The sequence below is a fragment of the Mustela lutreola genome, chromosome 5 (genome assembly GCF_030435805.1).
Source record: "Mustela lutreola isolate mMusLut2 chromosome 5, mMusLut2.pri, whole genome shotgun sequence".
Taxonomy (NCBI): domain Eukaryota; kingdom Metazoa; phylum Chordata; class Mammalia; order Carnivora; family Mustelidae; genus Mustela; species Mustela lutreola.
Genome location: NC_081294.1, coordinates 168,224,060 through 168,296,148, shown reverse-complemented (window position 1 = coordinate 168,296,148; position 72,089 = coordinate 168,224,060). Strand labels below are relative to the sequence as shown.

At 46.4% G+C, this 72,089-nt stretch overlaps 1 long non-coding RNA gene across 1 annotated transcript; it reads right to left on the bottom strand.

The window, feature by feature from the left end:
• Positions 1 to 38,028: 38,028 nt before the first annotated feature.
• On the bottom strand, positions 38,029 to 52,179 carry LOC131831477 (uncharacterized). The gene is made up of 3 exons (XR_009353658.1): positions 52,060 to 52,179; positions 42,759 to 42,952; positions 38,029 to 38,169 (listed from the first exon to the last, which is right to left on the bottom strand). It is a non-coding gene; the product is annotated as an uncharacterized LOC131831477 (long non-coding RNA).
• Positions 52,180 to 72,089: the final 19,910 nt, after the last annotated feature.

Here is a 72,089-nt window from a genome sequence, read left to right as displayed (position 1 = left end):
GTTTGGGCTGTGTCTAGAGAAGCTACGTGTCGGAATGGCTCTCTTGTCGTGTTGGGAGGACCTCGGTCTCCTCTGATCGTGTTTGCAATGTCTTTGGACTCTTGGGGCTGGCCCTTCTGCACACATGATGTGGAGGGAAGAACGGGGCTGCAGCCTCATTGGCGTCCAAAGCCAGCCACAACAGATGCTCAAGTACGGACATGAGCCCTGGAGCCTGTCCTCTCCATGCGTGGCCAGTGCCATGCACATCAGTGAGGTCTCAAGCCCCTGGCAGGTGTGCAACATGCAGCACCACTCTGGAAAATAGCTTGGCAGAGGAGATGTCCATTGGAAGCTGGAGGAAGTCTGCCCGTTAGCGGGTTGTTACTCGTGGCCTTGGAGGCCAAGGCCCCAGGGCCTCTGATCTGTCAGGGCCTCTTCCCCCAGCTGTGCCACCCCTGGGATCCCTCAAAGTGAACGTCTCGCCCTCCGACAGAGATCACCCAAGCGGATTCGAGGTGCCAAAAACAGGATCCACGTGTCTGCGGGACATGGTCTCAAGGTTTCAACACTGCTCCTCATCTTCTTGAGGGTCAGCTTCAGGAAGTGCCGGGAGACCACTTGCAACGTCAGGACAGCAATGTCTGGAAAAGCCACAGAGAGCTGCGCCGATGATCCGCTGCCTTTGATAGGCTCCAGTCAGGACTCCGCCCTTGACTATGGTGGGGGGTTTGTGCATTCCTCAAACCTCTGTGCTCAGAAAACAGCGCCCAGGAAGTTCTAGGGCACCCTCTGTGGAGGCCCCCTGCCCACCTGTCTCCTCGTGCTGCAAGCCACCCCGGGGACAAGCCCAGCCAGGACAGCCACCAACTCCCTGGCCGGGGAGATACCCTCGAGCTTCCAGGAGATGCGATTCCTCTCTTTCTGCAGATGCCGTTTCTTGACCGAAAGCCACTGCTTCCTCCGGGAAGGAAGCACAAGCACACCCTCTGACCCGCACACAACCCTACCATTAGGAAATGCTCTGGGACTGCCGTCAGTCCTGCAAAAATGACTCCCTTCGCCGCCTCTTTCTACTGGGTTCTACTAGTCTCCGGGTGGTTCACCTCATGGAATTGCAGAGCCGAGTGAGCAAAAAGGCAAAGGGTGCGTCATTTGGTTCTCTGTGTCCCATTTCCTTTTGGGCCGCTGGTTGGCTGTCGGGTTGCTTGGTAGTTGCCCGGCCGATTCGGTAACTGGCCGTCTCTGGGAATCCACTGAAGCGGTCGATTGATGGCACATTCCATCGCATCTTCCTTTTAACCACAGATGGGACCACCACATGTAAGCGGAGTTAGTATTTTCTATACACACAAACACTCACCCACACACACACACACATGCACATGCACACACACACCAACACACACCAGTTTCAGAGGAGAGGCAACTTGGCCCTTCCGGTTTCCATTCTGCTTTGAATTGATCTGAATTTCTCCATCTGCTTCCCAGGTTCCTGCAGCTGGCTTCTCCTCCTAGGTCATTACTAAGTAGGGCTCTCCATGGAGAGCTCAAGTCTCTCTGGCCACGCCCTGCCAAGAGCAGTGAAGAATAGGAACACCAGGTGGAGCCTGTGGAAACGCAAAGTGATGGAGTCGTCATAGCACAGTCTATTTCTCTCTGGCAAACCTAGGGAGGCCTGAATCCGTCTCAGACGCCGGAGAGCGTTGTTTCCCTTAGACCAGGACATGGTAGCATCTCCACTGGTCTCAATCGCTGCACGTTCACATGTCCCATGCCTTTCCTCCGAACGTGGGGCTCCCTTGTCCCCACAAGCAGCTAAGGCTGTGGACCAATCCATTCCACATACATGGCGATGGCTGGCTCGAAATCTTTCTCTTACATGCCTCCTATCTCAGCTGTCTGATCTCAGTGTCCTGGCTGGATCCAAAGGGAAGTGCTGATTCCAGAGCTACCTGGGACCTGCCTGGGTGTCTTTGGAAACGGAATCCCCAATCGGGGAGGGCACAGAGACACCATGCCAGGTGGGTGAACAATCCCAATTGGCCGGGGAAGGTGAAGATACCAGGGCATTGAGCATATAATGTTTTGATTCAAGTAATACAAAAATCAGCAAACATAAAAACAAAGGGGAGAAAAGGAAAGCTGTCCAATGAAACATGACCGACGTACCGATAAAGACACAGTACACGTAAGCAGTGGAGAGAAAGATCGAAAGCCATGGGATGCAATAGAAGGGAACTTAATTAGGAGGCTCGTCTTGGGTTGCCAAAGGGGACTCGCGTCCCACACACACATGTCACAATCTGAAACAAGGGTGGAAAGGCCTTCACCGGGTCCAGTCCTAGACACAGTCCCAGATGGGGTGCATTATCAAAGGACCGAGACTGAGGCAAAGAGAAAGCTATGAAAAGCTTTATACTATGCAGAGCATTAGAAGTCAGACCGACCGGCCAGGGGAACGAGACAGAGACGAAGTGAACGTTATGCAATGCTTTATTCAGTGCTCAGCGTCGGAAGTCAGACTGACCGGAGAGGGCCGCCTCCGAAGAGCGCAACCCCGCCCCGATCTAACAGGCTGGTTTTATAGAGCATAACCGCAGACCTCAAGGCTCGTGGCTTCTGTGGTTAGGGCGTTGACTGCCAGAACCGATGCCAGGAACCGATCGCTGGAACCACTAGGGCATTGATTCCCGGAATGAAGTCCGTGGATGAAAATGACAGTATGGTTACCTAGGCAATATGGAGTCGCTCTGGCTAAGCAGGCCCTAATAGTTAAACAGGTTTGAACATTAAATCGGCCCTAACAGACCCCAGAGTCTCAACCGCACCGGTCGATGTCAGGGCTGTCATCCTGGAGACAAGCTGGCGGGAGTGGGAGAGGCACATTCCATGCAGAGGAGGGTGGGGCGGGCACATCCACCTGCCGAGGTGCAGCTCTCGGCTCAGGTGGTCCTGAAGTCCTGCTGAACACCTCTTCTCCCAAAGGTCGGAACCACTGAAGGCAGGGCTTCACTTCGACAGGAGCTGTCCAAGTGATTGGGGGTGGGCCATCCTAGGCTTTGATCAGTCGCACGCTCCCAGGTCCTGCCCAGTCGAGCGGCCAGTGCTCTGGGACCCGAGGTACTGCAGTGGCATGGCTCCCACCAGAACATCAAGGAGTAAGTTCCCCTCAGAGGCCCTGCTTCCCGCTTGTTTTCCCCAAAGTCCCCTGTTATTTCCGGGCTTCAGGACACTAAGAGGGTCCACCCTGCCAGCCGGAACACATGCTGGAAGGTTCTGATCCACAGAGGATTGGGGGAAGGGGATCGAGAGAGGCTTGCCCATGGCCGCCGTCAGAAGCAAAACTGAAGTCGGTGGCCAGGAGTCCCAACAAGAGTCCCGCTTGGGAAAATAGGCAAGCTAGATCTCAGGGGGCAGAGTATGGGTCGAGGTACGGCACCTCTTTCAGGTGTAAGTGACAAAAATGGAACTTTCACCTCCAACGCGGCAGCACTCGGCGGGATGTACTGTTGGATTTTTCCTGGCTGTTTCTTAGGAGCAGTGGGGTCCAATTTGCTCCTCCTAAGGTGCTTTCCTCCCTCACTCCCCCCACGGGTCTCCTCATTCGTTGGCATGCCATCACATGGCTCAGGACTGGTTGGTATCTCCCTAGTCCCTGGACTATCACCCGTTCCCACGGGCAGAGGGCAGGTTGCCAGGGCCCCTATCAAGCACGCTCCCCGGTGAATTTGTGTGTGGCGAAGGGACAATAATCTCCGGCCTGGGAAAGGGTGGACAGGGCTGAAAGGGAAGAGCTGAGGCGGCACAGCCACTTCGCATGGCTAGGCAAGCCTTCCTACTCCAGTGGCCATTTTCCCTGCAACAGGCCCACTCCCAAGAGGATCCCGACGGAGGCGGCTTCTTTTGAGGCCATGGCAGAAAGAGGCTCTGCAGGCCTTGTTCCAGCAGAACCGGTACCCTGGCATCACCACCAGAGAACGACTGGCCCAAGAGCTAGACATTCCCTAGTCCAGGATCCAGGTAGTCTTGAGCTTCTCTTTCATTCTCCCTGGGGCACAAGTTGTGGACACAATCTGGCTGAAGCCAGTGCATGTCAATCTCCAGAATGTGTCAGCTGAAATGGGGATAGTAGGGGAGAACATGAAGGTGAGGTGGCAGTGCCCGTGTGTGTAGAAATGGTGCATGGACAGGAGTTGGGAAACGGAAAAGTTGCCACCTCTCTTGATGTCATGCAAAGTGTCAGTGCTTCAAAGTCTTGGGGGCGCTCTCCATGTGGCCCCCAGCATTTCCTGACTGTTAGTGGGCTTGCCTTCCTATGAGTGTCCACGTGATCTTCAGTGTCCTGGGACGCAGCACCCCACCCCCAGGGCAGGAATGGATCCTGCTCAAATGCCACACCTTTTCTGGATAACCTAATCATCTAGGATTATCGGCCCTCGGTTTCTTGGCCTGGTGGGGGAGAGGTCCCAGGGGAGGCCCAGTTGAGTTAGTCTCCCTGCCTCCAGAGAGACTGGTTTCTAGTTAAGTACCGGTGAAACAGCTTTATGGTCAATGGAAGTAGACTCTCCGCAAGGCACTCCTTTGGGGCCTGAGCCCGTCAGCCTGCTTTAAGTAGGCATGTATGGGCCTGGAGCCCGACAAGTCTTGTCACTGTAAAGAGGGGAGGCTCAGCATGCTCGTTCCTGAGAACCCCCATCTCCTCCAGCCAGAGGAGGAGACAGAGAGGCAAGTCAAACGCGGGTGTGGTTGATTGGGGCTCCTGGCGGTCCATGACTTCCTTTGGGAGCCCAAGACCCGTGCCTGTAGACGGAGTGTGTCTATGTGAGGCCAGTTCAGCACTTGGGCTGAAGTCCTCCAAGGCAGAGGTGGTGGTTTGCCCTGGGATCACAGGAATCGGACACTGGGGGTCAAATGCTGAGGGAAGCTGGGAGGACTTGGAGTAGGCTGGGCAAGGAGGGAAGTGGTCAGCTATGTCTTGGTCCCAAGACTCAAGGAAGGGATGGTCAGGAAACTGCAATGGGCAAACAAAGAGATTGCTAGGCATGGACGAGGCAGAGCACTACAGAGGGGAGTTAAGCAAAGCAGAGCATAGCAGAACTGAGCTGCTGCCATTCCATCCAGTCAAGTGGGAATCTCGTCCAGACCAGGTGTCCACAGTTGCCTGGGACTTGACCCTACTTCACAAGGACCAGGTGAAAGGAGTGAAGGCTGTGGACCAATATTTTCCACATACATGGCAATGGCTGGCTCGAAATCTTTCTATTACATGCCTCCTATCTCAACTGTCTGTCCTCAGTGTCCTGGCTGGATCCAAAGGGAAGTGGTGCTTCCAGAGCTACCTGGGACCTGCTTGCGTGTCTTTGGAAAAGGAATCCCCAATCAGGGAGGGCACAGAGACACCAAGCCAGTTGGGTGACCAATCCCAATTGGCCGGGGAAGGTGAAGATACCAGGGCAATGAGCATATAATATTTTGATTCAAGTAATACAAAAATTAGCAAACATAAAAACAAAGGGGAGAAAAGGAAAGCTGTCCAATGAAACATGACCGACCTACCGATAAAAACACGGTACACGTAAGCAGTGGAAAGAAAGATCGAAAGCCATGTGTTACAAAAGAAGTGAACTTAATTAGGAGGCTCGTCTTGGGTTGCCAAATGGGACTTGCGTCGCACACACACATGTCACCATCAGAAACAAGGGTGGAAAGGCCTTCACCGGGTCCAGTCCTAGACACAGTCCCAGATGGGGTGCATTATCAAAGGACCGAGACTGAGGCAAAGAGAAAGCTATGAAAAGCTTTATACTATGCAGAGCATTAGAAGTCAGACCGACCGGCCAGGGGAACGAGACAGAGACGAAGTGAACGTTATGCAATGCTTTATTCAATGCTCAGCATCGGAAGTCAGACAGACCGGAGAGGGCCGCCTCCGAAGAGCGCGACCCCGCCCCGTTCTAACAGGCTGGTTTACTGCCAGAACCGATGCCAGGAACCGATCCCAGGTACCACTGGGGCACTGATTCCCGGAATGAAGTCCGTGGGTGAAAATAACAGTATGTCTACCTAGGCAATATGGAGTCGCTCTGGCTAAGCCAGCCCCTAATATTTAAACAGGTTTGAACATTAAATCGGCCCTAACAGTCCCCAGAGTCTCAACTGCACCATTCGATGTCAGGTCTGTCATCCTGGAGACAAGCTGGCGGGAGTGGGAGAGGCACATTCCATGCAGAGGAGGGTGGGGCGGGCCCATCCACCTGCCGAGGTGCAGCTCTCGGCTCAGGTGGTCCCAAAGTCCTGCTGAACACCTCTTCTCCCAAAGGTCGGAACCACTGAAGGCAGGGCTTCACTTCGACAGGAGCTGTCCAAGTGATTGGGGGTGGGCCATCCTAGGCTTTGATCAGTCGCACGCTCCAAGGTTCTGCCCAGTGGAGCGGCCAGTGCTCTGGGACCCGAGGTACTGCAGCGGCATGGCTCCCACCAGCACATCATGGAGTTAGTTCCCCTAAGAGGCCCTGCTTCCCGCTTGTTTTCCCCAAAGTCCCCTGTGCTCTCCATGTGGCCCCCAGCATTTTCTGAGTGTGAGTGGGCTTGCCTTTCTGTGAGTGGCTACGTGGTCGTCAGTATCCTGGGCCTCAGCACCCCCAGGGCGGGAATGGATCCTGCTCACAAGCCACACCTTTTCTGGATAACCTAATCATCTAGGATTATCGGCCCTCGGATTCTTGGCCTAGTGGGAAAGAGGTCCCAGGGGGGCCCAGTTGAGCAGGCTTGGTCTCCCTGAGCTTCAGAGAGACTGGATTCTAGTTAAGTTCCTGTGAAACAGCTTTATGGTCGATGGAAGTAGACGCTCCGCAAGGCCTCCTTTGGGGCCAGAGCCCGCACAGTCCTTCAGTGTGTCTCCATAGGTCCTCCCTGAAGTGTGTGTTAGTCTAGGCTGTGGGGACAGAAGATTGAAAATACAAACTCAGCTTAGGTGTGGCCCCGAGTGTTTTGCTGGCCAGATCTTCAGACCGTGAGGGGAGCTCCTCTGCTATTGAATGATGGGCGAGTGGGAGGCAGTCCCTCAGGCTTCTGTCTATGGATATTTTGTCCAGGATAGCCGTGGATTTTAGGGTGGCCTCACGGGCTATGGACAAGTCTCCCTATGTGGGTATTTGGCCAGGCTCCCAAGTGTTTGGGGTTATTTTGTGGAAAGGGTGGAGTCCTGCTCTCTGCCTCAGGTGTCTGTCCAAGTGAGGTATTCCAGAGCAGAGCCCCAGGTATGGGTGACTGGAAAACTCGAACTCTGGTGAGGATTGGGAGCAGAGGGGCTTGGCAAGCCCCATATGTGGGATCTTTGTCTAGGCCCTGAGAAGCCTTACTTCAACATTAGGCTCATGCTGAAAGTCACAATGCGAGTTTTTGCCCAAGTCGGCACTCACATTTGGGCGTGGCCTCAGGGAATATGAAGGTTTCTCCTACCCTGAAGTTGGGACTCCATGCCAAAAGCAAGCTTTACAGCTATGGGGAAGGAGGAGTTCTGATTTGTGCTTCAGGTACCCACCTGTGTGGGGATTTGATGTAATGTCTAGGTTCAGAAGTCTGAAAACCCAGGTTGGGAAGAGATGACAGCCTAAAGCCTAGGGTCCTGACTGGTTCAATTTGCTTCCCTGGGGACATCTGTCTACAGTCTAAGTGGAGGTAGTTGCTCAGCTTGTGTTAAATTGCTGAGGGTCACAAAGTGTGTTTGTTTCCAAAGCCGCCCTCAACATGGCCTGAACGTTGGACAACATGTGAACCAAAGGTTTCTGGGCATGGGGAAGGAGGAATTCTGATTTCTACATCATGTTCAACGGTAGGCAGTGATTGGATATAAGGTCTAGGTTATGAAGCCCGAAAACCGAGGTTGGGAAGAGTTGACTTTAGTTCCTGGCAGTTCCAATGTGCTCATTGTGTGGCCAGATGTCTGAGTGTCAGTCAGGACGTCTGGGCTCAGGCTGTGTCAGACAGGGCATTAGTGCCCAAGGTAGACTGTATCATTGGGGAACAGTCGAGTGGCTTGCAGGTTGATCCTCATTTGGGATTTCTGTGTAGTCCCATAAGGTAACGTTTTTCTTTTGGAGGACAGGCACAATGCTACATTGTGGCTCCAGAATTCCCAAACTGGAGGGCTTGTGGGCCAGGAGTGTGAGGACAGAAGTCTGAGAACACAAGGTAGGCTTAGGTTTCAGTGCGAGGAAACGGCAGGCCCACACTGCAGAGCTGAATAGAGATCTTATGCTTCTGAAGTCAAGGCGAGGATTAGCCATTGGCTCAGGTTGGAGTTTCTGCCCATGATCCGCCTTCATGAAGATTGGGGGCATCATGTTGCCTGGGAAGTTTTCCCATGATGGGAGTTGTGAGATATTCCAATCACAAGGATTCCTTCTGGGGGACAGTCGAGACCTGTCAGATGTCTCCAGGACGCCCCATACAGAACGACGACAGAGCAGGGTTCTAAGGATGGATGCCTGGAGAGCCCGACTCGCATTCCTATTGTCTCTTTGTGACAAGGCAGGTTCGATCTGCAGACTCTTGGGGAGCAACCGAGGAGGGTGTGTTGAAATGGACTCTCCGGAGGATGGGTCATAATGTGGGTTTGTGTCCAAGGAGACATTGGAATGGGGAGGTGGTTCCGGGAACCTGAAGTTTTCTCTTAACTGGAGGTTTTCATACAGCTCCAAAGAGCAAGTTTGTCCTGTGGAGACAAGATTTACTCTGATTGGTACCTCTGGAAAAACCTATATGCTGGTATTGGAAACCAGGTCCCTGAGGAGAGATGCCTGGAAACAAAAGCAATGGATCCAATTAGGGCCTAGGTCCCTGTCAGTTCCAATCTTCTTCTCTGGGGGATATCTGTCTATGTGTCTGAATGGAGAAGGTTGCTCAGCTACTGATAGGTCACCCCTGTTTGTCCTGGGCGGCACACAATATTGGGATAGTTTTGGGGACAGTTTAGGTTTCTCCTAATCTGTAGAGTTGTGGCCAATGGAATGGGCAGAATTTCCCTGGAGAGGGCAGGCACAGTCCTGAGGTGTGGCTCCAGGGGCTCCAGCATGGAGGCTGTGTGGGCCAGGACTGTGGGGACAGAAGTCTGAAAACACAACCTCGGATTAGGTTTGTATATGTATCTATGACAGGTCTAATCTACCAGCTGTGAGGAAAATTTTTCAGGCTATGAACAAAGGGTGAGTGTGAGGTGCTTTCTCAGGCTTTTGTCTTTGATTTTGTGTCAATGGTGGCTGAGTAATGTCGGGCTGGCCTCATGGGCCATTGACAAGTCTTTCTCTCTGGATATTTGGCCCAATCCCAAGTGTTTGGGGTCAGTCTGTGGATGGGAGGAGTCCTTTCTGTATTTTTTTTTTACCTCAGGTGTCCCACCAAAGAGGGATTCCAGAGCAGAGCCCTGAGTAGGGGTGACCTGACATTTTGAGCTCTGGTTAAGATGGGGGGACTAGGGGCATGGCAAGTCCCATATCCAAGCTCTTGGTCCAGTCACTAAGAAGCTTTACTTGAGGATAGGGCTGACGGTAAGAATCAAAATGTGTGTTTGTGCCCATGGCGGCCCTCAAGCATGGGCGGGTCCTCATGGGCCAAGCTGTTTTCTCCTACACTGAACATTGGAAAACATGCCAACCACCAGGTTTCTGGCCATGGGGAAGGAGGAGTTCTGATTTCTGCATCACGTTCAGCGCTGGGCAGTGATTAGAGATAAGGTCTAGGTTCTGAAGCTTGAAAACCGAGGTTGGGAAGAGATGATGACCTAAGGCCATGGCATGTCCTATGTGCTCAGTGTGCTGCCAGTTGTCTTGTGTAGGTCGCAAATTCGGGGCTCAGGCTGTGTCAGACAAGGCATTTTTACCAGGCTAGACTGTATAATTGGGGTACAGTCGAGTGGTGTGCTGATTGATCCTCATTTGGGGTTTCTGGGTAGCCCTATAGGGCAACGTTTTTCTTCTGGAGGGAAGGCAGAGTGCTGCATTGTCGCTCTGGAGTTCCCAAACTGGAGGGTTTGTGGGCCAGGAGTGTGAGGATGGAAGTCTGAGAACACAAGCTAGGCTTATGTTTGAGGTGAGGGCACAGCAGGCACACTCTGAAAAGCTGAGTCGGGATCTCATGGATCTGAAGTCTGGGCAAAATCAGACGTTGTCTCAGGTAGGGTTTCTGTCCATGATGGCCTCTTAATGAAAGTGGGGGGGCATCACGAGGCAACGGATGTTTTCCTACAGTGGGATTGTCTGATGCTACAAACTGCAAGGATTCCTTCTGTGGGACAGTCGAGACCTGTTGGATGGATCCAGGATGTACCATAAGGAACTTCTCAAGAGCAGGGTTCTATTGATGGATGCCTGGGAAGCCCAACTCGCATTCCAATTGTCTCATAGCAACAAGGCAGGTTCGGTCTTCTGGCTGTCAGGGAGCAACAGAAGGGCTTGAGTTGAAATGGACTCTCCTGAGTAACGGTCTTATTGTGAGTTTGTGTTCATGGAGACCTTGGAATGGGGCAGTGGCACCAGCGCCCTGAAGGATTCTCCTAACCGGAGGTAATGACACATCTCCAAAGAGCAAGTTTCCCATGTGATGAGATTTGTTCTGATGTTACCTCAGGAAACCCCATAAGCAGGTATTGAAAACCAGGCCTATGAGGAGAGATGCCTGGAAACCAAAGTAATGGATCCAATTATGGCTTAGGGGCCTGTCTGCTTCAATCTTCTTCTCTGGGGACATCTGTCTACGGTTCTGAGTGGAGGTCGTTGCTCATCTTGCATCAGATCACTCCTGTTTCTCCCGGGAGGCCTATATTATTGGGATGGTCTCAGGGTCTTTGGAGATTTCTCATAATCTGTAGGGCTGTGGCCAATGGAATGGGCAGAATTCCCTTGGAGGGGGCATGCATAGTCCTGAGGTGTGGCCCCAGCTGTCTGGATGTCGGTCGGGAGTTCTGGGCTCAGGCTGTGTCAGACAGCACATTAGTGCCCAGGGTACACTGTACAATTGGGGTACAGTCGAGTGGCATGCAAGTTTATCCTCATTTGGACTTTCTGGGTAGCACCATAGGGCAACATTATTCTTCTGGAGGACAAGCATAGTGCTGCATTGTGGCTCCAGAATTCCCAAACTGGAAGGCTTGTGGCCCAGGAGTGTGATGACGGAAGTCTTGAGAACACAAGCTAGGCATAGGTTTAGGACTGGGGGCACCATAGGCACACTCTGCTGAGCTGAATCGATATCTCATGCATATGAAGTCACACAAGGATCAGACCTTGGCTCTGGTTGGAGTTTCTGTCCATTTCCCCCATTCACGAAGTTGCGGACACATCATGAGGCCATGGTGGTTTTCCCAAGATGGGAGTAGTGAGATGCTCCAATCCCCAAGGATTCCTTCTGAGGGACAGTCGAGACCTGTTGGATGGCTCCAGAATGTCCATTACGGAATGACACCAGGGCTGGGTTCTAAGGATGGATTCCTGGGCAGCCCGCCTTGCATTCCAATTATCTACTTGCAATAAGGCACGTTCGATGGCTCTGGGGGAGCAACCGAGGGGGCTGAGTTGAAATTGGCTCTCCTGAGGATGGGTCATAATGTGGGTTTGTGTCCATTGAGACCTTGGAATGGGGCAGTGCCTCCATGTACCTGAAGGTTTCTCGTAACTGGAGGTTTTGACACAGCTCCAAAGAGCAAGTTTCCCATGTGGAGACGAGATTTGTACTAATTGATACCTCTGGGAACCCACATATGCTTTTATTGGAAACCAGCCTTCTGATGAGACATGCCTGGATACAACAGCAATGGATCCTACTCTGGCCTAGGTGCCTGTCCAGTTAAATCTTCTTCTCTGTGGATATGTCTATGGGTCTGAGTGGGGGTAGTTGTGTAGTTTGTGACAGATCACACCTCTTGGTCCTGGGTGGCCGATGCTATTGGGATGGCCTTGGGAACATTGGAGGTTTCTCCTAATCTGTCGGGTTGTGTGCAAAGGAATGAGAAGAATTCCCTTGGAGAGGGCAGGCATAGTCCTGAGGTGTGGCTCCAGGGGCCCCAGCCTGGAAGGTGTGTGGGCCAGGACTGTGGGGACAGAAGTCTGAAAACACAAACTCGTCTTAGGTGGGGACGTATGTATGACAGGCCCTATGCGGACCTTGAGGAAAATTTTTGGGGCTATGATCAAATGGCGAGTGTGAGGCGATTTTTCAGGCTTTTGTCTCCAGATTTTGAGTTAACCGTGGCCATGGAATGTCGGGCTGGCCTCATCAGCCATGGACGAGTTTTTCTCTGGGGATTTGGCCCGATTCCAAGTGTCATTGTGGTCATTCTTTGGATGGTAAGTGTCCTTTCTCTATTTTTTTAACCTCATGTGTTTCACCAAAGAGGGATTCCAGAGAAGGGCTTGGAGTAGGGGTAACTAGACTTCTCGAGCTCTGTTTAAGATTGCAGGACTTGGGGCATGGCAAGCCCCATATGCGTGCTCTTGGTCCAGCCCCTCAGAGGCTTTACCTGAGGACAGGGCTCACGTTGAGGGTACCAATGTGTGTTTGTGCCCATCCAGGCCCTCAAGCATAGCTGGGGCCTCATGGGCCACGTTGGTTTCTCCTACACCAATGTTGGACAACATGCCAACCACAAGGTTTCTGGTCATGGGAAGGAGGAGTTCTGATTTCAGAATCATGTACACCGCTTGGCAGTGAGTGGAAATAAGGTCTAGGTTTTGAATCCTGAAAACAGAGGTTGGGAAGAGATGATGACCTAAGGCCATGGCGTGTCTGATGTGCTCAGTGTGCAGCCAGGTGTCTGGGAGTCGATCGGGAAGTCTGGCCTCAGTCTGTGTCAGACAGCCCAGAGTGCCCAGGGTAGATTTTACAATTGGGTTACAGTCGAGTGGCATGCAGGTTGATCCTCATTTGGGGTTTCTGGGTAGCCCCATAGGGCATCTTTTTTTCTTCTGGAGGGCAGACAGAGTGAAGTATCGTGGCTCCAGAATTTCCAAACTGGAGGGCATGTGGCCAAGGAGAGTGAAGGCAGAAGTGTGAGAACACAAGCTAGCCTTAGGTTTAGGGGCAAAAGCCCAGTAGGCACACTCTGCAGAGCTGAGTCTAGATCTCGTTTATCTGAAGTCAGGGCGAGGATCAGACTTTAGCCAGGTTGGAGTTTCTGTCAATGATCCCCCTTTACAAAGGCAGTGGCATCATAAGGCCATGGTGGTGTTTCCGAGATGGGATTTGTGAGATGCTCCAATCTGCAAGGATTTCTTCTGCAGGACAGTCTAGACATATCAAATGGCTCACGACGTCCCCATACAGAATGATGCCAGAGCAGGGTTCCATGGATGGAATCTTGGGCAGACCGCCTCACATTCCAATTGTCTCCTTGCAACAAGGCAGGTTCGATCTGCTGGCTCTGGGGGAGCCACCGAGGGGGCTGAGTTGAAATGGACACTCCTGAGGATGGGTCTTAATGTGGGTTTGTGTCCATTGAGACCTTGGAATGGGGCGGTGGCTCCAGGGACCTGAAGATTTCTCCTAACTAGAGGTTTTGACACAGCTCCAAAGAGCAAGTTTCCCTTGTGGAGATGAGATTTGTACTGATTGGTACCTCTGGAAACCCCCATATGCTGGTATTGGAAACCAGGCCTCTGAGGAGAGATACCTGGAAACAAAAGCAATGGATCCGCTTAGGGCGTAGGTGCCTGTCTGGTTCAATCTTCTTCTCTGGGGATATCTATCTACGGGTCTGAGTGGAGGTCGTTGCTCAGCTTTTGACAGATCTCCCGTTTGTCTTGGGCAGCTAACACTATTTGGATGGCCTCAGGGACTTTTTAGGCTTCTCCTAATCTGTAGAGTTGTGGCCAATGGAATGGGCAGCATTCCCTTGGAGAAGGCAGGCACAGTCCTGATGTGTGGCTGCAGGGCACCAGCCTGGAGGGTTTGTGGGCCAGGACTGTGGGGACATTAGTCTGAAAGCACAAACTCGTCTTAGGTGGGGACGTATGTATGACAGGCCCGATCTACAGACCGTGAGGAGTATTTTTCAGGCTATGAACAAAGGGAGAGTGTGAGGCATTTTCTCAGGCTTTTGTCTCTGGATTTTGTGTCAACGGTGGCAGTGGAATGCTGAGGTGGCCTCATGGGCCATGGACAAATCTTTCTTTCTGTGCATTTGGCCCGATCCCGTGTTTGTGGTCATTCTGTGGATGGGAGGAGGAGACTTTCTGTTTGTTTGTTGTTGTGTTTTTTTTTTTTTGTTTGTTTGTTTTTTTTTTTTTTTTTTTTTTTTTTTCCTCAGGTGTCCCACCAAAGAGGGATTCCAGAGCAGTCATGATTAGGGGTGAGTAGACATCTCGAACTCTGGTTAAGATTAGGGGACTAGGGGAATGGTATTGCCCATATGCAAGCTCTTGGTCCAGTCACTCAGAGGCTTTACTTGGGGAAAAGGCTCACGCTGAGTGTCCCAATGTTTGTTTGTGCCCATGGCAGCCCTCAAGCATGGGCGGGCCTCATTTGCCACACTGATTTCTCCCACACTGAATGTTGGACAACATGCCAACCACAAGGTTTCTGGAATGGGGAAGGAGGAGTTCTGATTTCTGCATCAAGTTCAACACTTCTCAGTGAGTGGAGACAAGATCTAGGTTCTGAAGCCTGAAAACCGAGGTTGGGAAGAGATGACGACCTAAGGCCATGGCAGGTCCTATGTGCTCAGTGTGCAGGCAACTGTCTGGGTGTCGGTTGGAAGGTTTGGCCTCAGGCTGTCAGACTGTGGTTCAGTGCCAAGGCTAGAGTGTATAATTGGGGTACAGTCAAGAGGCATGCAGGTTGATCTTCATTTGGCATTTAGGGCAACATTTTTCTTGTGGAGGGCAGGCAGAGTGCTGCATTGTGTCTCTGGAATGCCAAACTGGAGGGCTTGTGGAGCAGGACTATGAGGACAGAAGTCTGAGAACACAAGCTAGGCTTAGGGTTCGAGGCGTGGGCACGGCAGGTACACTCGGCAGAGCTGAATCGAGATAACATGAATCTGAAGTCAGGGCGGGATCAGACACTGGCTCAGGTTGGAATTTCTGTCCATCATGGCCCCTTAATAAAAGTGGTGGGGCATTACGAAGCAATGGAGGTTTTCTCATGGTGGGATTGTCTGATGCTTCAAACAGGAAGAATTCCTTCTGTGGTAATGAGTTGAAATGAGATGAAATGGAATCTCCTGGGGATCGGTCATTATGTGGGTTTGTGTCCATGGAGATCTTGGTTGGGACAGTGGTGCCGGTGCCCTGAAGGATTCTTCTAACCAGAGTTATTGGCACAGCTCCAAAGAGCAAGTTTCCCATGTGGAGACGAAATTTGTTCTGATTGCCTCAGGAACCCCCATAAGCAGGTATTGGAAACCTGGCCTCAGAGGAGAGATGCCTGGAAACCAAAGCAATGGATCCGAGTAGGGCCTAGGGGCCTGTCCGCTTCAATCTTCTTCTCTGTGGTCATCTGTCTATGGTCCTGATTGGCGGGCGTTGCTCAGCTTTTATAAGATCGCCCCTGTTCTCCTGGGAAGTCTAGACTATTGGGATGATCTCGGGGTCTTTGGAGATTTCATGGGCGGGGCCTCATGGGCCACGCTGGTTTCTCCTACACTGAATATTGGACAACATGCCAACCACATAGTTTCTGGCCATGAGGAAAGAGGAGACCTTATTTCTGCATCACATGCACTGTTTGGCAGTGAGTGGAGATAAGGTCTAGGTTCTAAAGCCTAAAAACCGAGTTTGGGAAGATATGATGACCTAAGGCCCTGACAGGTCCACACGCTCAGTGTGCGGCCAGCTGTCTGGGTGTCGGTCAGAAGGTCCAGGCTCAGGCTGTGTCAGACAGGGCTTTAGTGCCTCGGCTAGACCATATAATTGGGGTACAGTCGAGTGGCGTTCAGGTTGATCCTCTTCTGCGGTTTCTGGGTAGGCCCATAGGGCAAAGTTTCTCTTCTGGAGGGCAGGCATAGTGCTGCATTGTGGCTCCAGAATTCCCAAACTGGAAGGCTTGTGGCCCAGGAGTGTGATGACGGAAGTCTGAGAACACAAGCTAGGCGTAGGTTTTGGACTGAGGGCACCACAGGCACACTCTGCTGAGCTGAATCGATATCTCATGCATATGAAGTTACACAAGGATCAGACCTTGGCTCTGGTTGGAGTTTCTGTCCATTTCCCCCATTCACGAAGTTGGGGACACATCATGAGGCCATGGTGGTTTTCCCAAGATGGGAGTAGTGAGATGCTCCAATCCCCAAGGATTCCTTCTGAGGGACAGTCGAGACCTGTTGGATGGCTCCAGGATGTCCATTACGGAATGACACCAGGGCTGGGTTCTAAGGATGGATTCCTGGGCAGCCCGCCTTGCATTCCAATTATCTACTTGCAATAAGGCACGTTCGATGGCTCTGGGTGAGCAACCGAGGGGGCTGAGTTGAAATTGGCTCTCCTGAGGATGGGTCATAATGTGGGTTTGTGTCCATTGAGACCTTGGAATGGGGCAGTGCCTCCATGTACCTGAAGGTTTCTCGTAACTGGAGGTTGTGACTCCAGAATTCCCAACTTGAGGGCTTGTAGGCCAGGAGTTTCAGGACGGAAGTCTGAGAACACAAGTTAGGCTTAGGTTTCCCATTGGTGACACAGCAGGCACACTCTGCAAAGCTGAATCGATATCTCGTGCATCTGAAGTCAGGGTGAGGATCAGACGTTGGCTTAGGTTGGAGATTCTGTCCATGATTTCCCCAACATGAAGTTGGGGGGGGGGCATCAGGAAGCCTTGAAATTTTTCCCACTGTGTGCGTGTGTGATGCTCCAAACCACAAGAATTCCTTCTGCGGGACAGTTGAGACCTGTTGCATGGATCAAGGACGTCCCATAAGAAACTTCTCCAGAACAAGGTTCTAATGGTGGATGCCTAGGCAGCCCAACTCGCATTCCAGTTGTCTCCTAGTAACAAGGCAGGAGTGGTCTGAATTTAAATGGACTCTCCTGAGGATCGGTCATAATGTGGGTTTGTGTCCATTGAGACCTTGGAATGGGGCAGTGGCTCCAGTGCCCTCAATTCTCCTTACCGGAGGTTTTGAGACAGCTCCAAAGAACAAGTTTCCCATGTGGAGATGAGATTTGTCCTGATCGGTGCCTCAGGAACCCCCATAAGCTGATATTGGAAACCAAGCATCTGAGGAGAGATGCCTGGAAACCAAAGCAATGGATCCGATTAAGACCCAGGGGCCTTTCTGCTTCAATATTCTCCTTGCAGAGCCTCTATCTATGATTCAGAATAAAGGTCATCACCCAGATTGTATCAGATAGCACCTGTTTGTCCAGGAAGGCCAACAGTATTAAGATGGTCTTGGGGACTTTGGAGGTTTCTCCTAATCTGTAGGGTTGTCGCAAGTGAAATGGGCAGAAATCCCTTGGAGAGGGCTGGCACAGTCCTTAGGTGTGGCCCAAGCTGTCTGGGTGTCTGTCGGAGGTCCGGGCTCAGGCTGTGTCAGAAAGGGTATTAGTGCCCAAGGTAGACTGTATAATTGGAGTACAGTTGAGTGGCGTGCAGATTGATCCTCATTTGGCGTTTCTGGGTAGCCCCAGGGGCAACGTTTTTCTTCTGGAGGGCTGGAAGAATGCTGCCTTGTGCCTCCGGAATTCCCAAACTGGAGGGTGTGTGGGCCAGAAGTGTGAGGAATGAAGTCTGAGAACACAAGCTAGGCTTTGATTCATGGCGAGGGCATGGCAGGCACACTCTCAGAGCTAAATCGAGATCTCGTGCATCTGAAGTCAGGGCGAGGATCTGATGTAGGCATAGGCTGGAGTTTGTGTTCAGGATGGCCTCTTCATGAATGTGGGTGGCATCATGGGGCCATGGAGGCTCTCCCACGATGGAAGTTATAAGATGCTCCAATTGGCAAGGATTCCTTTTACAGGATAGTCGAGACCAGTCAGATGGCTCCAAGATGTCCCATACAGAATGACGCCAGAGCAGTGTTCTAAGGATGGATTCCTGGAGAGTCCAACTCGCATTCCTATTGTCTCCTAGAGACAAGGCAAGATTGATCTGCTTCCTCTGGGGGAGCAACCAATGGGGCTGTGTTGAAATGGACTCTCCTGAGAATAGGGCATAATGTGGGTTTGTGTCCATGGAAATCTTGGAATGGGGCGGTGGCTCCAGGGACCTGAAGGTTTCTCCTAACTTGAGGTTTTGACACAGCTCCAAAAAGCATGTTTCCATGTGTAGACGAGATTTGTTCTGATTGGTACCTCTGGAAGAACCCATATGCTGGTATTGGAAACCAAGCCTCTGAGGAAAGATGCCTGGAAACCAAAGCAATGGATATGATTAGGGCCTTGGTGCCTGTCTGGTTCAATCTTCTTCTCTGGGGATATCTGTCTATGGGTCTGAGTTGAGGTAGTTGCTCAGCTTGGGATAAATCGCCCCTGTTTGTCCTGGGCAGCCGACACTATTGGGATGGCCTCGGGGACTTTGGAGGTTTCTCCTAATCTGTAGGGTTGTGTCCAGGCACAGTCCTGAGGTGTGGCTCCAGGGGCCCCAGCCTGGAAGGTGTGTGGGTTAGTACTGTGGGGACAGAAGTCTGAAAACCCAAACTTAACTTAGGTTTGGGGACATATGTATGACACGCCCAATCTATAGACCTTGAGGAGAATTTTTCATTCTATGAACAAAGGGCAAACGTGAGGCACTTGCCCAGATTTTTGTCTCTGGGTTTTGTGTCAACGATGGCCATGGAATGTCGGGATGGCCTCATGGGCTATCGATGAGTTTTTCTCTCTGTGGATTTGGGCAGATCCCAAGTGTTTGTGGTTATTCTGTGGATGGGAGGAGTCCTTTCGGTATATTTTTTACCTCAGGTGTCCCACCAGAGAAGGATTCCAGAGCAGACCTGAGTAGTGATGACTAGACATCTCAACCTCTGGTTAAGATTGGGGGACTAGGGGCATGGCAAGCTCCATATGCGTGCTCTTGGTCTTGCCACTGAGATGATTTTCTTGAGGACAGGGCTCACACTGAGGGTCACAATGTGTGTTTGTGCCCATTGCGGCCTCAAGCATGGGCTGGCCTCTTGGGCCACACTGGATTCTCCTACACTGAATTTTGTACAACATGCTAATCACAATTTTTCTTGCCTTGGGGAAGGAGGAGTTCTGATTTTTGTATCACGTTCACCCCTGGGTAGTGAGGGGAGATAAGTTCTAGGTTCTGAAGGCTGAAAACCGAGTTTGGGAAGAGATGACCACCTAAGGCCATGGCCTGTCCAATGTGCACAGTGTACGGTCAGCTGTCTGGGTTTCGGTCGGGAGTTCTGGGCTCAGGCTGTGTCATACAGGGATTTAGTGCCCAGACTAGCCTGTATAGTTGGGGTACAGTCAAGTGGAATGCAGGTTGATCCTCATTTGGCATTTCTGGGTAGCTTCATAAGGCAAAGTTTTTCTTCTGGAGGGCAGGCAGAGTGCTGCATTGTGTCTCCAGAATTCCCAACTTGAGGGCTTGTGGGCCAGAAGTGTGAGGATGGGAGTCTGAGAACACAAGCTAGGCTTAGGTTTAGGGACCAGGGCACGGCAAGCACACTCTGCAGAGCTGAATCGAGATCTCGTGAAACTGAAGTCAGGGCAAGGATCAGACGTTGGCTCAGGATGGAGTTTCTATCCATGATGGCCCCTTAATGAAGGTGGGGGGCATCACGAGTTTATGGAGGTATACCCACGTTGGGATTGTGTGATACTCCAAACCGCAAGGATTCCTTCTGCGGGACAGTCGAGACCTGTCAGATGGATCCAGGTTGCCCCATAAGGACCTTCTGCAGAGCAGGGTTCTAATGATGGATGCCTGGGCAGCCCAACTCGCATTACAATTGTCTCCTAGCGAAAAGGCAGGTTCGATCTACTGGCTCTGGGGGAGCAACCGAGGGGGCTGAATTGAAATGGACTCTCCTGAGGATCGGTCATATTGTGGGTTTGTGTCCCTGGAGACCTTGGAATGGGGAGGTGGCGCCAGCGCCCTGAAAGAATCTTCTAACCAGAGGTTTTGAGACAGCTCCAAAGCGCCAGTTTCCCCTAAGGAGTTGAGGTTTGTTCTGATTCATTCCTCAGGAACCACAATAAGATGGTATTGAAAACCATGCTTCTGAGGAGAGATGCCTGGAAACCAAAACAGTGGATTTTGTTAGGTCCTAGGGGCCTGTCCACTTCATTCTTCTTCTCTGGGAACATCTCTCTATGGTTCTGAGTGGAGGTCGTTGCTCAGCTGGTGTATCGCCCCATTTGTCCTGGGTGGCCACACTATTGGGATGGTCTCAAGGTCTTTGGAGGTTTCTCCTAATCTGTACGGTTGTAGCCAATGGAATGGGCAGAATTTTCTTGGAAAGGGCAGGCACAGTCCTGAAGTGTTGCCCCAGCTGTCTTCATTTCGGTCGGGAGATCCAGGCTCAGGCTGTGTCAGACAGGGCTTTAGTGCTCATGCTAGGCTGTATAATTGGGGTACAGTCGAGTGGCCTGCAGGTTGATCCTCATTTGGGGTTTCTGGGTAGCTCCATAGGGCAACGATTTTCTTCTGGAGGGCAGTCAGAGTGCTGCATTGTGGCTCTGGAATTCCCAAACTGGAGGGCTTGTAGCCCAGGAGTGTGAGGACGTAAGTCTGAGAACACAAGCTAAGCCAGGTTTTCGGGGTGACAGCATTGCAGGCATGCTCTGCAGAGCTAAATCGAGATCTCGTGCATCTGAAATCAGGGCGAGGATCAGACGTTGGCTCAGGTTGGAGTTTCTGTCCATGATGGCCCCTTCATGAAGGGGGGATGCGCATCATGTGGCCATGGAGTTTTTCCTTCGATGGGAGTTGTGACATTCCAAACTGCAAGGATTCCTTCCGTGGGACAATTGAGACCAGTTGGATGGCTCAAGGACCTCCTATCGGGAATGACTCCAGAGCAGGGTTCTAAGGATGGATGCCTGGGCAGCCCGCCTCACATTTGAATTGTATCCTCTCGACAAGACAGGTTCGATCTGCTGGCTCTGGGGGAGCAACCAACGGGGCTGAGTTGAAATGGACTCTCCTTAGAATCAGTCATAATGTGGGTTTTTGTTCATGGAGACCTTGGAATGGGGCGGTGGCACCGGGGCACTGAAGGAATCTCCTAACCGGATGTTTTTACACATCTCCATCGATCAAGTTTCCCATGTGGTGATGAGATTTTTTATGATCAGTGCCTCAGGAAACCCTCATATTCTGGTATTGGAATCCAGGACTCTGAGGAGAGATGTCTGGAAACAAAACAATGGATCATATTAGGACCTAGGAGCGTGTTCAGGTGAATCTTCTGTTCTGGGGACATCTGTCTACGGGTCTGAGTGGAGGTAGCTGCACAGATGGTTTCATATCGCCCATGTTTGTCCCGGGAGGCCCCCAGTATTGGGATGGCCTAGGAGTCTTTGGAGGTTTCTCCAAATCTGTAGTGTTGGGGCCAATTAAATGGGCAGAATTCCCATGGAGAGGGTAGGCACAGTCGTGAAGTGTGGCTCCAGGGGCACCATCCTGGAGGGTGTGTGGACTAGGGCTGTGGGGACAGAAGTCTGAAAACACAAACTTGACTTAGGTTTGGGGACATAGGTATGGCAGGCACGATCTACAGATGGTGAGGAGTACTCTTCATGATATGAACAAAGGGCAAATGTGAAGTGCTTCCTCAAGCTTTTGTCTCTGGATTTTGCTTCAAAGATAGCCGTTGAATGTTGAGGTGGCTTCATCAGGCATGGACGAGTATCCCTCTCTGGGGATTTAGATCAATTCCAAGACTTTGGGGTCATTCTTTGGTATGGGAGGTATCCTTTCTGTTTTTTTACCTCAAGTGTCCCACCAAAAGACTCATTCCAGAGAAGAGCGCTGGGGAGAGGCGACTGGACAACCCGAACTCTTGTTTAGAATGGGGGCCTGGGAGCATGGCAAGCACCATATGCTGGCTCCTGCTCCAGCCACTGAGAGGTCTTACTTGAGGACAGGGCTCACACTAAGTATCACAATGCAAGCTTGTGCCAAATCTGGCCCTCAAGCATGGGTGCAGCCTCATGATCCAAGCTGGTTTCTCCTACTCTGAACGTTCTACAACATGCCAACCACATGGTTTCTTGCCATGTGGAAGGAGGAGTTCTGATTTCTGCATTTTGTTAAACCCTGGCCTGTGATTGGAGATAAGGTTTAGGTTCTAAAGTCTGAAAACCGAGGGTGGGAAGAGATGACGACCTAAGGCCATGGCAGGTCAGGTGCGCTCAGTGTGCGGCCAGCTGTCTGGATGTCGGTCGTGGGGTCCGGACTCAGGTTGTGTCAGAGAGGGCATTAGTGCCCAGTTTAGACTGTATAATTGGGGTATAGTCGATTGGCGTGCAGGTTGATCCTCATTTGAGGTTTCTGTGTAGCCCCATAGGGCAACGTTTTTCTTCTGCAGCACAGGCATATTGCTGCATTGTGGTCTGGAATTGCCAATCTAGAGGGCTTGTGGGACAGGAGTGTAAGGACGGAAGTCTGAGAAAAGAAGCTAGGCTTAGGTTTGGGGGCGAGGGCATGGCAGGCACAGTCTGCAGAGCTGAATAGAGATCCTGTACATCTGAACTCAGGGCCAGCATCTGACTTTGGCTCAGGTTGGATTTTCTGTCCATGATGGCCCCTTCATGAAGGAGGAGGGTCTCAAGAGGCCATGTAAGTATTCCCACGATGGGAGTTGTGTGATGCTCCAAATCACAAGGATTCCTTCTGTAGGATCCTCGAGAACAGTTGGATGGCTTCCAGAGGTCCCATATGGAATGACTCGAGAGGGCTAGTGATGATGAATATTTTTTCATGTGTGTCTGATAGCCATTTGTATGTCTTCATTGGAGAAGTCTCTGTTCATATCTTCTGCCCGTCATATATATATATATATATATATATATATATATATATATATATATATATATATATTTGCCTGTTTTGTGTGTGTTGAGTTTGAGGAGTTCATTATAGATCCTGGATATCAACCTTTTGTCTGTACTGTCATTTGCAAATATCTTCTCACATTCCGTGGGTTGCCTCTTTGTTTTTTTGACTATTTCCTTTGCTGTGCAGAAACTTTTGATTTTGATGAAAGAGCATGATTCTAAGGATGGATGTGTGGTGTGCCTGCCTCACATTCCAATTATTTCCTAGTGACAAGGCAGGTTCAGTCTGTTGACTCTTGGGGAGCAACAGAGGGGGCTTAGTTGAAATGGACTCTCCTAAGAATGGGTCATATTGTCCATTTGTGTCTATGAAGACCTTGGAATGGGGTGGTGGATCTGGGGCCCTGAAGTATTCTCCTAACCGGAGGTTTTGACAGAGCTCCAAAGATTACATTTCCACTATGGAGTCGAGATTTGTTCTGATGAGTGCTTCAGGAATCCCCCATATGTTGGTATTGGAAACCAGGCCTTGAGGAGAGATGTCTGGAAACTAAAGCAATGTATCTGATTAGGACCTAGGGACCTGTGTGGTTCAATCTGATTCTCTGGGTACATCAGTCTACGGGTCTTATTGGAGGTAGTTGCTCAGCTTGTGTCACATCGCACCTGTTTGTGTCAGATGGCCTACACTATTGGGAAGTCCTCGGGGTCTTTGGAGGTTTCTCCTAATCTGTATGGTTGTAGACAATGGAATGGGCAGAATTCCCTTGGAGAGAGCAGGCACAGTCCTGAGTTGTGGCTCCAGGGGTCCCAGCCTGGAGGGTGTGTGGGCCAGGGCTGTGGGTACAGAAGTCTGAAAACAGAAACTCGGCTTAGATTAAGGGACGTAGGTATGGCAGGCATGGTCTACAGACCTTGAGGAGACCTCTTTGGGAAATGAACAAAGGGCGAGTGTGAGGCGCTTGCTCAGGCTTTTGTCACTGGATTTTGTGTCAACGATGGCTGTGGAATGATGGGTTGGCCTCATGGGCCATGAACGAGAATCCCCTTCAGGTATTTGGCCAGACTCCAAGAATTTGGGTTCATTCTGGGGGATAGTGGAGTCCTTTCTGTTTTTTTTCCCCCCCTCAGGTGTCCCACCAAAAGAGGGATTCCAGAGCCAAGCCCTGGGGAGGGGCGAATGGACAAACCGACGTTTGATTAAGAATGGGGGCCTAGGGGCATGGCAAGACCCATGTGTGGGCTCTTGGTACAACCACTGACAGGCTTTACTTGAGGACAGGGCACATTCTGAGGGTCACAATGCGTGTTTGTGCCCAAAGCGGGCCTCAAACATGGGCGGGACCACCTGGGCACACTGATTTCTTCTACACTGAACATTGGACAACATGCCAACCACAAGGGTTCTGGGCACAGGGAAGGAGGAGTTCTGATTTCTGCATCACGTCCACCACTGGGCATTGATTGGAGATAAGGTCTAGGTTCTGAAGCCTGAAAAACGAGGTTGGGAAAAGATGACAATCCAAGGCCATGGTGGTTCTGAGTGCTCAGTGTGGGGCCCGCTGTCTGTGCGTTGGTTGGGAGGTCCGGGTTTAGGCTGTGTCAGACAGTTCATTAGGGCCCAGGGTAGACTGTATAAATGGGATGAAGTCGAGTTGCATGCAGGTTGATTCTTTTTTGGGATTTCTGGGTAGCCCCATAGGGCAAAGATTTACTTCTGGAAGGCACGCAGAGTGCTGAATTGTGTCTCCAGAATTCCCAAACTGGGGGCTAGTTGGCCAGGAGTGTGAGGAAATAAATATGAGAGCACAGGCTAGTCTTAGGTTTAGGGGAGAGGGCAGTGCAGGCACACTCTCCAGATATGAATTGAGCTGAATCGAGCTGAATCGTGCATTTGAACTCAGGGCGAGTATCAGACGTTGGCTCACGTTGGACTTTCTGTCCATGATGGCCCCTTCATGAAGGGGGGCAAGGCATCAGGGGCTATTGAGTATTTCTCATAAAGGGAATTTTGAGATGCTCCAAACAGCAAGGATTGCTTCTGCAGTACAGTTGAGACCTGTTGGATTGGTCCAGGATGTCCCATAGGAAACGACTCCAGAGCAGGGTTCTAAGAATGGATGCCTGGGCAGAATGCCTCGCATTCAAGTTGCCTCCTAGCGAGAAGACAGGTTTGATTGCTGGCTCAGGGGGAGCAACCAAGGGGGCTGAGTTGAATTAAACTCTCTTGCAGATGGGACCTAATGTGGGTTTATGTCCATGGAGACCTTGGAATGGGGTGGTGGCACTGGAGCCCTGAAGGATTCTCCTAACCTGAGGTTTTGATACAGCTCCAACAAGCAACTTTCCCATGCAGAGACGACATTTGTTCTGATTGGTGCCTCAGGAAGCCCCATATGCTGATATTGGAAACCGGGGCTTGGCGAGAGATGACTGGAAACCAAAGCAATTTGTCTTATTAGGGCCTAGAGGCCTGTCAGGATCAGTGTTTTTTCTGGGGACATCTGCCTACATGGCTGAGTGGAGGTAGTTGCTCAGCTGGTGGCAGATCGCCCCTGTTTGTCCCAGGCGACCTACAGCATTGGGATAGCTTCCGGGTTTTAGAGGTTCCTCTAATTTGTACGGTTGTGGTCAATGGAATGGGCAGAATTCCCTTGGAGAGGGCAGGCACAGTCCTGGCATGTGGCTCCAGGGCCCCCAGCCTGGAGGGTGTGTGGGCCAGGGCTATGGTGACAGAAGTCTGAAAACACAAACTCAGATTAGGTTTTGGAACGGAGTTATGGCAGGCCCGATCTACAGACTGTGAGAAGAATTTTTCGGGCTATGAACAAAGGGCCAATGTGAGGCGCTTGCACAGGCTTTTCTCTCTGGATTTTGTGTCAACCGTGGCCGTAGAATGTTGATGTGGCCTCATGGGCCATGGACGCTTCCTTCTCTCTGTGGATTTGGCCCGATTCCAAGTGTTTGGGTCATTCTGTGAATGGGAGGAGTTTTTTTTTTTTTTTTTTTTTTTTTGGTATTTTTTTTGCCTCAGGTATCCCACCATAGCGGGATTACGGAGCAGAACCCTGAGTAGGGTTGACTAGACATGTTGACCTCTGGTTAAGATTGGGGGACTAGGGAAAATGGCAAGCCCCATATGCAGGCTCTTGTTCCAGCCACTAAGAGGCCTTACTTGAGGATAAGGCACACGCTGAGGGTCACAATGTGTGTTTGTGACCAACGTGGCCCTTAAGCATGGGTGCAGCCACCTGGGCACGCTGGTTTCTCCTACAGTGACCATTGGACAACATGCCAACCACAAGGATTCTGGGCATGGGGACAGAGGAGTTCTCATTTTTGCATCACGTTCACCCCTGGGAGGTGAGTGGAGGTAAGGTCTAGGTTCTGAAGCCTGAAAACGGAGGTTGGGAAGAGATGACGACCTAAGGCCACGGTGGGTCTGATGTGCTCAGTGTACAGCCAGCTGTCTGGGTGTCGGTCAGGAGGTCTGGGCTAAGGCTGTGTCAGACAAGTCTTCAGTGCCCAGGCTAGACTGTATAATTGGGGTACAGTCAAGTGGTGAGCAGGTCGATCCTCATTTGGCATTTCTGGGTAGCCCCATAGGCAACGTTTTTCTTCTGCAGGGCAGGCAGAGTGCTGCATTGTGTCTCCAGAATTCCCAACTGGAGGGCTTGTGGGCCTGGAGTGTGAGTACAGATCTGAGAACACAAGCTAGGCTTAGCTTTTGGGATGAGGGCACGGCACGCACACTCTGCAGAGCTGAATCAATATTTTGTGCATCGGAAGTCTGGGCAAGGATCAGACGTTGGCTCAGGATGGAGTTTCTATCCATGATAACCCCTTCATGAAGGTGGGGGTGCATTATGAGGCCATGGAGGATTTCCCATGGTGGGATTGTGTGATGCTCCAAACCGCAAGGGTTCCTTCTGTGGGACAGTCGAGACCTGTTTGATGGATCCAGGACATCCCATGAGGATTTTCTGCAGAGCAGTGTTCTAATGATGGAGGCCTGGGCAGCCCAACTCGCATTCCAATTGTTCCATAGCAACAAGGCAGGTTCATTCTGCTGGCTCTGGGGGAGCAACAGAGGAGGTTGATTTGAAATGGACTCTCCTGCGGATGGGTCATAATATGGGTTTGTGTCCATGGAGACCTTAGAATGGGGCGGTGGCAGCGGGGCCCTGAAAGATTTTCCTAACTGGAGGTTTTGACACAGCTCCAAAGAGCACGATTAACATGTGGAGACGACATTTGTTCTGATCAGTGCCTCAAGAAACCCCATATGCTGATATTGGAAACCAGGCCTCTGGGGAGAGATGACTGGAAATCAAAGCAATGGGTCTGATTGTTTTTCTCAATGTTTTTCTCTGGGGATATCTGCCTACAGTTCTGAATGGAGGTAGTTGATCAGCTGGTGGCAGATCGCCTCTTTGTCCCAGGGGGCCTACACCATTGGGATAACTTTGGGGAATTTGGAGGTTCCTCTAATTTGTACGGTTGTGGCCGATGGAATGGGCAGAATTCCATTGGAGCGGGCAGTCACTGTCCTGATTTGTGGCTCCAGAGACCCCAGCCTGGAGGGTGTGTGGGCCAAGGTTGTGACAGAAGACGCCTGAAAACACAAACTCAGATTAGGTTTGGGGATGGAGGTATGGCAGGCCCGATCTACAGACTATGAGGAGAACTCTTTGGTATATGAACAAAGAGTGAGTGTGAGACACTTGCTGAGGCTTTTGTCTGGATTTTGTATCAACGATGGCCATGAAATGTCGGGGTGGCACCAATCAGAAAAAATTAGGAGAAACCTCCAACGTCCCCAAGGCTATCCTAAGAGAGTAGGCTGCCAGGGTCAAACAGGGACTATCTGCCATCAGCTGAGCAACTACCTCCACTCAGACCCGGAGACATATGTCCCAAGAGAAGAAGATTGAACCAGACAGGCCCCTTGGACCTCATCAGATCCATTGCTTTGCTTTCCAGCCATCTCTCTTCAGAGGCCTGGTTTTCAATAGGCACATATGGGGTTTCCTGAGGTACCATCAGAAGAAATATCGTCTCCATATGGGAAACTTGCACATGGAAGCTGTGTCAAAACCTCTGGTTAGTAGAAACCTTCAGGACCCTATTGCCACCGCCCCATTCCAAGGTACCCAAGGACACAAGCCCACCTTATGACCCATGCAAAGGAGAGTCCATTTCAGCTCAGCACCCTTGGTTTCTACCCCAGACCCAGCAGATCTAACCTGTATTATCACAAGGAGACAACTGGAATGCTAAGTGGGCAGCCCAGGCATCCATCCTTAGAACACTGCTCTGGAGTCATCCCTATGGGATGTCCTGGAGCCATCCAACAGGTCTCAATTGTCCCACAGAAAGAATCCTTGTGGTTTGGAGAATCTCACAACTCTCATTGTGGGAAAACCTCCATGGCTTGGTGATGCCCCGCCCCCTTCATAAAGGGGCCATCATGGACAGGAACTCCATCCTGAGCCAACGTCTGATCCTCGCCTTGACTTCAGATACACGAGATCTTGATTCAGCTCTGTAGAGTGTGCCTGCCATGCCCTCCCCCCAAAACCTATGCCTAGCTTGTGTTCTTAGACTTCCATCCTCAAAATCTTGGCCCACAAGCCCTCAGGGTGGCAATTCCGGAGCCACAATGTAGCACTCTTCCTGTGCTCCAGAAGATAAATGTTGCCCTGTGGGGCTACCCAGAGACACTAAATGAGGATCAACCTGCACACAACTCTACTGTACCCTAATTATACAGTCTACCCTGAGCACTAATGCCCTGTCTGACACAGCCTGAGCCCAGACCTCCCGACCAGACAGCTGGCCGCACACTGAGCACATCAGACCCGCCATGGCCTTAGCTCGTCATCTCTTCCCAACCTCGTTTTTCAGGCTTCACAACCTAGACCTTAACTCCAATCAAGACTCAATGGTGAAAGTGATGCAGAAATCAGAACTCCACTTTCCCCGTGGCAAGAATCCTTGTGGTTGGCATGTTTTCCAACGTTCAGTGTAGGAGAAATCAGCATGGCCCATGAGCCCCCACCCATTCTTGAGTGCTGCATTGGGCACAAACACACATTGTGACCCTCAGCATGAGTCCTGTCCTCAAGTAAGGCTTTTCTGTGGCTGGACCAAGAGCCTGCATATGGGGCTTGTCATGCCCCTAGGCCCCCATTCTTAATCAGAGGTTGTTTTGTCCATTCGCCCCTCCCCAGGACTATGCTCTGGAATCCCTCTTTTGTTGGGACACCTGAGGTAAAATAAACAGATGAGACTCCTCCCATCCCACAGAATCACCTCAAAAATCATCTTGAGATCGGACCAAATCCCCAGAGAGGGAGCCATGAAGCCACCTCGACATTCCACGGCCATCAGTGACTCAAAATCCAGAGACAAAAGCCTGAGCAAGCACCTCAATCTCGCCCTTTGTTCATATCCCAAAGATTTCTCCTCACGGTCTTTAGATTCGACCTACCATACCTACGTCCCCAAACTTAAGCCAAGTTTGTGTTTTCAGACTTCGTCCCCACAGCCCTGGCCCACACTCCCTCCAGGATGGGGTCCCTGGAGTGACACCTCAGGACTGTGCATGCCTTCTCCAAGGGTATTCTGCCCATTCCATTGGCAGCAACCGCCCAAATTAGGAGAAACCTCCAAAGTGCCTGAGGCTATCCCAAAAGTTTCGCCCCCCCAGGACAAACAGGGTTGATCTGACACTAGCTAAGCAACTACCTCCACTCAGACGTGTAGACAGATGTCCCCCCATGAAGATTGAACTGGACAGGCCCATAGGCCCTAATCGGATCCATTTTTTTTCCAGACATGTCTCTACAGAGAACTAGTTTCCAATACCAGCATACAGGGGATTCCTGAGGCACCGACCAGAACACATCTCATCTCCACATAGGAAATATACTCTTTGGAGCTCTGTCAAAACCTCCGGCTAGGAGAATCCTTCAGGGTCCCATTGCCACTGCCCCATTCCAAGGTCTCCATGGACACAAGCCCATATTATGACCCATCTGCATGAGAGTCCATTTCAACACACCCCCCTTGGTTGCTCCCCCAGAGTCAGCAGATTGAAATTCTCCTATCCCAAGGAGATGATTGAAATATGAAGAGGGCTTCCCAGGCATCAAATTTGGGTACACTGTTCTGGAGTTGTCCCATATGGGACGTCCTTAAGCCATCCAACATGTTTCAATTGTCCTGCAAAAGGAATTCTAGCCGTTTGGAATATCTCAAATTTCCCATCGAGGAAGGAGGGGACAAGATGGCGTGGAAGTAGGAGGAGGCGCCTTTTCAACTTGTACCCAAAGTGAACTGATTACCTACCAAAGAACTCCAATCACCCATGAAATCAGCCTGAGATCAGAATTATACATGTCTGGATCTGTACAGGGGGAGAAGACGCCAGTGGGCAGGTAAAGTGGCATGGGAATGGCAGACTGATATTGGAAGATAAACAAAAGGAGCAGGGAGCCACCAGAGGCAACCAGTTGGAAAGTAATAACCCATGAGTGAGAGTGCCCTGCGTCTGGGGACCAGCATTAACTTGGAGACAGGTTGAAAGCACTCCAAAAGAGCAAAGTATCTCGGGGGGGGGGAATTGTGGGAATCAGGACAGCTAGGGACAGGAGCTTAAGTCCACAGTCCCACGACAGCCTCCCGTGGTGCTGAGGCAGAGAGAGTGCAGTGGAGAAACCAGCTATTGGTCCCTAAGCTGCCAGCATGCCTGAGAACAGGTGGGGTCCATTTGCTGTGAGGGGATGGGAGCCACTAGGGACAGCAGAATGCAAGAGCCCTGTTATAGAACCTGAGTTACTCCCCTGAGAGAGGTATAAAGGCCCAGCAGGTGCCCTTTGATATGCGCCATTGATTCAGACTCCCCCCCCCCCCCAGAGAGGTGCACAAAGGCCCAGCCTGGTGCTCTCAGACCTGCGCCCCATTCTCAGAGCTTGAGACCCACGCTCAAACGTCAGCCTCCCCTGAAATTCGTGCACGCAAGCTGGGCACTCTTAGACCCAGAAAGACTAGGCACTCCCAGCCCGGGCCAGCGGGAAAATCTCAGTGTGCGATTGCTGCATGGAACCTCTCTAGCTGTCTGGAGCTTCCCAGACAGCCGCCACTGCCTTGGCTTTGGGTACAAGCAAAAGATCCTGTATCCTCAGGACAGAACCTGCTCTGCCAGCAGCCAAGGAGTAACTTGTTTATGCTCTGCAGAAAGACTGAGGCTTCTCTCTGAGAGGGAGATCAGAGTGCGGTTTGTTTTCCTCTAAAACTATAAAAATCATCAAAAGTGGTCAAAGTGAGAAAAAAAAAAGTGAACATAAAAACCGCCAGAGAACAATAGCCTGAAAAAAAAAAAAAAGTTTCCTCAGAGCCCACCCCCTTGATGGGGGTGGGAGGACTTAAGTCTGGAACATCATTGACTGAAAACCCATGAGACAGGCCCCTCCCCCAGAAAAAAAAAAAAAAAACAAGAAAAAAAAAAGAGAAAAAAAAGGACTACAAGAGAACAACCACTACTTCATAGGAAAACTTTTATTTCTCATTCATTCCCACTATTCTGGTTCATTTTTTTATATATATAGGTAATTTGTTTAACCTAATAACCATCACAGCGTGCTGTCCAGTACATCAAATTTCATAATAACCTTCTAACACGAATTTTTTATACATACACCTATTTTTCTTGCATTTCTATTTTTTGAATTCCTTCTTTTTTTCAAAAAAAATTAGTTTAGTTTAGTCTAGTTTATTCCTTTTCTATTTTTAACTTCTAATATACATATAGAGTTAAACTTCAAAGTAATCCCCTTTCTCCAATCAATACTACCCTATAGGAAAACTAATTTTTAATCCCCCTTAATCTTAGGAAAGTTGAGTCCTTTAACAAAGATATCAAGATACATCCAGGAAGAACCAAAACAACCTTCCTCGCACACACTGAGAATTTATAACCACTCTCCCATCTTTTCTTCCACAAGTTTTTCTGTGTTTTTGTGTTTGTTCTGTTAGTATATAAATCTTACATGTGGGGTTCTTTTTGATGAGGTTCTTCCTTTATTTGCTCATATATTTTTTTTCTCTTGTCATATAATTTTATCAGTCTTTTTGTTTGTCTGTTTCTGTTTGTCTACTTCATAAATCTTACCTTGGGGCCCATTTGGACTGAACCTTCTCTTTCGTCTTCCCTTTCTTTCCAGTCTCTCTCTATATATTTTTTTTCTTTTCTTTTTCTTTTTCTTTCCCCTTGTCTCTCGTTTGGGTAGGGAATCCTGATTGCTCAGAAGTGTTCCAGGGTGGACCGTGACAGCACCACGGTTAATACATCCATCTACATCTGTTCAGTCATCTCCCACCAAAATGACTAGGAGGAGGAATGCCCAACAGAAGAAAAATACAGAGGATGGACATTCTGCAGCAGACCTAATAGCTATCAACATAGACAATATGTCAGAAAGAGAATTCAAGCTAACAATTATCCAGGCAATAGCTAGGTTGGAGAAAGCCATGGATGACCAAACAGAATTGATTAGGGCCAAGATGAACGCGACCAGACACGATGTTCCCAATGTTAGAGCAGAGTTTAAAGCTACCAGGGAGGAGGTTCACAATGCTTTCAATGAGTTCCAATCTAATCTAAACTCTCTCAAAGCTAGGGTACCTAGACAGAAGATAGAATTAGTGATGTGGAGGACAAACAGGTAGAGAGAAAGGATCAGGAGGAAGCCTGGAGCAAACAGCTTAGAAACCATGAAAGCAGAATCAGGGAAATAAATGATGCCATGAAACATTCCAACGTCAGAATTATTGGAATCCCTGAAGGGGAGGAGAAAGAAAGAAGTCTAGAAGATAAAATGGAACAAGTTCTACATGAAAATTTTCCCAATCTCATGAATGGAACCAGCGTTCATGTACTAGAGGCTGAACAGTCTCCACCCAAGATTATACATTCCAAAAAAACATCACAACAACTGATAGTCAAATTGAGGAAATATAATTGTAGGTATAATCTCTTAAAAGCTGCTAGAGCAAAGAGGCTCCTTACTTACAGAGGAAAGCCCATCATAATAACGTCAGACCTGTCCACAGAGACCTGGCAAGCCAGAAAACCCTGGAAAGATATATTCAGAGCACTAAATGAGAAGAACATGCAGCCAAGAATACTTTATCCAGCAAGACTCACATTCAAAATGGATGGAGAGATAAAGAGTTTCCAAGACCGGCAAGGATTAAAAGACTATGCAACCACCAAGCCGACACTGCAGGAAATATTAAAGGGGGTTATATAAAAGAGGAAAAATCCTAAGAATAGCATTGAATAGAAATATAGAGATGATCTACAGAAAGAAAGACGTCAAAGGTAACTCGATTTCATTAAAAACGTATCTATCAATAATCACTCTCAATGTGAGCGCCATGAAATGGCACAGGGTTGCAGATTGGATAAAACGACAGGACCCAACCATATGTTGTCTATAAGAGACCCATTTTTAACCTAAAGATATACCCAGACTGAACGTAAAGGGATGGAGAAGGATCTTTCATGCCAATGGGCCTCAAAAGAAGGCTGGGGTAGCCATTCTCATATCTGATAAATTAGATTTTAAACGAAAGACTAGTCAGAGATACAGAAGGACACTACATAATCCTTAAAGGGAATATCCACCAACATGATCTAACAATCATAAATATCTATACCCCCAATATGGGAGCAGCCAATTACATAAGAATACTGTTAATCAAGATAAAGAGTCATATTGACATGAATACCTAATCGTAGGAGATCTTAACACGCCTCTCTCAGATATAGACAGATCATCGAAGCAGAAAATCAATAAAGACACAAGAGTGTTGAATGACACATTGGGACAGATGGACCTCATAGATATATACAGAACATTCCACCCTAAAACAACACAATACTCATTGATATCAAGTTCAAATGGAACCTTCTCCAGAATAGACCACATCCTGAGTCACAAATCAGGACTCAAATGATAGCAAATGACTTAGATTATTCCCTGCATATTCTCAGATCACAATGTTTTGAAACTGGAGTTAATCACAAGGAAAAGTTCAGAAGGAACTCAAAAACCTGGAAACTAAAGGCCATCTTGCTTAAGAATGATTGGATCAACCAGGAGATCAAAGAAGAAGTGAAACAATTCATGGAAACCAATGAGAATGAGGACACATCGGTCCAAAACCTATGGGATACAGCAAAGGCTGTCCTAAGGGGGAAATACATAGCCATCCAAGCCTCCCTCAAAGAAACTGAAAAATCCAGAACACAGAAGATTTCTCTACTTAAAGAGCTGGAGAATCAACAACAAATCAAAGCAACTCCACACATAAGAAGGGGAATAATCAAGATTAGAGCTGAGATCAATGAGGTAGAAACCAGAGATACAGTAATACGTACCAATGAAACTAGAAGCTGGTTTTTTGAAAGAATCAAAAAGATCAATAAGCCACTGGCCACACTATTACAAAAGAAAATAGAGAAAGCCCAAATTCATAAAATTATATGAAAAGGGAGAGATCACAACACCAAAGGAAGTAGAAACAATCATTAGGAGTTATTATCAACAATTATATGCCAAAAAGCTTAGCAACCTAGATGAAATTGATGCATTCCTAGAAAACTATAAACTCCCAAAATTGAACCAGGAAGCAATCAACAACCTGAACAGACCGATATCTAGTAACGAGATGGAAACAGTGATCAAATACCCCCCCCCCAAAAAAAAAAGATCTCAGGACCTGATGGATTCCCTGGGGAATTCTACCAAACTTTCAAAGAAGAAATAACACCTATTCTCCTGAAGCTGTTTCAAAAAATTGAAGCAGAAGGAAAACTTCCAGACTCTTTCTATGAAGCCAGCATTACCCTGATCCCCAAACCAGGCAAAGACCCTACCAAAAAGGAGAATTTCAGACCAATATCACTGGTAACTATGAATGCTAAGATTCTCCACAATATCCTAGCCAACAGGATCCAACAGGACATTATAAAGATTATCCACCATGACCACGTGGGATTCATCCTTGGGCTACAAGGATGGTTCAACATTCACAAATCAATCAGTGTGATACAACAAATTAATATGAGAAGAGAGAAGAACCACATGGTCCTCTCAACTGATGCAGAAAAAGCATCCATTCCTGATTAAAACACTTCAAAGTATAGGGATAGAGGGAACATTCCTGAACTTCATCAAATATATCTATGAAAAGCCACAGCAAATATCATCCTCAATGGGAAAAAGCATGCAGCATTCCCGTTGAGATCAAGAACAAGACAAGGATGCCCACATTCACCACTCTTGTTCAACATAGTATTAGAAGTCCTAACAACAGCAATCAGACAACAAAGAGAAATAAAAGGTATCCAAATTGGCAATAAAGAAGTCAAACTCTCTCTATTCGCAGATGACATGATTCTTTATATGGAAACCCAAAAGACTCCACCCCCAAACTACTAGAACTCATACAGCAATTCAGCAACGTGGCAGGATACAAAGTCAATGAGCAGTAATCAATGGCTTTCTTATACACTAACAATGAAAATACAGAAATGGAAATTAGAGAATCGATTCAATTTACTATAGCACCAAGAACCATAAGATACCTGGGAATACACCTAACCACAGAGTTAAAGGATCTGTACTTGAGGAACTACAGAACACTTATGAAGGAAATCGAAGAAGACACAAAAAGATGGAAGACCATTCCATGCTCTTAGATTGGAAGAATAAACATTGTTAAAATGTCTATACTGCCTAGAGCAATCTATACTTTTAATGCCATTCTGATCAAAATTCCACCAGTATTCTTCCAAGAGCTGGAGCAAATAATCCAGAAATTTGTATGGAATCAGAAGAGACCCCAAATCTCCAAGGAAATGTTGAAAAACAGAAATAAAACTGGAGGCATCACGTTACCTGATTTCAAGCTTTATTACAAAGCTGTGGTCAGCAAGACAGCATGGTACTGGCATAAAAACAGACACATGGACCAGTGGAACAGAGTAGAGAGCCCAGATGTGGATCCTCAAGTCTATGGGCAAATAATCTTTGACAAAACAATAAAAAATATACCATGGAAAATAGTCTCTCCAATAAGTGGTGCTGGGAAAACTGGACAGCTATATGTAGAAGAATGAATTTCGACCATTCTCTTACACCATACACAAAGATAAACTCGAAATGGAAAAAAAGGCCTCAAAGTGAGAAAGGAATCCATCATAATCCTAGAGGAGAACATAGGCAGTAATCTCTTCGATATCAGCCACAGCAACTTCTTTCCCAAGATTTGTCTCCAAAGGCAAAGGAAACAAAAGCAAAGCTGAACTTTCTGGACATCATCAATATCAAAAGCTTCTGCACAGCAAAGGAAACAGTCAAGAAAACAAAGAGGCACCCCATGAAATGGGAGAAGATATTTGAAAATGACAGTACAGAAAAAAGGTTGATATCCAGGATCTATAATGAACTCCTCAAATTCAACACACACAAAACAGACAATCATATTAAAAAATAGGCAGAAGGTATGAACAGACACTTCTCCAATGAAGACATACAAATGACTATCAGACACATGAAAAAATGTTCATCATCACTAGCCATCAGGAAGATTCAAATTAAAAGTACATTGAGATTTCACCTTACACCAGTTAGAATGGTCAAAATTAGCAAGACAGGAAACAACATATTTTGGAGGGGATATGGAGAAAGGGGAATGAACCCTCTTACACTGTTGGTGGGAATGCAAGTTGGTGCAGCCTCTTTGGAGAACAGTGTGGAGATGCCTCAAGAAATTAAAAATAGAACTTCCCTATAACCCTGTCAATGCACTAATGGGTATTTGTCCCAAAGATACAGATGTAGTGAAAAGAAGAACCATCTGTACCCCAATGTTTATAGCACCAATGGGCATGGTCGCCAAACTGTGCAAAGAACCAAGATGCCCTTCAACGGACGAATGGATAAGGAAGATGTGGTCAATATTCACTATGGAGTATTGTGCCTCCATCAGAAAGGATGAATACCCAACTTTTGTAGCAACATGGACGGAACTGGAAGATTTTATGTTGAGTGAAAAAAGTCAAGCAGAGAAAGTCAACTATCATATGGTTTCACTTATTTGTGGAGCATAACAAATAGCATGGAGTACATCGGGAGATAGAGAGGAGAAGTGAGTTGGGGGAAATTGGAAGGGGAGTTGAACTATGTGAGACTTTGGACTCTGAAAAAGAATCCGAGGGTTTTGAAGGGGCAGGGTTTAGGTCGGGGTACCAGGTGGTGGGTATTATAGAGGGCATGGATTGCATGGAGCACTGGGTGTGGTGCAAAAATAATGAATACTGTTATGCTGAAAATAAAAAAAAAATAAATTAAAAAAAAAAACATGAGAAAAAAATACATATGTTCTCATTCATCTACCCTGAATCTTCAGTGATATGGAATTCCTACAGGAGATGTGCAAACACTCTACCTCCTCATGTCTTCTCTACTCTATGTGAGTGACCTTCTCACTGACCCTCTTGATTTTTGCTGAGATGATGATCCCAGCGTTGTGAGATTGAGCCCTGTGTCATGCTCTACAAAGCGTGCGGTGCCTGCTCAGTGTTTCCCTCTCTCTCTCCCCCCTCCCCCTCAAAAAAAAAAAAAAAAGCATATCCACTCAGATATCCATTTGTAAAAATGCCCAATATTTTTTAGTCTAGTTTACTGGCCCTAAAAAGAATGTGTTGACAGAAAACATTTATTTTGGAGAGAATGTCTATTTATAAGATAACCCTGCAATAACTCAGGATTCTGCTAACAGAAGCAACCTGTAGTTCAGATGTTTTGTTTGGAGAAGGGACTTGCAGAACCTTCTCCATATGTGCCACTAAATAATTTTCCCCAAGCAAGAAACTCTAGATATTCTGGTTAAGGGTACATCTTCAATTTAATCAAAAAGAAGATGGTATCTTTGCCTCCAGAAGAAAGATAGAAGCCAGCAAAAGAGGCACCCAAGTCAAGCCCTGAACCTCAACCCAGGCTGAAATTTCAGAACCAGGACAACTTACTGCTGTGATGCACATCCATCAGGGAGATGACAGGGGTCACACTCCTGTACGTGCTGCACTTGAATCTGCACTGAAGAGACAGAGGCTGGATACATTGGACGCTGCCAAGGAGGCCAAGTCACCTGAGCCTTGAAGCACCACCTGTAAAATCAGAGAGAGCATTTAGCTGAGGTCTCAGGACCCATACTCCAGAAGATACAATGTCATACAAAACTGAAAGCATGCTCCTCCCTTCCAACTGAAAGCACAAGCTCAAATATGCTAAAACCACAGGAACCTGAAATTGGTGAAAGACTTAGCATTGCTTCTGGCAGACCTTCAAATAATACATGCATGGTAAATTGGCTACCAGGAGTTCCATGATATCGATGCCAGTCCCAAGCAGGAGGATGTTTGCCAGGTGATGGCCCAGAGGTCTCTCACCATTTCCAACTAGTGACGAGAGTCTAAGTAAAGTTCCTGATTCACCAAGAACCCGAACAGGAGATCTGTAGAAACCCTATTTCAACTCCATTTTGCATGACCATCCTAGGGTTGCTTACTTCTCCTTGAAACTTCTTTCACTTTTGACAAGCGTTCTCATTAATCTACCCCGTAACTTCAATGACACAGAACTCCCATAGAAGATATGCATATACTCTACCTTCTCAGTGTCTTTTCTACTCTACATGAGTGACTCTGTTAGTCTTTCTTTTTTCACAACTCTACTTGGCTGAAATGAGCCTCTGGTCTTTCATTTCTAAGACATGCCTCTCATGGACCCTGGAACTCAAAAAAAGAAATAAAAAACCAACAACTAATCACCATCCAAAATGAATGTAAAGTATACCTAAGAGATTGAAAATTGTTTCACTCCTAACCAGTGTTTATGCTACGGACCCAACGGGCATGCCCTCGAACAGCCAGCTTCTAGAGGATTCTGGGAGGATTTGGGTTATAGTTCAGATAGGATTTTACCAAACAGAATACACTGCCAGCCTCCAAGGTAAGGTCCCCAAACCCGATTGGGAATTAAATAGATTCAGAGCTTCACAGGACACATTGTGAGGCACAGAAATGCCTGGCGGTGGTGACAGTGGGTGCCAGTCCACATAGGTGATGGATTTCAATTCAACGGATTTGGGATGGTTTTTTAGATGAAAGAAGGCAGCCGCAAGCACACTTGGTTTATTAGCATCTATTCTAACTCAGCCTGGCAGGCATAGTGATGGATCATTCCATACAGATTTTGAAAACCTGCTGTGCTGGAACTTTTCATGAGGAATCTCTAGAGTGAACTTTCAGTAGTGTGTCCAAGCCAAAGCCAAGCACGATGCTCTCATCAGACATGACTGCAATGCCTGTCGATTTGGATTGATTTATCTTTGTGAGGTCCCCCAAATATCCTGAGATTCCTATACCTGCCAACAAGTAACTTTTCCAACTCATCTGGCAAGGCTCCTGGGCACTGTGTGAACTTCACATCAAGGTGTGAAGCCTCTATTGTCAAGGGGCTCCACAAAGCCACCCTTAAATTCCTGAAAATTGTCTGGTCATTATCTGAGTTTATACACGTTAAATTGGACATTTCACCCAATCCTCTGGTAAAATAACCAATGTTTCCAGTGGTGTCCTGTTACAAGAAAAAGGCACTTGTGATGAACCTATGCTAATAATCCTAAGTACCTTGGAAGAAAGAATTCTCCCTGAGAGTTTCTGAATGATGGAGGGTTCAGAGAGGGAGAGAAGTTAAATGCTCCCATTTGTTCACACAGAAATATTTCATCACATTTCTGTAGATCATGGATACTTTCAGATACAATTTTCCTCAATCTGGAAGAAGAAAGATTAAAGAACCAGCAATGTTTCAAAGAAGAGTAACAAAGGTAGGCTCATCTTCCTCAACTCACTCTGTCCCCCCCCTTATTAATTCTTGTTTGGCTTGAATGCAGCTTTTCCATAAGTTCTGTAAATCTGTACCCAGTTGAGTTTGAGGATTTTCACGATCAGACACTAAGACCTCATGAGACACATCACCGTGTAAAGGCACAGGTATTTAGTGGTAGAGTAGTAATGAAAGGCCTGCGGACACACGCTTAATGAGATATATTTTCACTGAACATTGAAGGCAAGACATCAGCATGGAAGCAGAGAGGCCACAAGACACGCATCCTAGTCCCTAGGGCATGGCCTGTCCATGAGTTTCTGTATCTTCAAGCCAAACATACTCATATATTCTGAGCTAAGTGTTCTGCTTCTAGAATTTTCTCCCAAGGAAAAAACCAGAGGAGTTGTAAAGGATTTGCAACAGTGTTCATGGAGGCTTCCTGGATGATGGTGACACCATGCATCCCACCTCCTTGCCTGAGGCCCACAAAACTGTTCAGTGCCCACTTTGTATCCATCATGGTCAGGCAGGTGTAGCCCTTTCTCCCCTGGATGAGCAGCACACCCTCTCCTGGTCTCCACCATGCCACTCAGCCTCTGTGATCCATGTCATTGATGGGTCTCTTTGGAAGATGTTAACCTGCATAGGCGTGGAAGGAGCAAATATACTCCTTCCCACCTTACTCCCTCCTTGCACCCATCCAAGGTTTGTGCAGGGGGAGCAGAGCTGAAGGGACATGCAGATGGGGTTCTTCTTCTGTGGAGCTTCCAAGAATCCCCTTGCACAGAGCCTGAGCCTTACTGCTTAGCAGGATATTTTGGTCTATATCCCCACTGCCCACCCAAGCCACGAGGCAGCATTCCACCTGCCAGCCTCCACAGAAAGAACTCCTGTACCCTGGCTAGCTTCCCTTCACCCAAAACCCAAGTGCTGACCGAGGCATTCAAAAGGAGACTGGATTAGGAGACACACACACTGTACCCAGGTGCCTGACTGTGCTCCACACCACACATTCTACTTCAGCATTGTGGAGATGGCAGAATTCCCGCTGTGTGCTTTTTGCCCTGAGACATGCCAACCCTCCAATGTGTCACAGAGTACAGAGCCAGTCTTCAGCCCCCCTGTGATCTGGCTGTCTGATGTGGCTGCATGGGCCTGACCACCTCCCTCCCTGACACCAGTCCTTTCCTATGAGCATATACCTGGGCCCTGCAACTCTGGCTCTGCTCTGGTGCCCCAGGCCCTGGTTACAGATCGTCAATAGGCAGTTGAGGATCCACAGACTCTGGCTTGCTGGACCTGTACTCCCATAAACACAACCATCATGGTGACCAATGTGGACCCAAGTGACAGATAGGACCACAGCCCCCACCTTACTGCTCAACCTCATGGGGCACTTCTGAAGCAAGGCACATCAGACCCAAATACCTGCTCCCAGCCCCCTCCCCAGCAGCCAAATAACCCCTAGGGACAGATGTATAGGGAAGCCAACACAATCTACAGTCCAGGCTTTGCATATCACTCAGCCTCTCATGGTACGCAGTTGAATCAGAGAAGGATTAAGCACAACAGCACAAACAACACTTGCGTAGTGATAAAATGTGTTTCTCCCAGGATGGCAACATTTCCAGACACCCTGTAGTCAGCCTGGTTGTCAGCCTACCTGTGCTACAGTAAGAGCCCTGCTCTGACACTGATGAGCAAGCCACAGACCAAGAGTACCTCTGCAGGTAAGTAGGCCCAAATGTATCATGGATCCTTTCATTTTGTTGTTTTGATTTTGCTCCAAAGTCCAGGAAGATACCTCTGGGGCATGGATGGTGCTCTCCATTCAAGAGCACAGGACATAAATGAGCCATACATTCCCCTCAACTCCACTCCTGTGTTAGGCCTGGTCAAGCTACTTCCTGTGTGCTACCCTGTGACATCAGCAAGACCAATGCACAGCCTGCTCTCTGGATGTGGAGAGAACAGGGATGCAGTCCCTGAACCACACATTCTGAAGCCAGAACTCTAAGGGATCTAGGCATGAGGGCAGGTTGTGTCACAGAAACTGGCAGGCATCACACTGTCCTGAAAGCCACCCAGGCTCCTGGCAGCCTCAGAGATGGGGTTCAGTGCCTGCTATGCACTCCATATTGTCCCTGATTTTTCCTGACTCAGGCATAAGCTGGAATCCCTGTGGTCCCTCCAAGGTCAGGTGGCATAAAAAGACCTAGAGTTGTTGGGGTGGCCCTGGAAAGGGAACCCACTGATGCAGATCCCAGAATGAGGTTAGAAGACATAGCAGGGGCTCACAGATATGGGAATCCACAGCAGATTGCTGTGGGAACAGGGAGCCAGTGTCTGTGGAGGGTCTTCACAGACACTGCCTCAACAGCTGTGTCCCTGGTAAATGACTGAATCTGTTTATGCCCCACATCTTCTATAAAACTGGGCCTCACAGCCTTTTATCCCCCATAATTTTGTGAGGAGAAACCAAGACAATGAACAATAAGCACCTCACCAGTGCTTGGAACAGAAGCAGCATCCATGAAGACATATCTCCCTAGCACTGCTTGGTAGAAAACGTGTTTTGGAACCCCTGGCTCAGCTGGTCATGTCGTTTTGATCATCAGAGAAAAATCACCTGGCTTCAGGGAGCCTCCCTCCAACATGGTGACTCAGAGCCACTCTGATCCAGTTACACAACCTCCTCTCCAGGGACATTCCTGCCAGTATGGTAAATATCGTGGTGTGTAGACACACCACCCTGTAAGCTCTGCCCCAGGAAGCTGTGGAACCAGCAAGTTTGTGGCTCCCAGTTGGGCCCAGCTGTCCTCCCCGTGTCACCAGGACAGTGGACCTGGGCCTGTGGCCTTACCACGCTTGTCAGTGGTGATGATGTTGGCCTCTAGGGGCTCCCCAAGCCCTGCCTCATCTTGATCATCAGTCTGAAGATGTATGCTGACTCTGGGGCCAGCTCAGTGGCCGTGTATTGCCCCACCATGGCACCCATCTCCACTGTGGTGAACATGCTGGAGTTGCTGTTGGCTAGGCAGTAGATGATCTGATATCCTGTGGGTGGGACAGGAGGACCATGCATCAGTCTCATCATCCCCTTGAACCCAACATTCCCACCACCCTGCCACCACCACTCTGCCGTGTTTCTGCCATGTCCTCCTCCTCTGCCAGCATCTGAGAGGAATGGCACAGCCACAGTGGCAGATGGAGCCTCTGAGTGCTGGGCCCCCATGACCCTCATTCCCTTCCATCCATTCCACCACCAAGATGTGGAAACAGTTTCATCTTTAGTGATCCAATACTTACATAAAATACAAATACTCATCATATCAGCAATCTAAAACCTCCCAAAAAACCAACTTCCAGAACCAGATGCATTTCGTGCTAAATTCTGCCATTCAGAGAAGGATTCATATCATTCTGTTCCCCACTTTTCCAAAAACTAGAAGAGAAATCTTCTAAACTCATTTGCTGAGGCAAACATAACCCTAATGCAAAAATAAATGAGGACCCCCCAAGACAAGAGTCTTACAGTCCAATATCCCTGATGACCATAGATGCAAAAATGTTCAACAAAATACTAGCAACTCAAGTTCACCAATATGCTGAGAAAATCATATACTATGATCAAGTATGATCTTGCAGGAATGCAATGATGGTTTACAGGTACACATTTTTCAAAGCATATTAAGAAAATAAAGAATAAAAATGATGTGATTATCTTGGGATCCAGGAAAGCATTTGACATACTTTAATATCCGTTTGCAATCAAAATTATCATCAGTGTGTAGAGCAGGAATATACCTCAATACCGAAAAGGAAATATATGGGGTGCCTGGGTGGCTCAGGGTGTTAAAGCCTCTGCCTTAAACTCAGGTCATTATCCCAGGGTCCTGGATTATCACAGGGACGGGACTGGAAGAGATTATGCTGAGTGAAATAAGTCAAGCAGAGAGAGTCAACTATCATATGGTTTCACTTATTTGTGGAGCATAACAAATATCATGGAGGACAAGGGGTGTTAGAGAGGAGAAGGGAGTTGGGGTAATTGGAAGGGGAGGTGAATCATGAAAGACTATGGACTCTGGAACACAACTGAGGGGTTTGAAGTGGCAGGAGGGTGGGAGGTTGGGGTACCAGGGGGTGGTATTATAGAGGGCATGGATTGCATGGAGCACTGGGTGTGGTGCAAAAATAATGAATACCGTTTTTCTGAAAATAAATAAATTAATTTAATTTTAAAAATTTAAAATAAATAAATAATAAATAAATCAAATAAATAAAAATTAAATTAAATTAAATCAAATCAATAAAATAAAATAAAATAAATCTTTTTTAAAAAGGCCATATATGACAACCACACAGATTATGTAACATCCGATAGTGAAAAGTTTTTGCTCTTTCTATTTCGTCTAAGATCACCTAAGTTAGAACATTGCCGATCTTTCCTTGCCACTCTTGTTGAACACAATATTGAAAATCCAAGGTAGGACAATTTTGCAAGAAGTTAATCAGAAGGCATCAAAACTGGAAAGAAAGAAGTAAAATGGTCACTATTTGCAGATAATATAGAATATAAGGAAAACCTAAAAGAAGCCAGTGAAAAATTGTTCAAACTATGACTAAATTCAGTAAAGGGGGAGGATAAAATATCACTACCCCAAAATCTGCTGTTTCTATATGCTAATAACGAATCATCAGAAAATAAATTAGGAAGATCATCCCACCTGAAGTTACATGAAAAAGAATGAAACACCCAGGAATATACTTCACCAAGAGGTAAAATCTTGTATGATGAAAACGACAAGACGGGAAGGAAAGCAACTGAAGGCAACACACATAAACCAAGAGACATCGCATATTCATGGGTGAGAAAAATTAATAATGGTAAAATGTACATACTTCTCTAAGCCATCTACAGTTTCATTACAATTCATGTCAAAATTCTAAGGACATTTTTCACAGAAAGAGAAGAAAGTTTCTAAAAATTTGTATGATTCCACAAAAGACTCTGAGTACCAGAACAATCTAGAGAAAGAAGAACCACACTAAAGGCATCGTGCTTGCTCATTTCAGACTAATGACAAAGCTAGAGTAATCAAAACAAACTATCATTGTCATAATAACAGACAAACACATCACCAGGTGACAGGAGAGAGCCCAAAATTAAACACACACATCTATGGTCTGGGAACTTATGACAAAGGAGCTAAGAATAAACAAGGGGGAAAAAGAGTCTCTTTCATCAATGGTGCTGGGAACACTGGAGAGCCACATGCAAAAGAACAAAACTACCCCATTCTCTTACACCATACACAAAAATTAACTCAAAATGTGTCAAACAATTGAATATAAGTCCTGGAACTATAAAACCTGTAGCAGAAAACACAGGGTTTGGAATGGTCCTTGATGAAAGGTCTTGGTAGTGGTGCTTTTAAGCGGACACAAAAGTAAAAATAAACAAAGAGGCAAAGTGTGGGCCTACATGTAACTATAAAACATCCAAACAACAAAGGAAACCATCAACAAAATAAAATGGTAACTTAAGGTAAAACATTTGTAAATTATATATCGGGTAAGGGGTTAATATTCAAAATATAAAGAACTCATGCCACTCAACAACAAAACAAAAGAAAACAAAGCACACAAAAGCACCAAAAACATCAAAAACACCACAAGTTATCTAGTGCATCAGGAGAAGTTCCAAATAGACATTATCCTAAAGAAGACATATAGATGTTCTACTTGAACATGGAAAGATGCTCATAATTAATCATCAGGGAAATGCAAATCAAACCATAATGAGGCCCTACTTCATACCTGTCAGAAGGGCTGCTATCAAAAACAGGAGAAATAGCAAGTTTTGGCAAAGATGTGGTGTAGAGGAAAACTCTAGTCCATCATTATGGGGACTATAAATGGGTATGGCCATTATGGAAAACAGTATGGAAGTTCCTCAAAAAAATTGGAAATAGAGCAACCAAAGGAACCAGAATTTCCCTTTCTGAGTATTTATATGAAGGGAATGAAATTACTAATTCACAAAGGTATATTCACCCCTGTGTATACTGCAGGATTATTTACAACAGTGAAAATAAAGAAACAACCTAAATGCCATCAGTGGATGAATGAATAAAGAAACTGTGGTCGATAAACTGAGTGGAATCCTACTCAGCCATAATAAAGTATGCAATATTTTGATTTACAACATGGTGGCCCTTGAAGGCATTATGCTAAATAAAACAGGCCAGACAGAAAGACAAATACTAGAAATCACTTACATGTAGAACTTTAAAACAAAACCAAACCAAAAATGTGAGCTCACAGACAGAACAGATGGGGTCTGGCAGAAGTTTGGGGTTGGAGCTGGGAGAAATGGGTGAAGGTGTCAAAAGGAAAAAAGAAAACAAATCCAAATTTAGCATCTTTTTTTTTCAATTAAGTAATCTGTACCCCCAATATGACTCAAACTTGTAACCTGGAGATCAAGAGTCACACACTCCACCAACCCTGACAGCCAGGGTCCTGCAATTGTCACATCTTCCGATACTCAGTGTATGGAGAAAGGGGAAACTAATTTAATCTATGGTATTTTGAGGGCTAGGTATTTTTTGGTAAATGTACAAAAGAAAGAACACATTCTTCAGGGTAACACATTCAGGACTGTATCTAGTTCTAATATTTATCATGACACTGAGAAAATAACTTGCCTTTTTAATTTAATTATTTATTTGAGAGACAGGAAGGGGAGGATATAAGCAGGGGGAGGGACAGAGGGAGATGGAGAAGAAGACTCCCCACTGAGCAGGGAGTCTGAACTGGGGTTTGATCCCAGGAACCTGGGATTATGTCCTGAGCCAACGGCAAGCTTCAACAACTAAACCACCCCAGTGTCCTTCTTAACCTATTTTCTGCATGTTTCCCCACCTCTGAGGATATTATGAATATTTGCTTTTAGAACAGCTTCTATTTTTAATTTAATAACAGTTTTTAGATTTGAATGAAATAGAGGTCACTTAGAATAATACATATGAGAGTAGGCCCTCAAAAATGTTTTTAAAAATCTTATTCTGGGGGTATCTGGGTGGCACGGTCATTAAGCAGCTGACTCTTGATTTGGGCTCAAATCAAGTTCCCAACTTCTAGGAGAGAGCCCCACACCAGGCTCCACACTCAATGGGTACGCTGCTGGAGGATTCCCTCTCTCCCTCTGACCCTCCTCTCTCTAGCATATGCTTGTGCATGCAATCTCTTTCTGTCTCTACAATAAATAAATATGTCTTAAAAAGTCTAATCTTGAACATTTGGTGGTTGCATAATCATTTTCATTATTGGGCAGTATCTCCTAGTCTACAAAGCACTTTTATACATACTTTCTTATTGGAGTCAGGATATGGTCCTGGGAGAAGAATTTATTGTTTTATTTATATAGGAAAATAAAGAAAACCAGACTTAGAGCAGGGCTGTGCTATGCTCATGACTGCAGAGCTAACAGATGATCTTCTGTTTTTCAGTCCAATGGAGAAAGAAAAAAAAAAATCCAGACACTGTAACAAGAGCCAATGAAGGGCACTAGAAACTGATAATGGAATCAATGCAGTAAGACGATGCAATATTTTAAAATATTTACCCACCCAGCAGTGGAACAACTAAATATGTAGAGCATATATGAACAGACCTACGAGAAGTAATCAGCACTAATACCATAGGGAACTTTAATACCTCACACTTCTCTCAATGATACACCATCCAGACAGAAGATCACAAAGGAAACATTAGCCTCAGACAACCTGTTACTTAGATGGACTTGACAGATACACACAGAACCCTCCATCCAAAAGCAGCACATGGAATGCACTCCTCTCAAGTGAACCTAGAACATTCTCCACCATAGGTCATATGTGAGGCCACAAGACAAGTCAATAAACTCCAGAAGCCTAAGATTTTCCCAAATGATGAGTGAAACCAAATCGACCATTTTTTCCAAACACAGTGGCATAGAACTAGAAATCAATTACAAGAAGAAAACTGGAAATTCATAAACACAGAGACTAAACAACATGCTACTGAACAACCAATTGAATTCATGGGCAAACTGAAATAGGAACACAGAAATACTTTGAGGGAAATGAAAAAATAATACAATCAAACAGAAGTTATGGAATGCAGTAAAACGGGTTCTAAAATGGGGCACCCGATTAGTCAGTGAAGCGCTGTGACTCTTGATCTTGCGGTTTTGAGTTTCAACCCCACACTGGGCATAGAGATCATTTTAAGTTTTTGAAGACGTCATTTATTTATTTGACACAGAGGGAAAGAGAGAGAGACTGAGCAAAGTGGAAGGAGTAGCAGGCAGCAGAAGAGGGTGAAAGTGGCTCCCCATGCTAACCAGAGAGCTGATGCAGTGCTCAATTCAAGGACCTTAAATTCATGACCTAAGCCAAAGTCCAATGCCTAACAGGCAGCCCTAACACCCTAACACAGGCACCCCTTAGAGCTAACTTAAAAAAAAAAAAAAGTGGTTCTAAGAGGGAAGTTTATAATACAGGCCTAACTCAAGAAACAAGAAACATCTCAAATAAACAACCTAACTTGATAACTCAAGGAAACATAAAAAGCACAAATGAAGTCCAATGTTTGTAGAACAAAGGAAGGAACACATCAGAACTGAAATAAGTGAAATACAGACTAAAAAGTCAACAGAAATATTAAGAAAGAAAGAAAGAAAGAAAGAAAGAAAGAAAGAAAGAAAGAAAGAAAGATCAACAAAGAGCTGGTTCTTTGAAAAGAACAAAGCTGACAGAGTCCCAGCCAGACTCAAGCTAAGAAAAAAGAAAGAGGACTCATCCTCAGAAATGAAAGAGATATTCCCTGATACCATAGATATGTAAAGGCTCATAAGAAAGTCTTATGAACAATTACAACCCAACAAGCTGGATAATCCAAAAGAAAAGGATACATTCCCAGAAACATACAACTTTCCAAGACTGAATCTTGAAGAAACAGAAATTCTGAACAAACCAATGACCAGTAGGGAGATTAAATAAGAAACCAAAAACTTCCAACAAGCAAATTCCAGGACCCCATGGTTTCACCAGTGAATTCTATGAATCATCCACAGGAAAAAAAAAAAAAAAAAGAATACCAATCTTTCTCCAACTCTGCCAGAAAAACAAGAGGAAGGAATGCTCCCTGCCTCATTTTATGAGTCCAGCATGGCCCTTATCAAAACATCCCAATGTGCCCCAAGAAAATGTCAGACAAGTATCTCTCATGAACATAGACATAAAAATCATCACACATGGACTCTGTAAAACAATCTGAGGGGTTTGAAGTGGTGGGGGTGGGAGGTTGGGGTACTAGGCTGTGGGTATTACAGAGGGCACGGATTGCATGGAGCACTGGGTGTGGTGAAAAAATAATGAATACTGTTTTTCTGAAAATAAATAAATTAATTTAATTTTTTAAAAAATGAAGGGGCAATTGGTGTTACAAAGCCATACAGAGAAGGGGCTGTTATTCACACTTATTCTCTCATATGATTTTCAAAGATTTGAGATATAACCTCTGAAATATTCATTATTTCTTGTTAATAGCTTAAAATAAATCTGGTATCAAGTTTAAAAAAAATCATCGCACAAATCATACTAATGTGCCGCATTCACAAAATGAAGGATCAACATCATAGGACCATCTCAATATATGGAGAAAAAGCATTTGATAGTGCTGCTACCAAATCACTGCCCCCGCATCTGTGCTTCTGCTGCCTGGCTGGTCCCCACACCCCAAACCATGGCCACCCCCCTGTGCTATCCCCCCACTGCCACCCTGCTGCACCTCACACACCCACCTCCATCCCTTCCACCCCCCATGGCTGACAGGCCACTGCCACCAGTGCTGCCACCCTCCACTCTGCTACTCCACAGCAGTGCCCCTTTGTAACACAACAGCTAACCCTCGCCATAGCTGCCCTGCTGCCCTGTGTGCTGCAACTGATTCCCTGCTCTGTCACCCCAGTGCCCCTACCACTCCCTTGTGCACACCCATAACTCTGCCACCCTGCTGCACCACTCTCCAGTGCTTCTACTGGTCTGGTGCCAGTGTTTCCAACAACAACACCACTGCTACTGTGGTCACCCAGCTGTTCCTGCCCATCTCCACCACCATGCCCTGCCCCCAAGCCATGCCATGCCATTGCCAGGCAGCTGCTGTCCTGCTGGTCCCTCCCAACCACATCTGGGCAAATCCCTCCCCGCTTCACCTCCATATTGGCTGCCATCCAACTGCACTTCCTTAAGTCACTGCCTTTCTCAAGTCACTGCTGTCTCACTGCCCCCCACTGCCATTTCTTCACTGCATACTGTCCCTTTGCTGCCGCAACTGTGGATAGCCCCTGCCCTGCCCACACAGATATTAACCTGATGCTCTTGCCCTGCTAGTCCCACCAAACACCCCCGAAATGTTAACACCTGTTGGCCCCCCATCCCTGCTCCAGTGCCTCCAGATTCCCTCCCCGTTGACCTGCTGCTGCCCCCACACTCATCCCAGCCTTCTCCCAGCCTACTTCCTGGGTGCCCCTGCCTCATGACCCTGCCGTCTGCAGCACACCCCTCATTCTGCCCACATCACCACCGCTGCTGTTGCTAAGCTTCTGCCCTGTGCCCCAGGCCACTGCTGACCTTCACTGTCCAGTCCCCACTGACATGCATTAAGGCCCTACCCCGCCCTTCATGCCCTTCCTGTGCAGTTGCTGTGCCACTGCCTCCCAGTTGGTTCCATCCCCCCTTCTCCCCACGCCACCACCTGCCTGCCACCCCGCATGCACCTGTGCAGCCACACTGTCCCATCCCGCCCACCAGCATGCTCATTACTGTCCTGCTGCCCCACCACATTGCTGCTACCATCCCTCTGTGCTCTCCCCGCACCTCTACCCTGCTGGGTGCCCCACACCCCCACTACCAAAACCATGCCTTCACTATCATTGCCCCCTTACCGCCACCCTGCTTCTTATCTGCTGCCATCCTGTGTCCCACTCTTGCCCTATGTCCTGCTGCTGCCCTGTGTCCTGTTGCTGCTGGTCTTCATATCCCAGCCCTATGCAGCCCTGCCCTTTGACTTGCATGCCTGCCTCACCTGCCACGCTGCCCCCGTGCTGTTCTAGCCACCCCTTCCTGCAGCTACTACCTAGTGCGAACCCTGCCCCCCACTCCAGAGCCTTCGTGATTTTCTACCCCTGTTCCCGCGCTGCTGCCATCCCATGAGTCCCACTCCACCTTCCCCACACTGGTACCACCAGGTTGCCCCCACAACATGAGTCGCTCCCACCACGCTGCAACCCCGTCCACAGTTACACTTACAACCACCATTTCCTCTCCACTGCTATCCTGGGTCCCTGCTGCATCTGCTACCAGTGGTGCCGCCCTGTAGACATGCACCAAGCCCAGCAAAACGTGGCCCTTGCTCGCTGCCTGACCCACCACACCATGATATTGGTGTCCGTTTATATCCAGCTAGTCCTGCCCAGGCCCAAGCGACACTACCGCCTAGCTACTCCCCTCCCCCACTCCAATGCCTCCTGTCTGCCAAGCGTGTGGCTGCCCAGTATGTACAGCACACCCCACGCTACTGCCAGCTTCCTACCCCCCAAAAATGCACCCCTGCCACCCTGCTGTGCCCTCCCAGGCCCCCTTACTGCTGGGCCACTTCTGTCCTGTGCCCACAGCCTCTGCTGTGCTTCACTGCCCCACCTTGTTGGCATGCACTATGAGCAGGCCCAATAAGCCAGCCAAGCTGTCGCTGTGCTGCTGCCTCAGGGCTGGTCCCACACTCCCTATGCTGCCCTGCCGCCTATATTCCATCCCCCCACAGGTGCCACACGGCTGCCCTACTCGGGTGTCATGCAGCTTTCCCTTACCACAAGAAGCTTCCCCTCCCTGTACCAGTGCTGCCTGATGACACCCCCACTCCCTGCCCCACTGGCCCCGCCAGTTAGAACCGTTAGACTGTACTAGCCTCTCTGCCACCTCCTTGCCCCCATGGAGTTTAGCAGCCTTGCCCACCAGACCATGACACTGATGCCCCACTGATGCCAGGCTGGTCCCTCTCCTCCACCCACCACGACCAAGTAGCTGCTTCCCCCTCCCCCTGCTCCATTGCCTCACCGGCCACACGCATTACTGCTTTGCACACCCACCCCCTTGGCCCCCTCACGCTGCCACCATCTTGCTGCCCCACACATGTACCCTTGCCACCCTGCTGTACGCCCCACACAACCCTCTTTACCACTGCTGCTGTGGCTCCACTGTTGCCCTGTGTCCCAGCCTCTACTGTGCTTTGGTGCCCCGCCCCCTTGACGTGCACAAAGGGCCTGCCCCCCACGCCTGCCCCACTGATGCTGCCCTGCCCACTTTACGTTTACTATGGGCCCGCCTACCACACCTGCCCCACTGATGCTGCCCATCCCCTTTATATGTATTATGGACCCATGCACCCCGCCCTCCTAACTACTGCTACCCCGAATCATTGACGTGCAGGATGGGCCACCCACCACGGGCTCGTAACTGTTGCTGACCAGCCCCCTTGACCTGAACGATGGGCCCACCCACCTAGTCCTCCTCACTTTGATGCCCCGTCCCCTTGATGTGCACGACAGGCCTGCCCACCAACAACCTCCTAACTGTTGCTGCCCCCCCCTTGACCTGCAAGATGGACGCGCCCACCACGCCCACCCCGCTGCTGCTGCCCCACCCCCTTGACGTGCACTATGCGCCCCCCCATCACGCCTCACTGTTGCCGCCCGGCCCCCTTGACGTGTACGATGGGCCCGCCCAACCACACTCTCCCTGCTGCTGTTGCTCCGCCCCCTTGACGTGAACCATGGGCCCGCCCACCATGGCATCCTAACTACTGCTGCACTGCTGCCTGGGGCTGCTCCCACCTTCTCACCCCCTCTGCGGCCGCCTAGATTCCACCTATCCTCCACAGGTGCCACAGAGCTCCCGCTCCTCCCAGTGCCACTACTGCCTGCCCCCATCCCTGCCTCTGATGAATCCTGCCCCCTCCCTTGTGATCCCAAACCCCTTCCTCAGTGTTGTCTCCTGGCTGCCAACTCCTCAGATCCATGCAGCCCTGCCCACCGTGCCATAAGGTTGATGTCCCACTGATGCCTGGCTGGTCCCGCCTCCCCCCACAAGCCACGACTGCCTAACGGCTTTCCCCTCCCCCTGCTCCATTGCCTCCCCACTGCCAAGTGCATTATCACGCTACTTCCACCCTGAATATCTGCCCCCTTCCCCACGCAGCTCACATTGCTACTGCCACATGTACCCCTGCCACCCTGCTGTGCCCCTCACACCACCTGCCTTACCTCAGCTGCTGTGGCTCTGCCGCTGCCCTGTGCCCCCTGTCTCTGCAGTGTTTCGGCGCCCCACCCCCTTGAAGTGCAGGACGGCCCGCTCACCACGCCCTCCTAACAGCTGCTGCCCCGCCCCCATGACATGCACTTTGGGCCCGCCCACCACACCCTCTTAAATGCTGCTGCCTAGCCCCCAGGAGTGCACTCTGGGCCCGCCCTCCACACCTGCCCCGCTGCTACTGATGCACAGCTGCTACCTTCAGGCTGGTCCCACCTCCACTCCTGGTTACTGCTGCCTAGATTCCACCCACCCCCAACAGTCACTGCAGGGCTGCCCCACTTGGCTGTCACACAGCTCCCGCATCATGGGCCCTCCACTGCTCCCTGTGCCATTACCGCCTGGCTGTCCCTCACCTGCCTCTGGTGACCCCTGATATTTCCCATATGGGTCCCGCTCCTCTACCATAGGGTCATCACCTGGCTGCCACCTCCTCCCGCCTGGGCAGTCCCACGACCCTGCCTACTACCCCATGCCATTATGGCCCGATTGCCCCACTGAGTTGCCCTTGATTTTCGCTGCCACACATCACCCCCCACAGCTACCACACCGCAGGGTCTTGCTGTCCCGCTGCATATACCCCCGATCGCCACTGCAGACGTCCCCAACTACTCTCCACCTCACCTCTTCTTACCACCCTGACTCCGCCCCCCTCCCCAACCCAAAACCCGCTACCCTGGTGCTGCTGCCAGTGATTACAAGGCAACTGCTCCTTCCTTGGTTGCCCTGCTGCTGCTGCCTTGCCCCACTACCATGAGACCGCCGCCCTGCTGGTCCTTCCCCTCCCACCATTAACCCCCACTCCAGGACTGTCCTGCTTCACCCACCCCCTCTGCTGCTGACCCACTGTGCCCTGCCAACAACACTGCGACCCCACTGCACCTCCATGATGCCACTGTGCCTATGACCCAGAGACATTGCTTCCCCACTGCTCCCCCCTTTGCCCCTGCTGCCTCACTGCACCCCTCTGGTTTCTGCCTCCCCTCCCCGCTGCTGCTTCCCACCCCACCACTGTTGCGTCCCCCATGCAGGCCCTCTGTACCACCCTACTGCTGCCCAGGGGCTGCCTGCCTTTTCTGACATCACTGGCATACCCTGGACATCATCAGTGGGAGAGCAGCCCTAAGAGAATTTCTGCATATGGACTGGTGGCAGGTGTGTTCTGGAAGTGGGTTGGAGGTATAGGCATGGGGTTAAATCCCAAGAAGGAAAATGTTAGCATAATTATATTTAGTGTTAAAATAGCCTAAAGAGCTAAAGTAAAGTGCTTTTAATGTATCCTTCTTTTCCATACAGTGACTTTATTCATCATAATGTGCACCTGAAAATAATATAATCTCAAGTTAACTAACTGGAGTGAAAATTAAAACTTTAAGAAAGATGAATACAAACGTTTTAACATTATGCATTGATTGACATACAGACATTAAGGGAACAGTTTGCATAATAAAATGTGTATATGTGTCTGGGTGATCTTTCTCAACAAAGACTGGTCAAAATCATGGAAAAGATGAGTTTTATTTCTCTTCAGAAGCACTCACTGTTCTGGGTTTTCATGTATAGTGTACATACATATGAACAAGCTTTTCTCAAAAACAAAACAAAACAAAACAAACAAACAAACAAAAAAACTCCCAAGAACCCACACTAGATGTCCATTGTAGAATTGCATGAACAGAAATGCCCTCATTAGCTTTGTTGATTAGAAGACCTTGGGAGATACTCATTTCAGAAATAAGTGTCAAGTGAAATTCATCATAAACAAGAACTTCTCCCTTACCATAATGTTCACTGGGGAACTTAACACTCCATTTTATTTTTCTCTGATCACCAGAAAAATAAAAACTTAACAACACACATAGCCCAGTGGTTATATTAAATTTATGCTTTGCTCTCTCTGAGTGGTAGAACTGAAACCTTGGGGCTGACTCTGTGATCATAGATGTGTTACTTTTAGGATAAGATGTACATTAATTTAAGTATATGAACAAATTCACCCTCGTTATGTTTTCCACAGCAAGCATTTTCACTGACATAATTTCATGGGATCTTCATCACAGTCCAGGTGAAAGCAAAGGTAAATGTTTATGGTATATAAAAGGAAAGCAAAGGTAAATGCACAAAATAAGAATCTGTGAAATAAGACAAATGCAGTCCAGTAAGTTTTAAGACCTAATAAGCTGTATTAATTGATCCACCAATGAATTGGATAGTATCCTATCCAGTAGATAGAAGGGCGCTGCAAATGGCCACAAGAAAGAAAAGACTTCCAAGATAGCCTGTGAGATGGAGTACATGGGTTGTGAAGTCAGCTAAGTGTCACACTCTTGGTTTTGGCTCAGGTCCTGTCCTCAGGGTCTTGGGATCCAGCCCTTCACATGGATCTGTGCTCAGCACAGAGCCTGTTTGTGTTTCACTCTCCCTCTCCCTCTGACCCTCCCGCAAATAAATGAATCTTATAAATAAGACATCAATGGATAAAACAAAACATAATCAGCTAAGAATTCATTGTTTTAGGCAAGATCACCCTCCTAAGGGAAACATACGGAGCCAATAAGTAGACTTCCTAGCGCTGACCAGGAAATTCCCACCTGGGCTGGCTAAAGTTATGTAGTTCTGGATGTTGCAACTGCAGCTGGGTCATTATTAAGACTTGGCTCACCAACTTAGGGCATTAAGCCATGTGAGGGCATTTTGAGCCTGTGGCTTTCCTTTTGAACAACCCCAACTTTTGATCAGATTCTCAAATTAACTGAGACATGGGCTCAAAATTGAAGGCTTTAACATCACTCTCAGCAACTGCTCTGAAGTGATCACAATACTTGTTGTTCCATAGTGTACTATTCAGAGTTCTTGACCTTTCTGATTAATCCTTGTGATGCTCACAGGTCACCACTGCAGTCTTACAATTTTTGAGCTGGTTATGATCTTATTTTCATTTGTTTGTTTGGTTTTCTGATGTTCCAGTCTTAGAAAGATCATTAGTGTTCAGGTTAGTGTCTCTGTATTTGTATTTAGAGCTTTTGATAAAACATAAAGCACCCCACAGATTATATTGATTAAAATAAACAAGATAATTCCCAATGTTTGGAGTGAAATTTGAGGCTATGTGCTCCAAGACTCAAAGCAATTAAAAACAAATGAGTAAGAAAGACCCTGCTGAAGGAATCACTCTTTTAAGCCACGTGGCTTCCTCAGTAACCTGATGTTATTGGGCTTCAACTTCCCCCGGAACTGTACATTAGGGTTTAGCACATACTGTTGTCTGCAGTACAGACCTAGCATTTCTCAGCTAAGAGATAACTAAGGGCTGTCTTTTTTTCAAGAACTCCTTTGGCCAGAGTGTAAGGATTCTTATTAGGCAGACATTGCCTTGGTAAAGGGTTCTTCAAAAATTTAAAGAATGAAGGAAAAGGTCTTGATCATACTCCATCTACATTTATCCCTAACCTGGGAAGTAAGGCCAGCCAAAGGCATGAATATTGGAACACAATTTTTCCTGCTGGTTCCCTTCTAACTCAGATCATGAATGTAGGAAAGTTAACCAATGAGATGTCTTATTTAGCCTGAGTAATTTTCAAACCAGGGTTGAGTTTTCTGGTAGCCTGGAATAAAAGGTTGCTCTAAATTCCAGAGGATACTGCTGTAGTAATAAACTGGACAATAAATATGAGTGTGTTACCTTTCCAGGCCATTTGAGTGAGGCATCATCCCACCTTGCAAGTATAGGTGAGCTCCAAAGGATTACAGCAAAGGAAAATGAGAAAAAAAGGGAAATCATTAACAAAAAGTCCATTGTGGGATGTCTGGGTGGCTCAGTGGGTTAAGCCTCTGATGTTGGCATAGGTCATGATCTCAGGGTCCGGTAATAGAGCCCCACAGTGGGCTCAATGCTCAGCAGGAAGCCTCCCCCCCCGTCTGCCTCTCTGCCTATTTGAGGACTCTGCTGTCAAATAAATGGGTAAAATCTTTTTTTTTTTTTTTTAAATCCATTGTATTAGGTATTATTTCCATCCTAGGAGGAATGGGAAGGATCAATCAGGAATCTTCCTGGGGCTGAAGAAGAAACTCCAATGTTTACTGCTTAAGGGTCCCTTCTGGGGGTTGAAATTGTACTTGAGTTAAGTAGTAAGTTGTGGTTTAGTGACCTGGGCCTTAAGTTGAAGGTTGCAATTTTGGGTCTGTAGGTTTTTTTTTTTCCCTTTGAGATTTTATTTATTTATTTTTTGTCAGAGAGAGAGGGAGAGAGAGAGAGAGAGAACACAAGCGTGTGTAGCAGCAGGAAGAGGGAGAAGATCAGGGATCCTTAAGTGGGACTTGATCCCAGAACACCCAGATAATGTCCTGAGTCTAAGGCAGATGCTTAACCAATGGAGACACTCAGCCATCTCTATGACTTTCTTTTTAACAGACCCAAGAAGATGAAGACTGACTTTAAAATTTAAGACTTCTATATAGAACGTTCTTCATAGGTCTTGTTATGAGCTTTACACCGACCACTGAAAAATTTATTTTTAAGAACAGGGAAAAGTACAAACAAAAATTCTACCCATGGGCTCTATGGAGCCAAAATCCATGATGTGAATGCTCAGTTATTTACTTCTGAATCTGGTGAGTTACTGATCCACTGCCAGGACAGGGACCATTCAGCCATCTGCACACACTTTCTAAATATGACCAGAGACTGCATAAATGAGGTTAATTTGGGATACCATGCCTGAATCACAAATAACCTTGAGTGGTTAGGAAAATTATATTGGCCTTACTGTAGTGATCCTCCTTGGGACAGTAGAACATCCTGCATCCTTCCCACACCTGGCACATACTAGAAGTGTAATCATGTTTGCTGAGCAGCATTTACCAATGATAAGGAATACATTCCTTTTGTACAATGGAAAAATAGACACATTATACTCAACTAATCTTCACTTGAAATTTCACCTTACAGTCATATATAAAATCTAAATTTGAGAAACTCAAGACCATATTAAAACCTCAGCAGCCCAATTACTATTTTCTGTAGAGCTGCAATATGGCTCCAAGAAATGAACAGAATTTTGTTGCCTTGATCTTACTCTTTATGATTTATACTTTGAGTAGAGCAAGATTGAAATGAGAGGGAATTTGAACGCTGACTAAAACATTCCTGAAAGATGTCTAATTGTTCTTATTTTCTGATCAAGTAAGATTATCAAAACTGGTTCTCTTTTGTGAGTTTATTGTGTGTGAGTTTGCTAGCTGCTTTCGTGTGTATTGTTTCATTTGATGTACATGATGACCCTAAAAAAATCACTGTGACCTTAATATTTTGGTTGACAAAGCTAAGGGGAGAAAGGGAAAGTGATTTTGTCTTTTTCATTTTCTCTGTATGCTCCAAATCATCTACTATTTTTACTACATGGGGACATATAGCAGGATATTTATGCTACTGTTAAAAGCATCAGCATGAAAGAAAGACTTCTAGTCCTCTTATTTCCATTAATACTTTACAGAAAGATACAGTTTTCCCTTTGGTGAAAAATAATAGTTTCTAGGAGGTTTTATCTTTTTCTATAAGCACATACCTTTGTTTATTGAAGGAAAAAGAATCTCTTGATCAATCCTTCCATTATTACATTCATGTTTGATGATACATTTGTGTTCTTTATCCATTGACACTCCAATTACAGTCAGCCAGCTCAATTTCATGTATGTGTCATTTGTTTTCATGGTGTCTCCCAGCTGGGATTTCAGAATTGGTTTGCCATTCTATTCTTTCCAATATATCTTGATAAAATCAGGGGGAAAGTCCTCAAGAAGACAAAGATACGTTCCAGCCCTATGGAGTGTTCTTCGGCAATTGAAGGAAGAAATATAGTGGGCTTAGGGAAATATCTTCACTAGAACTTTTATCTGTGGGGGAAAATGGAATAGCAAATAAAAATATTATTAGAGACACACGGACATTAGGTGGTTTGGAAACACTCAACACATAGTAAAAGTAAGGAAACTTGCTATAGAATTAGTCTTTATCATGGCTTTTCATGCACAATGGGTTATGAGGTACTGATTGTTCTTAGTTTCCATAGGAAAAGAGGTTCAAGACATTATGTAACTTTCCCAAAGTAACAGCTATTAAATGGCAGAACCTGATTGGAACATGGAAGTTTATTAAACAATACATTGTCACTTGTTTGAATAGGAATGCATTTCCACAGGTGCTTGATAATTTATCAGGTTGACCTTTTAGCCTCAAATATGGATCCCATGTCCACTTCTAATACTTAAGTACGTCTCTTTGATTTCTGATTTTATAGACCATCTTCTCACATGAGAAGCAGTCCAGGATTTTGATTAGGACAGTGTTTAAAGTGGTATCCTCAAAGTATTTGCAATACCTTAAATTTAGAAGTAATGTGACACTATCTCTAAAAACCTCTATTTGAAGCATTTATGATTTTCAGAAGTGTTTTTATACTAGACTTATCAAATATTGCACTGATCAGAATTTTTTTTGCTTTAGCAAAAACACATCTTGAAGATTTCAGTTATTATTTTTTTTTGAAAGAGAGAATGAGTAGGGGCAGGGGCAGGGGAGATGGAGAAAGCAGACTTTCCTCCAAGTAGGGAGGCTGACAAGGAACTGGGCTCCAGTCTGGGACTCCAGGATCATGACTTGAGCCAAAGACAAGTGTTTAACCAACTGAGCCATGCAGGTGCCCCTAAAAGCACGTTTTGTTTTTTTTTTTTTTTTTTTAAGGTTTTATTTATTTGACAGAGAGCGAGAGATCACAAGTAGACAGAGAGGCAGGCAGAGAGAGAGAGGGGAGGAAGCAGACTCCCTGCGGAGCAGAGAGCCTGATGCGGGGCTCAATCCCAGGACCATGGGATCATGACCTGAGCCAAAGGCCGAGGCTTTAACCCACTGAGCCACCCAGGTGTCCCCTAAAAGCACGTTTCATATTCAAGTTTTATCTGAAGTTAAATCATGACTAAAAAGACACCATTTTTTTACTCTAAGCATTTTTCTTCCATTCCAAATTAATCTGCCCTACAAGCATCCTGGCTTTCTCATTGGCTTCACCTGTTGAAAAAGTTATATACAACTGGTATGATATTAACAATTATGGTTCCAGAATTTTTTTGCAGACCCAATGTTAAGGAAACACCATGAGTTTCAAGGGCATGCTATTTGAATGTTGGAATGTTACCAGATTATACATTTATTGTTAATTTAGTGATTGAAATTATAAATAGTAGAACCCTTTCCAATTTGATTCTGAACTAAAACATAAATGCTTTACTGATTTTCTCCTTGGGCTACTTTAGAGGTAGAATAATAATTTCATGGGCAACTTCTTAAGAAAAAGAAGAAATGGACATCTTCCTTGAGAGGAAAAAAAAATCTTGAGGATTTATGCCTGTGCAACAGTTACTGATTTTTATAATACGTCAGTTAAAATACAATGATGAGTGTTTCTCACGCTGTAAATAGAATTGCATTAAATATACTTGTTTAACTTTGTACTTCTTGCTTGTAGTGCAAATAGTACTTTTTTATTATAGTAGTAAGACTCTGTGTATTTTCTCAAAAATATATCTTGTATTTAAACTAAAAAGCATGTTATACAAGGCAAGATTTATTTTTCAAAGTAATGATATTTATGTATATTTTTGCCTCTAAGAAATACAGTGAAGAATCTAGTCATATTGTAGAAACTCTGGCTTCTTATGGGAACACTTCTGATTCATCATAGAAAAGAACTTGAAAACAAAATTATGAACTTGGATAATTTCCAGATGGCCAAACATGATGCTTATTTCCTACTCTTTTCTCTTAACTAGATTCTCAGGATTTCATTATCTTCAGGATAAAATGAATCTTAAACTCCCATAACTTTCTCAATGTGATAAAGAACTGAGCATTAAGTAGTGTGCTTGGGAAGGTGGAAAAGTCCCCTAATTTGAGCTACATATCTACCAGAACACTCTGAACATCTAGGAAATCAGTCTGAGATGTAAGATTATACACGTCTAGATCTCTATGAGACCAGCAGACATCATTTGAGAGGTAAAGAAGAGTGGGGATGCTCAGACTGATATCAGAGCATAAACAGTAAGAGGAGGGAGCCACCAGAAAAACCCCATTGGAAAATAATACCCAAATACAAAAGTGCCCTGTGGTAGGGGACCAGCATTAACTTGGAGTCTGGTTAAAAGAACTCAAAAAGTGCAAAAATTCTTAAGGGGCAACTGATAGACTCAGGTAGTCAGGAACATGGCCTAATCCCACTGACCCAGGCTGGCCACTACCAATGATGATCCATGCCAGAGAGAGTGTGGCAGAGCCTCCAGTCCATGGTCTCTGAGCCTCCATCTTTCTTGCACCACCACTTGGCTGGGTGGACTCCTGCCCGCACATGATAGTCTGGCATGGGCCCCTACTTGTGCTCTTTAGGTCCACAGACTTCTACACTATTCATGCCCTGCATGGACCATGGGTTCTGTGCACTATCGCCCATGTGTTAGAGAGTCTGGTGTGGGTACCAGCTGTTGCTCTCTATGACCGTGGATTTCTGTCACTAGCCAAAGGGTCTGAATTATTCCAGGCCATGCCTGAGAGAATGTTGCATGATCTCTGGTCAGGATCCCTCAAAGGTAGCCTTCCACAAACTACATGACCTTGGGCTCTGAACGTACCCTGCCTTGGGCCTGGACCGTAGTCCTGGCAAAGGCTGCCTCCAGAAGGGGGCTCTGTGGACCAATATCACTCACACTTTTAGTGACAAGGTGGGTGAAGAGACAAACAGGCACCTCTGGTGACCACTGAGACAGTGGCTGTGGGAGCGCACTGATTGTGGGATGTTGTGCTGTTCAGCGAAGTTTGAAGTGTGTGTGGGGGTGTCTACATGATCTGGGCCACAGAGGGGAGCAGGCTGAGGCTTCTCTCTAAGGCAAAGGTCTGGGTGCAGTTTGCTTTCACTAAACCTCCAGAAAGCCACCAAAGGAATAAAACGTCCAGAGAACAAAACACTGAAGAACTAATTTCCACAGAGCCCAGCCCCTTGAGAGGCATCAGGGAGACTCAGCCCAAACAAGACTGACTGAAAAACCATGCAGCAAGCTCCTACTCCATAAGACAAGCCAAAAGTATGAGAAAATAATCACTACAGGGTCTCCAAAAACTATAAAACTCCAACATCAGGGGTAAAAACAATATATTAGCTAAAGGTATTTCCCTAAAACCTGCAAATCTCATAGATATAGCTTTTTAAAAAAAAATCATTCTCAGTTTTCTCATATTTTAAAGAAATTTGAACAATCTTACCATTACAATTAGAGGTTTAATACAACATAATTCATGATAACCTTTTAACTTGAACTTTTTTCATATGTATACATGTGTTTTTTTTCTTTTTCTTTTCTTTTTTTTCTCTTTTCTAAATATACAAATAGATGCAAGCATCAAGGTATTACTTTTACCCTATTCAATCCTATCCTATATATAAATCAGTTTTAATTTCCCTTTATCTCTGGAAAGTTGAGTACTTTAACAACGATATCAAGATACTCCCAGGAAGAACGAAAATAACATTCCTCACCCACACTGAGGATTTATAACCACCTTGCAACTTTTTCTTTTTCTTCTGTCAATGTTTCTGCATCTCTTTAGCTCTCCCTCCCTCTCCTATTTTTTTCAGGTATTATATAATTCTTATTCTTGGAGTTTATTTTGTCTGGGTTCTTTTTTTTTCCAATTTACTTTTGCCAGTCTTTTTGTTTGTTCATTGCTGTTCATATACATTATGAATCTTACTCCAGGGGTTCATTTTGGCTGGACCATCTCTTTTTTCTCTCTCCCTCTCTTTCTTTCCCGTTTTTTTTTTTTTTTAATTTCTTTTTGGTGGTGACTTCCAATACTCTGCAATGTTACATATTGCACTTTGTCTGGATTGGGGCTGATATATTCAGCTGTACATCCCCTCACCCACCTCTCAACAAAATTACTAGGAGGAGGAGGGGGAACACCTAACAGAGAAGAAATTCAGAGACTGTGACCACTGGTACAGAACTATTGGATATCAACATAAACAAGGTGTTGGAAGTGGAAATCACGGAAACAATTATCCAGGCACTACCTAGGTTTTTGGAGACCATTAGTGACAACATAGAATCTCTAAGGGCTGAAGTGAGAGCAAATCTGGCAGAAGTTAAAATTGCTATCAATGAGATCCAATCTAATTTGAGTACTCTAACAGCTAGGGTAAAAAAGGCAGAAGATCAACTTTCTGATCTAGAAAATAATGGATAGGAAAAAAAGAATAAGGAGGAGGCTTGGAAAAATAGCTTAGAAACCATGACAACAGACTTAGGCTAATAAATGACGCTATGAAATGTTCCATTGTCAAAAATATTGGGAAGAATGGGGTGGGGAAGAGAGAACAGTAGAAGACATAATTGAATAAATCCTGGATGAAAAGTTTCCTGGGGACAAGATGGCAGGGAAGTAGGAGGAGGCGCCTTTTCAACCTATACACTACAATGAGCTGATTACCTACCAAGAACTCATATCACCCATGAAATCAGCCTGAGATCAGAATTATAAATGTCTGGATTTCTACAGGGGCAGAAGACGCCAGCAGGCAGGTAAAGTGGTGTGGGAATGGTGGACTGATATAGGAAGATAAATAAAAGGGGCAGGGAGCCAACAGAGACTAAAGGTTGGAAGGTAATACCCCCAATACCAGGGAGAGTGCCCTGCATCTGGAGACCAGCATTAACTTGGAGAATGGTTGAAAGCACTCCAAAAGAGCAAAGGATTACAGGGGGGGAATTGTGGGAATCGGGGCGGCTAGGGAAAGGGGCTTAAGTCCCTGGTCCCAGGACAGCATCCCCTGGCACTGAGCCAGAGAGAGTGTGGCAAAGAAACCTGGTCTTGGTCCCTAAGCCTCCAGCGTGCCTGAGAATGCGTGGTGTCTGGCTCCTGTGAGGGGATGGCAGAACTCGTGAGCCCTGCTATAGAGCCTGAGATGTGCGTTCCCCTCATCTTCCCCTGAGAGATGTACAAAGGCCCAGCTGGCACCCTTTGATACGCACCATTGTTTCAGAGCCTAAGATGTGTACACCAAACTCTCCCCACAGAGAGGTGCGTGAAGGCCCAGCCTGGTGCTTTCGGATCTTGACCCGCGCGTGATGCACAGCCTCCCCTGAAAGATGTGTGAGCAAGCCAGGTGCTCTTAGACCCAGAAAGACCAGGAACTCCCAGCCAGGGCCAGCAGGAAAATCTAAGTGTGCGATTGCTGCTTGGAACCTCTCTGATGGTCTGGAGCTGCCCAGACAGCCGCCACTGCCTTGGCTTTGGGTACAAGCAAAAGATCCTGTGTCCCCAGGGACTATGACTCAGAACCTGCTCTGCCAGTGGCCAAGGGGAAACTTATTTAGGCTCTGCATCCAGACTGAGGCTTCTCTCTGAGAGGGAGGTCAGAGTGCACTTTGTCTTCCTCTAAAACTACAAAAACCATCAAAAGTGGTCAAGGTGAGAGAAAAAAAAAAGTGAACAAACATAAAAACTGCCAGAGAACAAAAGCCTGAAAAAAAAAACAAAAAACAAAAAACAGTTTCTTCAGAGCCCACCCCCTTCAGGGGCGTGGGAGGACTTAACTCAGGGAACATAAATGACTGAAAACCTACGTTGCAGGCCCCTCCTACAGAAAACCAACCAAGAAAAAAAAAAAAAAAAAAGAACGACAAGTGAACAAACACCACTACGTCATAGGAAAACACTTATTTTTTCCTCGTTCCCAAAACTCTGGTTTATTTTTTTTTATACAGATATTTTTTAAACCGATTTACCATCACAATGAGATGTCCAGTACATCAAATTCCATAATAACTCCTAACCTGAACTTTTTGATACATACAACTATGTTTTCTTTTGCATTTCTATTTTTGAAATTTCGTTTTTTATTTGAGTTAAATTTAGTCTAGTTTATTCGTTTTTGTTTATTTTCTAATATTCATATAGAGTTAAACTTCAAAGTAATCCCCTTTCCCCAATATATAGTACACCTATGGGTAAACCAATTTTTAATCCCCCTTTATCTTAGGAAAGCTGAGTCCTTTAAGAAAGATATCAAGATACATCCAGGAAGGATCAAAAGAATCTTTCTTGCCCACACTGAGAATTTATAACCACTCTCCGAACTTTTCTTGGGAGAAAACCAGTGTTTCTGTGTTTTTGTGTTTGTCCTGATAGTATATAAATCTTACATTTGGGGTTCTTTTTGACGAGGTTTTTCCTTTATTTGCATATATATTTTTTTTCTCTTGTCATATACTTTTATTGGTCTTTTTGTGTGTTGTTTTTGTCTACTTCATAAATCTTACCTTTGGTCCCATTTGGGCTGAACCTTCTCTTTCATCTTGCTTTCTTTCATGTCTCTCTCTCTCTCTCTCTCTCTCTCTTTCTTTTCTTTTTCTTTTCTTTTGTCTCTCGTTTGGGTGGGGAATCCTGATTGCTCAGAAGTGTTCCAGGGTACACCTTAACTGTACCACAGTCAATATATACAGTTACATCTGCTCAGTCAGCTCTCACCAAAATTACAAGGAGGAGGAATGCCCAACAGAAGAAAAATACAGAGGATGGACCTTCTGCAACAGAGCTAACAGCTATCAACATAGACAATATGATGGAAAGAGAATTCAGGCTAACAATTATTCAGGCAATAGCTAGGTTGGAGAAAGCCATGGATGACAAAATGGAATTGATTAGGGCTGAGCTGAAAGCAACAAGAGATGATGTTCACAATGTTAGGGTGGAGCTGAAAGCTACCAGGGTTGAGGTTCACAATGCTCTCAATGAGATCCAATCCAATCTAAATTCTCTCAAAGCTAGGGTAACTGAGACAGAAGATAGAATTAGTGATCTGGAGGACAAACAGATAGAGAGAAAGGATCAGGAGGAAGCCTGAAACAAACAGCTTAGAAACCACAAAAACAGAATTAGGGAAATAAATGATGCAATGAAATGTTATTGGAATCCCTGAAGGGGAGGAGAAAGAAGGAAGTCTAGAAGATATAGTGGAACAAATTCCTCATGAAAATTTTCCCAATCTCGTGAATGGAACCAGCGTTCATGTACTAGAGGCTGAACAGTCTCCCCCCAAGATTATACATTCCAACAAAACAACACGACACCTGATAGTCAAATTGAGAAATTATAATTGTAGATGTAAATTCTTGAAAGCCGCTAGGACAAAGAGGCTCTTTACTTACAGAGGAAAGCCCATCAGAATAACATCAGAACTGTCCACAGAGACCTGGCAAGCCAGAAAGGGCTGGCAAGATATATTAAGGGAACTAAATGAAAAGAACATGCAGCCAATAATACTTTATCCAGCAAGACTCACATTCAAAATGGAGGGAGAGATAATAAGTTTCCAAGACCCGCAAGGCTTAAAAGAATACCGAACCACCATGCCGACACAGCAGGAAATTTTAAGGGGATTTTATAAAAGAGGAAAAATCTTAAGAATAGCATTTAACAGAAAAATAGATACAATTTACAGAAAACACTTCAAAGATAAAACGATGTCAATAAAAACATATCTATCAATAATCACTCTCAATGTGAATGGCCTAAATGCGCCCCAAAACAGCACAGGGTTGCATATTGGATAAAACGAGAGGACCCATCTTTATGTTGTCTACAGGAGACCCATTTTGAACCAAAAGATACACCAAGACTGAAAGTGAAAGGATGGAGAAGCATTTTTTATGCCAATGGCCCTCAAAAGAAGGCTGGGGTAGCAATTCTCATATCAGATAAATTAGATATTAAACTAAAGACTGTAGTCAGAGATACAGAAGGACACTACATAATCCTTAAAGGGACTATCCACCAAGATGATATAACAATTGTAAATATCTATGCTCCCAATATGGGAGCAGCCAATTACATAAGAAAACTGTTAATCAAAATAAAGAGTCATATTGATATGAATACACTAATCATAGGAGATCTTAACATGCCTCTCTCAGAAACAGACAGATCATTAAATCAGAAAATCAATAAAGAAACAAGGGCATTGAATGACACATTGGACCAGATGGACCTCATAGATATATACAGAACATTCCACCCTAAAACAACAGTATACTCATTCTTCTCAAGTGCAAACGGAACCTTCTCAAGAATAGACCACATACTAGGTCATACATCAGGACTCAACCACTACCAAAAGATTGAGATTATTGCCTGCCCATTCTTTTATTTTATTTTATTTTATTTTTTAAATTAAATTTAATATTTTCAGCATAACAGTATTTGTTATTTTTTCACCACACCCAGTGTTCCATGCAATCCGTGGCCTCCATAATACCCACCAACTGGTACCCCAACCTCCCACCCCCCGCCACTTCAAACCCCTCAGATTGTTTTTCAGAGACAGTCTCTCATGATTCACCTCCCAGTGCAATTTCCCCCAACTCCCTGCTCCTCTCTAACTCCCCATGTCCTTCATGCTATTTATTATGCTCCAAAAAGAAGTGAAACATTATGATAATTGACTCTCTCTGCTTGACTTATTTCAGTCAGCATAATCTATCCATTACCGTCCATGTTGCTACAAAAGTTGTGTATTCATCCTTTCTGATGGAGGCATAATACTCCATAGTGTATATGGACCACATCCACCTTATCCATTCTTCCATTGAAGGGCATCTTGGTTCTTTCCACAGTTTGGCAACCGTGGCCATTGCTGCTCTAAACATTGGGGTACAGATGGCCCTTCTTTCCACGACATCCGTATCTTTGGGTTAAATACCCAGGAGTGCAATGTCAGGGTCATAGGGAAGTTCTATTTTTAATTTCTTGAGGAATCTCCACACTGTTCTCCAAAGAGGCTGCACCAACGTGCATTCCCACTAACAGTATAAAAGGGTTCCCCTTTCTCCACATTTTCTCCAACACATGTTGTTTCCTGTCTTGTTAATTGGCCATTCTAACTGGTGTAAGGTGATATCTCAATGAGGTTTTAATTTCAATCTCCCTGATGGCTAGTGATGATGAATATTTTTTCATGTGTCTGATAGCAATTTGTATGTCTTCACTGGAGAAGTCTCCGTTCATATCTTCTGCCTTTTTTTTATAGGATTGCTTGTCTTGTGTGTGTGAAGTTTGAGGAGTTCATTATGGATCCTGGATATCAACCTTTTGTCTGTACTGTCATTTGCAAATATCTTCTCCCATTCCGTGGGTTGCTTCTTTGTTTTCTTGACTGTTTCCTTTGCTGTGCAGAAGGTTTTGATTTTCATGAAGTCCAAAAGTTTATTTTCACTTTTGTTTCCTTTGACTTTGGAGACATATCTTGAAAGAAGTTGCTGTGGCTGATATTGAAGAGATTACTGCCTATGTTCTCCTCTAGAATTCTGATGGATTCCTGTCTCACATTGAGGTCTTTTATCCATTTCGACTTTATCTTTGTGAACGGTGTAAGAGAAAGGTCGAGTTTCATTAGTTTACATATTGCTGTCCAGTTTTCCAAGCACCAGTAATTGAAGAGACTGTCTTTTTTACACTGTATTTTTCCCCTGTTGTGTCAAAGATTAATTGACCAGAGAGTTGAGGTTCCATATCTGGGCTCTCTAATCTGTTCCAAAGGTCTATGTATCTGTTTTTATGCCAGTACCATGCTGTCTTGGTGACCACAGCTTTGTAATAAAGCTTGAAATAAAGTAATATGATGCCCCCAGTTTTATTTTTGTTTTTCAACATTTCCTTAGCAATTCGGGGTCTCTTCTGATTCCATACAAATTTTTGGATTATTTGCTCTAGCTATTTGAACAATACTGGTGAAATTTTGATCGAAAGGGCATTAAAAGTATAGATTTCCCTAGGCAGTATAGACATTTTAGCAATATTTATTCTTCCGATCCAAGAGCGTGGAATTGTCTTCCATTTTTTGTGTCTTCTTCGATTTCCTTCATGAGTGTTCTGTAGTTCCTCAAGTACAGATCCTTTACCTCTTTGGTTAGGTTTATTCCCAGGTATCTTATGGTTCTTGGTGCTATAGTAAATGGAATCGATTCTCTAATTTCCCTTTCTCCATTTTCATTGTTTGTGTATAAGAAAGCCACTGATTTCTGCACATTGACTTTGTATCCTGCCACGTTGCTGAATTGCTGTATGAGTTCTAGTAGTTTGGGGGTGGAGTCTTTTGGGTTTTCCATATAAAGAATCAAGTCATCTGCAAAGAGAGAGAGTTTGACTTCTTCATTGCCATTTTGGATACCTTTTATTTCTCTTTGTTGTCTGATTGCTGTTGCTAGGACTTCTAATACTATGTTGAACAAGAGTGGTGAAAGTTGGCATCCTTGTCTTGTTCCTGATCTCAACGGGAAGGCTGCAAGCTTTTTCCCATTGAGGATGATATTTGCTGTGGGTCTTTCATAGATAGATTTGATGAAGATCAGGAATGTTCCCTCTATCCCTAAACTTTGAAGTGTTTTAAACAGGAATGGATGCTGGATTTTGTCAAATGCTTTTTCTGCATCAATTAGTAGGACCATGTGGTTCTACCCTCTTCTAATATTAATTTGTTGTATCGCATTGATTGATTTGTGAATGTTGAACCATCCTTGTATCCCAGGGATGAATCCCACCTGGTCATGGTATATAATTGTTTTAATGGGCTTTTGGATCCTGTTGGCTAGGATCTTTTTGAGAATCTTAGCATCCTTATTGATCAGTGATATTGGTGGGAAATTCTCCTTTTTGGTAGGGTCTTTGCCTGGTTTGGGGATCAGGGTAATGCTGGTTTCATAGAAAGAGTTTGGAAGTTTTCCTTCTGCTTCAAGTTTTTGAAACAGCTTCAGGAGAATAGGTGTTATTTCTTCTTTGAAAGTTTGGTAGAATTCCTCAGGGAATCTGTCACGTCCTGGGCTCTTGTTTTTTGGGAAGTTTTTGACCACTGCTTCCATCTCGTTACTAGATATAGGTCTATTCAGGTTGTTGATTGCTTCCTTGTTCAATTTTGGGAGTTTATAATTTTCTAGCAATGCATCCATTTCATCAAGGTTGCTAAGCTTATTGGCATATAACTGTTGATAATAACTTTTGATGATTGTTTCTACTTCCTTGGTGTTAGTTGTGATCTCTCCCTTTTTATTCATAATTTTATGAATTTGGGCTTTCTCTCTTTTCTTTTGGATTAGTGTAGCCAGTGGCTAATCAATCTTATTGATTCTTTGAAAAAAACAACTAATAGTGGAGACAAGATGGCAGGGAAATTGGAGGATGCGCCCTTTCAACCTGCACCCTAAAGTGAGATGATTACCTTCCAGAAAACTCCGATCACCCACGAATTCAGCCTAAGATCAGAATTATACACGTTGGATCTCTACCAGAGCAGAAGATGCCAATGGGCAGGTAGAGTGTTCTAGGAACGGGGGACTAATATTGGACAAGAAACAAAAGGGGAAGGCAGCCTCCAGAGGCGACTGGTTGGAAAGTAATACCCCAACACGAGTGAGAGCGACCTGCCTCTGGGGACCAGCATTAACTTGGAGACTGGTAGAAAATACTCCAAAAGATCAAAGGATCATGGGTGAAATTGTAGGAATTGGGGCGGCGAGAGACTGGGGCTTAAGTCCCTGGTCTCAGGACAGCCTTCCCTGGTGCTGAGGCAGAGAAAGTGCGGTGGAGAAACCAAGTATTGGTCCCTAAGCTGCCAGCGTGCCCGAGAATGCATGGATTCGAGCTCCTGTGAGGGTATGGGAGTCACGCCGGTCGGCAGAACAGGAGAGCCCTGTTACAAAGCCTGAGATATGAACGCACATCCGTCATACTCCCCTGAGAGTTACAAAGCCCTGGCTGGCGTGCTTTGACCTGCGCCATTGTTTCAGAACCTAAGACGTGCGCCCCAATCCCTCCCCCGACAGAGATGTGCAAAAGCCCAGCCTGGTGCTTTCAGACCTGTGCCCCTATCTCAGTGCCTGAGATGCGCCCGTGACCTATAGCCGCCCCTGAAAGAGGTGCACGCAAGTCTGGCACTTTTAGACCCACAAAGACCAGTCACTCCCAGCCTGGCCCAGCAGGAAAATCTCAGGGTGAGATTGCTGCTTGGACCCTCTCTGGCGGTCGGGAGTTTCCAAACAACGACCACTGCCTTGGCTTTGGGTACAAAAAAAAGATCCTGCATCCCCAGGAACTGTGACTTGGAACCTGCTCTGCCAGCGACCAAGGGGGAACTTATTTAGGCTCTGCACCCAGACTGAGGCTTCTCTCTGAGAGGGAGATCAGGGTGTGGTTTGTTTTCCTCTAAAACTACAAAAACCATCAAAAGCGGTCAAGGTGAGAGAAAAAAAAGTGAAAAAATATGAAAACCGCCAGAGAACAAAAGCCTGTTAAAACCGGTTTCCTCAGAGCCCACCCCCTTGAGGGGGGCAGGAGGACTTAAATCAGGAAACATCATTGACTGACAACCCACGTGGAAGGCCCATCCCCCAGAAAACAAACCAAAAAACAAACAAAAAAAGAGGACTACAAGGAAACAGCCACTACTTCATAGGAAAACTTATATTTTTCACTCGTTCCCATTATTCTGGTGGATTTTTTCTTACACATAGGTAATTTTTAACCTATTTACCGTCACAGCAAGCTGTCCAGGACATCAAATTCCATAATACCCTTCTAACCTGAACTTTTTGATGTATACACCAATGTTTTTCATTTGTATTTCTGTTTTGAATTCCTTTTTTTTTTTTAAATTTTAGTTTAGTTTAGTCTAGTTTATTCCTTT